Source organism: Rutidosis leptorrhynchoides, chromosome 4 (assembly GCF_046630445.1).
Source record: "Rutidosis leptorrhynchoides isolate AG116_Rl617_1_P2 chromosome 4, CSIRO_AGI_Rlap_v1, whole genome shotgun sequence".
NCBI classification, from domain to species: Eukaryota; Viridiplantae; Streptophyta; class Magnoliopsida; order Asterales; family Asteraceae; genus Rutidosis; species Rutidosis leptorrhynchoides.
In genome coordinates, this window is record NC_092336.1 from 596,439,114 (window position 1) to 596,505,000 (window position 65,887).

Below are 65,887 nucleotides of genomic sequence, written 5' to 3' on the forward strand. Positions count from 1 at the left end.
ATCCAAAATAAAGTTATATTTTATTAGATATAACTGGCTTGATAGCGCCTAGATAGTTATTATAGCAGAACCAAGCAGTAAATTGATTCTATAGATATCACCTTGTTTAGATCAATATCATGGATCGTGAACATTGCTAGTGTGGAAATCGTGTAGCACTAAGGGTATAAACAGTACTAGCTGGGGTTAATTATGTAACACTTCCATTGTAAGATCATCATTGTGTTTAATAGAAAATTCAGATAAGTAAAAAATGTCTCTATCTCGTTCATACAGTCAAACATATTCGAATGTGCTCGTACATTGCCAGCTTGACTGTGGACTTACAAACCTGATGCAGTCGACTGATCATGTATACCTCTCATATCAATGTCATTTATGTCCAAGTTGATCAGCTCATGAATAACAAGTTCCATACTGACTATTAACTACCAATATGCCATACTAACTATAGGCTGTAAGCAGTGATAATAAATCCAGTCATCACCTGTTCCATACGGACTAATAACTACTAATATGCAAGGCAATATATAGTGTTGTTTAGAGTGAACACACAAAGCGATATGAACGTATACAAATCATGTACGAGACAGCTTATGAAATTAACATTCCTCCATCACCTGAAAATAGCATTGTGAACAAGTACTCCAAGATTAACAATTGTTACTAGTTGATGTATGCTTAGTTTAAGCTTAAATGAGGGCCAAGCAAGATGTGGATATTCTGAAGTACTCTACATTAGGATGAAATCTAGAAGCTTAGGTCTAGTGAAGGACCTGACTAAACCCGAAAGCAAAAAGCACATCTTAAAACCCACAAATCATACTGAATCAATATAAGTTATACGAAAGGGCCATTGGTCTAGCTGTATCGAGGTAGCCCTTCAAACCACAAGTTTGGGGATTCAAGTCCTCGAATATGTGAGTTGCCTTTCAAAAACAAAAAATAGTAAAATTTGACGCATGAGTTATTGTACTTAATTCTGTTCCCAGATGAGCCATTAACGGATGGTTGTGTTCCATTTTTGGTCATTAGGTTACCTGATGTGACTTACACAATGCATGTGCAAATGTGGACTGCTAATATTAATAACTATTATGTCAACATTATTAGATAACATAAAAACGTGAAGCACAACACCAGATGCTGCATCAGCTACAGACTATGATTTTTACTTAGTCAACTGATACCAAACGACCTGAATATAACAGATTCATTTAGTTAACAACTCGTGAAGAAATGAAGTAAACTGTACAGTTTCTCCAATAGATATGCAAACTGAGTAAACCTATATTAGTCTTCTTTTTACTAAACCCTCACACTGATAACAATCAAAATCATAAATTCATAATCATAATCATAATCTAATAACAATTACAGTAATAGTAACTATAATTAATAATTTAATAATAATAACAACAACAACAATTAGTTTATACTACTACTAGTTAATACTTATATCAACAGTAATAGCAGCATCTAACAGTAATGATTAATGAACCTAACAATTTCAATTCCTTTAAACAGTATATATACATACAGTAATATATATCTATACATGTATATATATATATACCTCCGACGGAGAGATTAACGGCAAGAAGAAGCGGCCATAGAAACTTGAAACGGCGTGCAAAGGACTCGTTCGGTTGCGTGGCCTTCGGCTGCGCCGGAGGCAGCTTCGGTGGTATCACTGAGGTCGAAGAAGGTACCGATGATGATGATGGTGATGGTGATGGTGATGGTGACGGAGAAGAACGCAATTGCTGTAAATGTTTCTTCAATTGAGCTGTTCATCAATTAAGATGCAAAATCATCACAATCAAACAAACAGAAAGGAAAAAATAGATTATGATTCACAAACTAAAATAGAATAATACAATCACAAAAGTTTGATTTGTATGAAATACCTTTCTTAGGTTTGTGGACGTAGAGCTTAGGAGCTTCGCTACTCATTTTATTTGTTGCGATTATTCTTTCTTAGATTCGTGTGTCGTCACTGTTATTGAGTACTTTGAATGTTGCCCTTTCTTCTTCAACAATAAAAGAAAAATAAAAAGGAAAAAAGGATGGGGTGTGATACTGGACCGAATGATGAGATTTTGGGTATTTATTTTAAGTGGGGCCAGGCCTGCTATTAGTTGGGCTGGGCCTGTAATCAGATCAGAACATTTGAATTTATGGATTATGGATTTGGATGGATTATGAATTATGAATGGATGGATTATGAATTAGATGACAAGGAGACTGTTAGGTGCTCTTGCCCCCCTCAATACTCAATCAATATCGAAGTTTTAATTGTATTATTATGCTCAAATAATCGTAGGCAAATCTCAATTGTAATATTGTGTTTAAAAGAATTGTAAAAATGACACAACTTTCCAAGTCTCATATTTTGTTATGATTGTATTTAAAAATGGTTATGGTTGTTTACTTTTTACTCAAATTAATATTTTATTATGACTTGTTATTTGCTAGTATAGTTTTTTTTTTTTTAAATTATCGGATATCTGATTATTGAGTAAGTCATCTCATCTTTAAATCATGGCTTTGCCTATGACTAGATAATAGATGGTTATCACCCATAAAAAGTGGGAAGAATTTTATTAGTTTTAACTTGCTTTTTATAAAACTGGATGGTATAATTAAAGGTTTTAAATAAAGTTGGTTCAGAATGATAATAATCTGTTTGATAATCATTTTAAATAAACAATATGCATGATACAAAATTATCTTATTAATCATTGAAAAATAATATAGTTTTCAATAAGTGTTACGATATAATTTAAAAATAATATTATATAAAATTTTAGGTATTCAATGGTTAAGAGTGTATTTTATGTTGGAATGGTTCATCTTCATGACTGAATGATGAACTATTAAGCACTGTATGTCATTCAGATGTAAAAACAAACGCATTAAATGGCAAATGGTTTGACATTCAACGTTGGACTATTCAATTAAGAGGTTATTAAATGCACCTTTCGTCATTGTACATCGTTATATACGTTGATTATACTCAAAAAAGTAGTGACATTATTGTGAAAGTTTGACCAAGAAAACCATTGTCACGAAGGAGTGTAAATGAGTTGAGCTACACGTGAGCTTTTTAAGCTCAACTCGCTAATAACTCAATTTGAGACAAATTTAAACAAGCTCAAGTATGAGCATTAACACATCTTAAAGTAGTAACGAGCTCGAGCTTTTTAAATCGAGTTCAAATAAACTCGTAAACTTAAATGATCAATTATCATTTATGTATATATGTATGTTGATTATTATTTTTTATATATATTATAAATATGAAATATTACCGAGTAACTATTATATATAAAAATGAACAGAACTCAATTTGAGTTCAAACTTGTATAATGTCAAATGAGTCGAATTCAAGTTCGATATATTTAGGTCGAACTCGAGTCGAGTATATATATATATATATATATATATATATATATATATATATATATATATATATATATATATATATATATATATATATATATGTAACGACCCGTCAAAATCGCTATTGACGCAGTACGTTATTCACTGGTTTCATTGCTAGGTATTGACATCTATATGATACGTTTTGTAAACATTGCATTCTTTTGAAAAGACACACGTAAATGAATATCTAAATCCAAGGTTTTCGATATCTGATGATTTTTACATATAGACAATCACCGTAAATAATAGTTTACAATAATACATCCATTGACAATGCAGTTAAAATAAGATACATGGTGATGATTTTGTGAATGCAAAGTTTTCTCTAATAAAGCATGTATGACTCCATGCACATAGCTTGTATAACGTATAAGCAAACAGCGAAAGACTTCTAGGGAACCTGAGAATAAACATGCTAAAAGTGTCAACACAAAGGTTGGTGAGTTCATAGTTTTAATATTGCACATAATCTGTATATAAAGGTGGATCACAAGATTTCAGTTGTTTCATCCAGAAACGTTTATCAAAATATTCTACAAGATTGAGCACCCTGGTAACTAAACTTTAACGTCTATATAATAAGTACCCCTGTTTTAACATACATGCAACCAACATGTACAATACACGCAAACGAAAGTGTACTAACCTCAAATGGCATACGTCTGTTTTATAGTTCAGGCTAGGGTTTCTATACCTGGAACAGACGGGGATGTCAAGCCCTATGGATCCATATACCACTATTCGCGCCCACCGGTTCTTATAACCGGCAGCTACTAGTTACCAAAGCTAAGGGATTTTTGGTTCAAACTCAGTGTAGAATTTAGTATATACTTGTATCCATTGTGTTTAAAATAAAGTGCATGCATTCTCAGCCCAAAAATATAGATTGCAAAAGCAATTAAAAAGGGAGCAAATGAAACTCACCTGACAACTTCAGAAATAAATCACAGAGATGTGACCGAAAATCGGAATGCAAGTAACCGTAGACCTCAACCTAGAGAACATATGTTGGTCAATAAGTGTCTAATAAGCTAGGTCGGTCCATAGGGTAAGTATAGTCCTATTGCTCAAGTTCGACTCATAAATTTAGCAAAATTTAGCAAAAGTCAACAAAAGTCAACGCAAGTCAAAGTAAGTCAAATGTAAGTCAAACGCAAGTCAAACACAGTCAACATGGTTAACACAAGTCAACAATCGCATAAAATTACACAAGTTGGTCAAATAGTCAAACATAGGTCAAACTTAAGTTATTCATTTTTACTTAGAAAAATTTATATTATTTACATATATGTATTTTTTTAGTATTTTGCAGCTGATTCCGGGTCCCATCAAATTCGATATAATACCTTAGGTCGTGACCATTGGAAAGTGTGTCATCCCACATTTCTATAGACAGTTTATTTGACAAAAACGGAGTTACGGTTTTAAAGTTATGACCTCGCGAAAACAGTCTCCCGAAACATAAAATGCTGTTAATATGCTGTTAAGTGTCAAAATCAGCAACGACTCTCCATTTTGTCGCTTGTTTTAAACTTGTTTAGACTCAACAAAATCATACATATAATATATCATTTTAAAGTTTGTCGTAAATACTTTCATTACCAATTAATAGTTTTTATCCATACTTAACTGATTTCAACTTACGAGCCCGCAAAGTAGGCCCGAGAGTCATTTTGACACTTTTATTAAAATACTAAAATTTTTCCATTGACACCTCAAATTCTAAACCATAATACTTGAGCATGTAAAAATCATGTCACAAGTCCAAAATGATATTTTAGACGTGTTATATGCCTTTGTTTCTCAAAATTTCGTATATGGGTCAAAGTAAGCGCGTATGACCCAAATGGGTCATAAATACCCATTTTGACCAAAACATGAAAAAACTCATTTTTAAAACATTAAAATCTTCAAACTTACTTAAATTAATATATCGGACGTGTCCACGGTGCCCGTTACTCATTTTGACAATTTTTGGCTTAAACGGGTCAAATGTCCAAACCGGCGATTTAAATTACATGGTTTATATATATATATATATATATATATATATATATATATATATATATATATATATATATACACAAAATTACCACTTTAGAACACCCCACACTATATGAAATAGTTAATATAAGTGTATTAAGTTCATACAAAAAGTCTCAAGTCTCAAGTATTGGTCATTATTTTTATAACCCGAAACATTTGCAAAAATACAAGTTTAAAAAGGTAGTTACAGCAGCAACTTCTGTGATTTTTAGAAAAATCATCGCAAATCCAAATCAGTCACCGCCAATTGGAGATGCGGTGTTTTTAAGTGAAGAATCTACAGAAAAATTTCCATAACCTGGTTCGACCCAGATCAGACCCGGTTGCAGAAAACGTTAACAGTGGTTCGTGCAGTTTTCAGAATTCAAACAGCATTTTTATTAAAATGTACCAAACTTTGAACGAGCGTAAAAGTCTAAAGAAAATTCGAATCGACCCAATTATTGAGTCTAGTATCAGTAGTTTTTCAAGTCCAACAACCCTATGAACTCATATTAGCAGCTACAAGTCATTAACCATGTCAAAAATGTTCATAAACAACATATAAAAACATAACTTAAATCGTTCATAACTTAACTTCTATAAATCAAAAACATATGATATCTAAACGAAAAGTTAATAATTATTCAAGCTCATTTCAAATATCATCATGCCATGATCAGATTATAAACTCAACTTTTCCAGAATCTCAGTTTCAAATACGAATTTTTCAACCCGAAATTAATTAATCATAACTTTTGATCTAGAAATCGAAATCACATGATAGTTAATGAAAAGTTAATAATTTTTCAAGAGGAATACATTTATGCACATACCATAAACTGAAAATATCATGTTCATATCAGTAGCATACCATTCAAATTCGTGATCATTCATAAAACGAGTTAAAACTTCAATTAAGCATAACATGAGCATACGGTAACGAAAATTCGAAATTCCAAAGCCCAAACTTATTATTTTTTCAAGAAGATTCTGATTATCTCATAATATTATACATTTAACAAGTTCAAGTTTCTGACCTCACACAAAACAAATTCGTGATTCATCAAAAAGTCATCAATCGATCAAATTAACGAATAATATCATGCATACATACAAGGACTTGAGCACTAGACACTATATCTACCCTAGAATGTAACAAAAACATGAAAACTCAAAAATTAGAGTTTTTAAAACTTACTCTAATCAAGAAATTGTTGGTATGGATGTGTAGAGTTCTTCGAGAGGAATCCGAATATGTAAACGATTTTATGATCAAGTGATTTCTTGAAGGTGTTCTTGAGGAAAGAAGATCGATGATGATGATGAATAGTGGATGGGTGTTCTTTGAGAAAATTGTGTACGTGTGTGTGTTAGATGAAATGAATGATTGAATCAGAAATAATATAGATAAGATAGAGTCACAGTTTTAAGTTAGATAAACACGGGTATTAGTGTGTAGTCACGGGTTCAATAGTAAGAAAATATAGATATAATATATTGTCAAGGGTGATAATTAAGTTTTTATCCGTTAGTTAAATCCAATGTATCCTATCTAAATATGATTCAATAATCAGTAAATCTTATATTTATAAAAAAATACATCTATATATATATATATATTGTTCGAAACCTTTTATATTTAATTCAAATCAATTATTAAGAATATATTTAAATATCGTTTTTATATTTAAATTATATAATAAAGTAATTATAATGTTTATAAATCATGTGTTACGTAATTTATGGGAGTAGTTGGCAAGTGAGTCACGAATTTTGTATCTATTATCTAATATATAATAATAATAATAATAAACAGAATTATTAGTTTGAATTATTAGTGTATATAACAATGCACATACATGTAGAAACGTTTGTATAATATGCGTATAAATACTTGTTGAATACCAATAAAAATATAAGTATTGACATCCTACTTAATTAAAATGATTTTTAAAACTCAATTGTTATATAACATAATTATTAAAATTAATAATCATACGTTTTGTTGTCTTAAAATATATTTTTCTCGTTTTCACTAACCGTAGTGTTTTTAAAAAAACATATAACCAATATTAATAATAGTATATTAAAAAAATATTACATACAAAATTGTAAATTTTAAGTAACAGTTGTTAAGTTTTTAACGAAACGTTAACGTAAAAAGTCGGGTTATTACATTACCTACCCCTTAAAGAAAATTTCGTCCCGAAATTTTGGTTGGTGAGATTAAACAACGTTTAGGAAACAAGTGAGGATAGAAATGTTCGTCTTGATGTAGAAAGATCGAGCATCTTGTAGTTAAGTATGGAATTTGGGTAAAACGAGATCATGTTCCTTTGATGACGAATACTGTAACGACCCGTCAAAATCGCTATTGACGCGGCACGTTAATCATTGATTCCACAGTGAGGTTTTGACCTCTATATGATACGTTTTGATAAAATATTGCATTCATTAAAATAAGTGACTTTCTAAACATAGAAAGTTATAAACATGTGGGCAAGTGCTTAGGTATAAGCAAAACCCCGAAATACATAAGTCTTTAATTTACAGGTTGACATCACAGTCCAATTATTTATTACACAACGCAGTTTTATTTTGAATGCAATAAACTTTGTACAAAGCATGAGAGTCTCCATGCAGGCAACAAGCACATCACAGCGGAAGCATTCTAAGGACCTGAGAATAAAACATGCTAAAAAGTCAACACGGATGTTGGTGAGTTATAGGTTTAATTGCTCGAGTCATAAACATATATAAAGATAGACCACAAGATTTCATCAAAAGTTTATCAATAGATTCTACGTAACAGAGCACCCTGGTAACTAAACTTAACGCTATAGTGATAATTACCCCATTCGTTTTAATACACGCAAACCAACGTGTCTTAAACTCAAATAACATACGTCCGTTAAAAGGCTAGCGCTCTAGCTCGGACGGGGATGTCAAGCCCTATGGATCCATATACAATTATTCGCGCCCACCAGTCCATATCCTATGTACTGGCAGCTACTAGTTACCAAAGCTAAGGGATTTTCGGTTTAACTCAGTGTAGAATTTTGTATGTACTTGTGTCTTATTGCGTTTAAAATAAATTGCATGTATTCTCAGCCCAAAAATATTTAAAGTATTTAAAAAGGGAGACTATAAACTCACAGTTCAATATTGCGATTCAATATTGTAGGAAAATTGCGTAGACGTAATGATGGTAGACGACTGTATGGTTGGCCTTGGATTCAAGAACAATACCCCGAATAATACCCAATATTTCCTTAGCTTAAAGCGGTTTGAAACCCGAATTAAAACACCCTCGAATATACCTTATTATTATTAAACTTAAATTATAATTATAATTATAAATATAAATATTGTTTACAGTTTAAGTGAAATTTTACGTCGAACAAGCTGCGTATTTATATTACTTTTCGATTTACTGTAGCTCATGCGATCGCATGAGTTTTCAGTGTTTTTGCCATGCGATCGCATGGCCGCCTTTTCTGTTTTTGTTTGCTAGTTCGTCGACATCAAATAGTGTTTACTGTAGCAAATAGTGTTTTACTGTAGCAAATAGTGTTTACTGTAGCAAAATACGGTTTCACTGTAGCAAATAGTGTTTTACTGTAGCAAAGTCATTTTTACTGTAGCAATTAATGTTTTACTGTAGGAAAGTCGTTTTTGCTTGTACATCTTATAATATATATATATATATACATACATATATGTATATTTACATAATATTAAATCATAAAGAGAATTGGTTTAAATTAGTCGAAATTTTTCGGGTCATCACAGTACCTCCCCGTTAAAGAAAATTTCGTCCCGAAATTTTGAGTAGTACCTGTTTCATGAGCGATATCAGTGAACAAATGTGGATACTTTTGCTTCATTTGATCTTCACGTTCCCAAGTAAACTCGGGTCCTCGTCTTGCGTTCCAACGAACTCTAACTATCGGTATTTTGCTTTGTTTTAATTGTTTGACCTCACGGTCCATGATTTCAACAGGTTCTTCGATAAAATGGAGTTTATCATTGATTCGTATTTCGTCAAGAGGAATTACGACATCCTCTTCAGCTAAACATTTCTTCAAATTTGACACGTGAAATGTGTTGTGAACACTACTAAGTTCTTGCGGTAGCTTTAATCGATAAGCAACTGCTCCAATTCTTTCGGTGATTTCAAAGGGTCCTACGTACCTAGGACTTAGCTTTCCTCGTTTACCGAATCGTACAACGCCTTTCCAGGGTGACACTTTCAACATGACTTTGTCGCCCACTTGAAATTCTAGCGGTTTTCTTCTTACATCAGCATAACTCTTTTGGCGACTCATGGCCATTTTCAATCGCTGTTGTATTTGAATGATCTTTTCGGTGGTTTCGTTAATAATTTCTGGTCCAGTAAGTTGTCTTTCTCCTACTTCACTCCAACAGATAGGAGATCTGCACTTTCTACCGTAAAGTGCTTCAAATGGCGCTGCGTTGATGCTCGTATGATAACTGTTATTGTATGAAAATTCTGCCAATGGTAAGTGTCGATCCCAACTGGTTCCAAAGTCAATCACGCATGCCCGTAACATGTCTTCCAATGTTTGTATTGTTCTTTCACTTTGACCATCTGTCTGTGGGTGATAAGCGGTGCTCATATCTAATCGAGTTCCCAATGCTTTTTGTAATGATTGCCAAAAACGTGATGTGAATCGGGTGTCGCGATCAGATATGATAGAGATGGGTACACCATGCCTGGAAACTACTTCCTTCAAATATAGGCGTGCTAATTTCTCCATACTGTCTGTCTCCTTTATTGGTAGAAAGTGAGCTGATTTAGTTAGACGATCAACTATCACCCAAATAGTATCATGACTACTTGCAGTCCTTGGCAATTTCGTAATGAAATCCATGGTTATTCTTTCCCATTTCCACTGCGGAATTTCCGGTTGTTGCAGTAATCCTGACGGCTTTTGGTGCTCAGCTTTGACCTTTGCACACGTCAAACATTTGCTTACATAAGTAGCAATTTCTGTCTTCATATTAGGCCACCAATAAAACTTTTTGAGATCGTGGTACATTTTCCCGTTTCCTGGGTGAATTGAGTACCTCGTTTTGTGTGCTTCATCCAGTACTAGTTGCCTTAGATTACCATGTTTTGGTACCCATATCCTATCAGCAAAATACAGGGTTCCATCGGCTTTTACTTCAAGCTGTTTTTCTAACCCTCTGCTCATTTCGCCTTTTTCATTTTCTTCTTTTAAAGCCTCTAACTGTGCTGCTTGAATTTGCTTTGTGAGATCAGTACGAATTGTAATATTCAAAGCTCGGACCCTAAGAGGTTTTACTCTTTCTTTTCGACTTAGGGCATCAGCTACAACATTAGCCTTTCCGGGGTGGTAACGGATTTCACAATCGTAATCGTTTAACAACTCTACCCAGCGACGTTGCCTCATATTGAGTTGTTTTTGATCAAAAATATGCTGAAGACTCTTATGGTCAGTGTACACTGTACACTTGGTGCCATATAGATAGTGTCTCCATATTTTGAGTGCAAAAACTACTGCTCCAAGTTCTAAATCATGCGTCGTATAGTTCTTTTCATGAATTTTTAGTTGTCGTGAGGCATATGCGATGACTTTTGTGCGTTGCATTAATACACATCCTAAACCTTGGCGTGAAGCATCACAATAGATCACGAAATCATCATTTCCTTCCGGTAATGACAAAATGGGTGCAGACGTTAACTTCTTCTTTAATAACTGGAATGAGGATTCCTGTTCTGTGGACCAATCATACTTCTTTCCCTTTTGAGTCAATGCATTTAAGGGTTTGGCGATTCTAGAGAAATCTTGAATGAATCTTCGGTAGTAACCAGCAAGACCTAAGAATTGGCGAATTTGTGTTGGAGTCTTCGGGGTTTCCCATTTACTAATGGCTTCGATCTTGGCGGGGTCAACTTTAATTCCATGTTTACTGACAACATGGCCCAAAAATTGTACTTCTTGTAACCAGAAATCACACTTCGAAAATTTTGCGTACAATTCTTCTTTCTTGAGTATCTCCAGTACCAGTCTTAAGTGTTGCTCATGTTCTTCCTTGTTCTTCGAGTAAATCAATATGTCGTCGATAAAAACAATGACAAATTTGTCTAAATACGGTCTACAGATGCGATTCATTAGATCCATGAATACTGCTGGAGCATTAGTTAATCCAAAAGGCATGACTAGAAACTCATAGTGACCGTAACGGGTTCTGAACGCGGTTTTAGGAACATCTTCTTCCTTCACTCTCAGTTGATGATATCCGGAGCGTAGATCAATCTTAGAATAAACACTTGATCCTTGCAATTGATCAAACAAATCATCAATCCTCGGTAATGGGTACCGATTCTTGATCGTTAATTTGTTTAATTCTCGGTAATCTATGCACATTCTCATAGATCCATCCTTCTTCTTGACGAACAGAATAGGAGCACCCCAAGGTGAAAAACTAGGACGAATAAATCCACGGTCCGATAATTCTTTCAACTGGTCTTGTAATTCTTGCATTTCTGAAGGTGCAAGTCTATATGGAGATCGGGCTACAGGTGCAGCTCCTGGTATGAGATCAATCTGGAATTCTACACATCTATGTGGAGGTAGCCCCGGTAATTCTTCTGGAAATACTCCGGGATATTCTCTTACAACCGGCATGTCATTAATGCTTCTTTCTTCAGTATCGATCTTCTTTATGTGTGCCAGAATAGCATAACAACCTTTTCTTATAAGTTTCTGGGCCCTCATACAGCTGATAAAGTTCAGCTTTGAGTTGCTCTTCTCCCCATCAATCATTAATGACGTTTCATCCTTACGAGGGATGCGGATTGCTTTCTCAGCGCAAACAACTTCTGCTCTTGTTTTGGACATCCAGTCCATGCCAACGATTACGTCAAAACTTCCTAATTCTACGGGTATCAAATCGATTTTGAAGGTTTCACCAGCGAGATTCATTTCGCAACCATGGCAAATTTTATCGGCTTTTATCAGTTTACCATTAGCTAATTCAATAGTATATTTATCGTCTAGAGGTAATGATGCACATTTTAGTTTAAAACTAAAGTCTTTACACATATAACTTCTATCAGCACCCGTATCAAACATAATAGAAGCTAGTTGATTATTAACGGTAAACGTACCCGTGACAAGATTAGGATCCTCACGTGCTTTACTGGCACTAACATTAAATGCCCTCCCACGTGCGGGTTCTTTGTTCTTCTCCTTATCAGGGCATTGATTTATAAAGTGACCAGACTTCCCGCATCCATAACATTTCTTGACATCGGTCAATTTTGTCTTTACTTCAGAAACGGTGGCATAACAATCTTTCGCCACGTGTCCTTTCTTGTTGCACTTATCACAGACCACTTGGCAATAGCCTGCATGATGTGTGTAACACCTTTTGCAGAACGGATGAGGTCCCTTATAGTTAGGACTTGCAGTTGCCCCATCTTGTTTACCTTTAAAAGTTTCTTGTTTCTTCAGGTGAGTACTTTTGCCCTTATAGTCTTCCCATTTCCTCTTTCCTTCAGTTGTCTTGACTTCGGTAATTGGTGCCTTAATCGAACTCTCTGTGATCTGGTCCATGAGTTGGTGTGCCATTGTCATGGCTTCCTGCATCGTATTCGGTTTGGACGATGTAACATTTCCTTTGATATTGATCGATAAACCGTCAATATACATTTCTATCTTTCGTTTCTCGTTTGGCACCAATTCGGGACACAACAAGGCTAGTTCCATGAAACGCTTTTCATAGTTATTGAGATTCGCGCCGATAACCTTCAGATTACGTAACTCAGATTCCATTTTTCTGATCTCGTTTCGAGGACAGTACTCCTCGATTAGCATCTTTTTCAGTTCTTCCCAAGAGATATCATATGCCGTATCTATTCCTTCTGCTTTAGCATAATTGTTCCACCAAGTAAGTGCACCGTCTTGCAACGTACACGAAGCATACTTTGACTTTTCTCCGTTCGCACAATTACTGATTTTGAAAACGGACTCCATCTTTTCAAACCATCGGGTTAGACCGACTGGTCCCTCGGTTCCACTAAACGTCTGTGGTTTGCATCCTTGAAAAGTTTTGTATGAGCATCCGTTTCGTGAATTTGTGTTTACGGCTGCTGCTTTAGCTGCTGCTTCGGCTGCTGCTTTTGCTGCTTCGGTTGCAGCAATTCTTTCATTCACACGTTTCTCGACTAGTTGCTCAAACTCAGCATCCGACATTTGAGACATGTTTCTTCAATAAACACAACAGATATAATTTAATCATATAGAATATTATAGGTAAAATGAGTTGTCAATAGTTAATCGTAGCATATTAATAATATGAACCGATTATTATAAAAGCCTTTTCTTCTTATTAGCATTTTATAATTATTTCTAGGGTATTACCTACCCGTTAAGTTCATACATAATAGCTAGTACAAGGAATTAACTACTAAAATCCTAATAATATTCCACTATGAAAATTATAGCGAGTTACTACATTATTATGTAATAATAATAATAAGAAGTAGTAATAATACAAATAATCATTCCATGCATTTATTATTAATAAACCAAAATAATACAATACCATACAATACTGATATTTTACATATGCTTATTTTACATAACAAGATAGAGTATCACACATAAGCAATAAAATAGCGCATGGAAGATTTATGGTTGCGAGGTCGTTCATTCAGAACTATCAGAAACTTCTTCCCATTTGGTTCTCTCTGCCAATTGTTTGTGTGCACATGGTCCGACAGACATTCTAGCAGTGTATTTTATTTTTAGTTGGGGTTTTGAGGTACCCGTTGCCTCAGTGGGTTTAATACAATAAGGGTGGTTACGGATCGAATGGTCCTGTTCTTTTTTAATAATTAAGGACTTTTTATTATTGTGGTTGTTTTTATTATCTATAGCAAGTTGGAATTTCTCCTTAGTGATCTCTTTTATTTCATTAGCGAAATCCTCCTCCTTACTCATCTCGTCTGATGACGAACTGTCTGAGTCATGTGTAGGAGAATATGATGACGAACTGCAAGAATATGTACCGGTGGTCATGAACCGAAATCTGCCAGGCGTAATCGGCACAACCCGCCCGTCGGCGGTATATCTGGACCAATGTCCATATTTGTTTAGAAATGGACGATCCTCGTTTACTCCAGGGATCATTGGTCCATGCCAACGATACTGTGGCTCCGGAAAACTAAAGCTGAGTGGAGCTGGAACCTCCTCTGGGTTTACCGGGAGTTGAGATTCCCCGGCTAACACAATTTCTTCTTTAATAGGTATTGGAACGCCCTTTTCAGTTGTGGATAGAATAGATTCAGTGTCCGATTCCGAGTCGTACAAAATGATAGGATTAGAGGAAGTCATCTATCACATAATTGAAACAACAATTACGTTAGCATATAAATATATCACATATAATGTTTTTGACCAAATAATAAGCAAAAATCAGTAAAAACAGATATGGTCATAGTCCAGACTCACTAATGCATCCTAACAATTACCAGTTAAACACACTAATGTAATTTCTGGTTCCCTATGACCTCAAGCTCGGATACCAACTGTAACGACCCGTCAAAATCGCTATTGACGCGGCACGTTAATCATTGATTCCACAGTGAGGTTTTGACCTCTATATGATACGTTTTGATAAAATATTGCATTCATTAAAATAAGTGACTTTCTAAACATAGAAAGTTATAAACATGTGGGCAAGTGCTTAGGTATAAGCAAAACCCCGAAATACATAAGTCTTTAATTTACAGGTTGACATCACAGTCCAATTATTTATTACACAACGCAGTTTTATTTTGAATGCAATAAACTTTGTACAAAGCATGAGAGTCTCCATGCAGGCAACAAGCACATCACAGCGGAAGCATTCTAAGGACCTGAGAATAAAACATGCTAAAAAGTCAACACGGATGTTGGTGAGTTATAGGTTTAATTGCTCGAGTCATAAACATATATAAAGATAGACCACAAGATTTCATCAAAAGTTTATCAATAGATTCTACGTAACAGAGCACCCTGGTAACTAAACTTAACGCTATAGTGATAATTACCCCATTCGTTTTAATACACGCAAACCAACGTGTCTTAAACTCAAATAACATACGTCCGTTAAAAGGCTAGCGCTCTAGCTCGGACGGGGATGTCAAGCCCTATGGATCCATATACAATTATTCGCGCCCACCAGTCCATATCCTATGTACTGGCAGCTACTAGTTACCAAAGCTAAGGGATTTTCGGTTTAACTCAGTGTAGAATTTTGTATGTACTTGTGTCTTATTGCGTTTAAAATAAATTGCATGTATTCTCAGCCCAAAAATATTTAAAGTATTTAAAAAGGGAGACTATAAACTCACAGTTCAATATTGCGATTCAATATTGTAGGAAAATTGCGTAGACGTAATGATGGTAGACGACTGTATGGTTGGCCTTGGATTCAAGAACAATACCCCGAATAATACCCAATATTTCCTTAGCTTAAAGCGGTTTGAAACCCGAATTAAAACACCCTCGAATATACCTTATTATTATTAAACTTAAATTATAATTATAATTATAAATATAAATATTGTTTACAGTTTAAGTGAAATTTTACGTCGAACAAGCTGCGTATTTATATTACTTTTCGATTTACTGTAGCTCATGCGATCGCATGAGTTTTCAGTGTTTTTGCCATGCGATCGCATGGCCGCCTTTTCTGTTTTTGTTTGCTAGTTCGTCGACATCAAATAGTGTTTACTGTAGCAAATAGTGTGTTTACTGTAGCAAATAGTGTTTTACTGTAGCAAATAGTGTTTACTGTAGCAAATAGTGTTTTACTGTAGCAAATCACTGTAGCAAATAGTGTTTTCACTGTAGCACTGTAGCAAAATACGGTTTCACTGTAGCAAATAGTGTTTTACTGTAGCAAAGTCATTTTTACTGTAGCAATTAATGTTTTACTGTAGGAAAGTCGTTTTTGCTTGTACATCTTATAATATATATATATATATATACATACATATATGTATATTTACATAATATTAAATCATAAAGAGAATTGGTTTAAATTAGTCGAAATTTTTCGGGTCATCACAAATACCTTTGAATAAATTGCTCGGAGTGTAAGTATAATATGACAAGGATTGGAAGGGAATTATGTGTGACCTTAGATGATGTCACATATAGAGTCTTAGTATATTCAGATGTCAGCAGAGAAAATAAAGGAATCATGTAACATGGTACATGGTGAAGGTAAGGTTGATCAAGTTTTACCCCCATCACGTTCCGTTAGAACTTCCGCATGACTTACCATAATATAACCACGTTGATCGGGCGTCATTATATTACACTAACTCATGCTTCCGTTCCAACACTACTCCAAAATATTTATGGATATGAAACAAGTGTCGTTTTCCAGAATTAATAAATCAAAATGATTTCAAAAAGAGGTGTACTAAAAATAGTGCAGGAATATAATATTTATTATAATTAAAATATTGAAAGGGAACGTCGTAAGAATGTCTTTGAAACTACCGAGAATCTTCGTGAGCTGGAAAAGACTTCTTCCGATTCACAATTCGAGATGTCCGGAATTTCTTAATCGAAGCACATAAGCACATAATATAACACAAATGATATCTATAAAAATATATAAGTAATAACTCACGTAGGAATGTCCGGAATTTCGAAAGTCCTGAATGACGCTTCCAGGTTTTTCAATAACCGGGGCTTTGAAAATGAACTCGCTTGAGCAGGAGAAGGTTTGTAATCAAAAGGAGAAATACTTTCTCACCGATAGTAATAATAATATTATATTAATGTCAGAATACGCACATAATCACATATAAGTGTAACGACACGGTTGTAGACTAGACCACTAATGTATCCAAACAGTCTAGGTCAGACACACTAATGCACCTAATTCCCTACAACCAACGCTCTGATACCACCTGTAACGACCCGTCAAAATCGCTATTGACGCAGTACGTTATTCACTGGTTTCATTGCTAGGTATTGACATCTATATGATACGTTTTGTAAACATTGCATTCTTTTGAAAAGACACACGTAAATGAATATCAAAATCCAAGGTTTTCGATATCTGATGATTTTTACATATAGACAATCACCGTAAATAATAGTTTACAATAATACATCCATTGACAATGCAGTCAAAATAAGATACATGGTGATGATTTTGTGAATGCAAAGTTTTCTCTAATAAAGCATGTATGACTCCATGCACATAGCTTGTATAACGTATAAGCAAACAGCGAAAGACTTCTAGGGACCTGAGAATAAACATGCTAAAAGTGTCAACACAAAGGTTGGTGAGTTCATAGTTTTAATATTGCACATAATCTGTATATAAAGGTGGATCACAAGATTTCAGTTGTTTCATCCAGAAACGTTTATCAAAATATTCTACAAGATTGAGCACCCTGGTAACTAAACTTTAACGTCTATATAATAAGTACCCCTGTTTTAACATACATGCAACCAACATGTACAATACACGCAAACGAAAGTGTACTAACCTCAAATGGCATACGTCTGTTTTATAGTTCAGGCTAGGGTTTCTATACCTGGAACAGACGGGGATGTCAAGCCCTATGGATCCATATACCACTATTCGCGCCCACCGGTTCTTATAACCGGCAGCTACTAGTTACCAAAGCTAAGGGATTTTTGGTTCAAACTCAGTGTAGAATTTAGTATATACTTGTATCCATTGTGTTTAAAATAAAGTGCATGCATTCTCAGCCCAAAAATATAGATTGCAAAAGCAATTAAAAAGTGAGCAAATGAAACTCACCTGACAACTTCAGAAATAAATCACAGAGATGTGACCGAAAATCAGAATGCAAGTAACCATAGACCTCAATCTAGAGAACATATGTTGGTCAATAAGTGTCTAATAAGCTAGGTCGGTCCATAGGGTAAGTATAGTCCTATTGCTCAAGTTCGACTCATAAATTTAGCAAAATTTAGCAAAAGTCAACAAAAGTCAACGCAAGTCAAAGTAAGTCAAACGCAAGTCAAACACAGTCAACATGGTTAACACAAGTCAACAACTGCATAAAATTACACAAGTTGGTCAAATAGTCAAACATAGGTCAAACTTAAGTTATTCATTTTTACTTAGAAAAATTTATATTATTTACATATATGTATTTTTTTAGTATTTTGCAGCTGATTCCGGGTCCCATAAAATTCGATATAATACCTTAGGTCGTGACCATTGGAAAGTGTGTCATCCCACATTTCTATAGACAGTTTATTTGACAAAAACGGAGTTACGGTTTTAAAGTTATGACCTCGCGAAAACAGTCTCCCGAAACATAAAATGCTGTTAATATGCTGTTAAGTGTCAAAATCAGCAACGACTCTCCATTTTGTCGCTTGTTTTAAACTTGTTTAGACTCAACAAAATCATACATATAATATATCATTTTAAAGTTTGTCGTAAATGCTTTCATTACCAATTAATAGTTTTTATCCATACTTAACTAATTTCAACTTACGAGTCCGCAAAGTAAGCCCGAGAGTCATTTTGACACTTTTATTAAAATACTAAAATTTTTCCATTGACACCTCAAATTCTAAACCATAATACTTGAGCATGTAAAAATCATGTCACAAGTCCAAAATGATATTTTAGACGTGTTAGATGCCTTTGTTTCTCAAAATTTCGTATATGGGTCAAAGTAAGCGCGTATGACCCAAATGGGTCATAAATACCCATTTTGACCAAAACATGAAAAAACTCATTTTTAAAACATTAAAATCTTCAAACTTACTTAAATTAATATATCGGACGTGTCCACGGTGCCCGTTACTCATTTTGACAATTTTTGGCTTAAACGGGTCAAATGTCCAAACCGGCGATTTAAATTACATGGTTATATATATATATATATATATATATATATATATATATATATATATATATATATATATATATATATATATATATATATATATATATATATACACAAAATTACCACTTTAGAACACCCCACACTATATGAAATAGTTAATATAAGTGTATTAAGTTCATACAAAAAGTCTCAAGTCTCAAGTATTGGTCATTATTTTTATAACCCGAAACATTTGCAAAAATACAAGTTTAAAAAGGTAGTTACAGCAGCAACTTCTGTGATTTTTAGAAAAATCATCGCAAATCCAAATCAGTCACCGCCAATTGGAGATGCGGTGTTTTTAAGTGGAGAATATACAGAAAAATTTCCATAACCTGGTTCGACCCAGATCAGACCCGGTTGCAGAAAACGTTAACAGTGGTTCGTGCAGTTTTCAGAATTCAAACAGCATTTTTATTAAAATGTACCAAACTTTGAACGTGCGTAAAAGTCTAAAGAAAATTCGAATCGACCCAATTCTTGAGTCTAGTATCAGTAGTTTTTCAAGTCCAACAACCCTATGAACTCATATTAGCAGCTACAAGTCATTAACCATGTCAAAAACGTTCATAAACAACATATAAAAACATAACTTAAATCGTTCATAACTTAACTTCTATAAATCAAAAACATATGATATCTAAACGAAAAGTTAATAATTTTTCAAGCTCATTTCAAATATCATCATGCCATGATCAGATTATAAACTCAACTTTTCCAGAATCTCAGTTTCAAATACGAATTTTTCAACCCGAAATCAATTAATCATAACTTTTGATCTATAAATCGAAATCACATGATAGTTAATGAAAAGTTAATAATTTTTCAAGAGGAATACATTTATGCACATACCATAAACTGAAAATATCATGTTCATATCAGTAGCATACCATTCAAATTCGTGATCATTCATAAAACGAGTTAAAACTTCAATTAAGCATAACATGAGCATACGGTAACGAAAATTCGAAATTCCAAAGCCCAAACTTATTATTTTTTCAAGAAGATTCTGATTATCTCATAATATTATACATTTAACAAGTTCAAGTTTCTGACCTCACACAAAACAAATTCGTGATTCATCAAAAAGTCATCAATCGATCAAATTAACGAATAATATCATGCATACATACAAGGACTTGAGCACTAGACACTATATCTACCCTAGAATGTAACAAAAACATGAAAACTCAAAAATTAGAGTTTTTAAAACTTACTCTAATCAAGAAATTGTTGGTATGGATGTGTAGAGTTCTTCGAGAGGAATCCGAATATGTAAACGATTTTATGATCAAGTGATTTCTTGAAGGTGTTCTTGAGGAAAGAAGATCGATGATGATGATGAATAGTGGATGGGTGTTCTTTGAGAAAATTGTGTACGTGTGTGTGTTAGATGAAATGAATGATTGAATCAGAAATAATATAGATAAGATAGAGTCACGGTTTTAAGTTAGATAAACACGGGTATTAGTGTGTAGTCACGGGTTTAATAGTAAGAAAATATAGATATAATATATTGTCAAGGGTGATAATTAAGTTTTTATCCGTTAGTTAAATCCAATGTTTCCTATCTAAATATGATTCAATAATCGGTAAATTTTATATTTATAAAAAAAATACATCTATATATATATATTGTTCGAAACCTTTTATATTTAATTCAAATCAATTATTAAGAATATATTTAAATATCGTTTTTATATTTAAATTATATAATAAAGTAATTATAATGTTTATAAATCATGTGTTACGTAATTTATGGGAGTAGTTGGCAAGTGAGTCACGAATTTTGTATCTATTATCTAATATATAATAATAATAATAAACATAATTATTAGTTTGAATTATTAGTGTATATAACTATGCACATACATGTAGAAACGTTTGTATAATATGCGTATAAATACTTGTTGAATACCAATAAAAATATAAGTATTGACATCCTACTTAATTAAAATGATTTTTAAAACTCAATTGTTATATAACATAATTATTAAAATTAATAATCATACGTTTTGTTGTCTTAAAATATATTTTTCTCGTTTTCACTAACCGTAGTGTTTTAAAAAAAAATATAACCAATATTAATAATAGTATATTAAAAAAATATTACATACAAAATTGTAAATTTTAAGTAACAGTTGTTAAGTTTTTAACGAAACGTTAACGTAAAAAGTCGGGTTATTACAATATATATATATATATATATATATATATATATATATATATATATATATATATATATATATATATATATATATATATATATATATATATATATATATATAAGATTATAACAAGCAGTGTTGCAAAAGTCGGCCGAATTGGCCGACGCATCATTTTTTAGGCATGACCGATGCGTCGTTTCTAAAAAGTCGGTCAAAGGTAAAAAGTCGGTCAAAGTCATTCAAAGTCGATCAATTTTTATTATTTTTTGTAATATTGTTAATAATTATTCATTTTTATTGTAAATATAGTTTGTATTTTAAGATTCCATCTATATAATATTATATATAAATATATATTTAATAAAACTATTTTATAATGTCAACGTTAGTCAACGCCCGTTGTGAAATGTCCCGTTCTTATTGATTAAAAACGTTCCATATTAATTGATTTCGTTGCGAGGTTTTGACCTCTATATGAGACGTTTTTCAAAGACTGCATTCATTTTTAAAACAAACCATAACCTTTATTTCATAAATAAAGGTTTAAAAAGCTTTACGTAGATTATCAAATAATGATAATCTAAAATATCCTGTTTACACACGACCATTACATAATGGTTTACAATACAAATATGTTACATCGAAATCATTTTCTTGAATGCAGTTTTTACACAGTATCATACAAACATGGACTCCAAATCTTGTCCTTATTTTAGTATGCAACAGCGGAAGCTTTTAGTATTCACCTGAGAATAAACATGCTTTAAACGTCAACAAAAATGTTGGTGAGTTATAGGTTTAACCTATATATATCAAATCGTAACAATAGACCACAAGATTTCATATTTCAATACACATCCCATACATAGAGATAAAAATCATTCATATGGTGAACACCTGGTAACCGACATTAACAAGATGCATATATAAGAATATCCCCATCATTCCGGGACACCCTTCGGATATGATATAAATTTCGAAGTACTAAAGCATCCGGTACTTTGGATGGGGTTTGTTAGGCCCAATAGATCTATCTTTAGGATTCGCGTCAATTAGGGTGTCTGTTCCCTAATTCTTAGATTACCAGACTTAATAAAAAGGGGCATATTCGATTTCGATAATTCAACCATAGAATGTAGTTTCACGTACTTGTGTCTATTTTGTTAATCATTTATAAAACCTGCATGTATTCTCATCCCAAAAATATTAGATTTTAAAAGTGGGACTATAACTCACTTTCACAGATTTTTACTTCGTCGAGAAGTAAGACTTGGCCACTGGTTGATTCACGAACCTATAACAATATATACATATATGTCAAAGTATGTTCAAAATATATTTACAACACTTTTAATATATTTTGATGTTTTAAGTTTATTAAGTCAGCTGTCCTCGTTAGTAACCTACAACTAGTTGTCCACAGTTAGATGTACAGAAATAAATCGATAAATATTATCTTGAATCAATCCACGACCCAGTGTATACGTATCTCAGTATTGATCACAACTCAAACTATATATATTTTGGAATCAACCTCAACCCTGTATAGCTAACTCCAACATTCACATATAGAGTGTCTATGGTTGTTCCGAAATATATATAGATGTGTCGACATGATAGGTCGAAACATTGTATACGTGTCTATGGTATCTCAAGATTACATAATATACAATACAAGTTGATTAAGTTATGGTTGGAATAGATTTGTTACCAATTTTCACGTAGCTAAAATGAGAAAAATTATCCAATCTTGTTTTACCCATAACTTCTTCATTTTAAATCCGTTTTGAGTGAATCAATTTGCTATGGTTTCATATTGAACTTTATTTTATGAATCTAAACATAAAAAGTATAGGTTTATAGTCGGAAAAATAAGTTACAAGTCGTTTTTGTAAAGGTAGTCATTTCAGTCGAAAGAACGACGTCTAGATGACCATTTTAGAAAACATACTTCCACTTTGAGTTTAACCATAATTTTTGGATATAGTTTCATGTTCATAATAAAAATCATTTTCTCAGAATAACAACTTTTAAATCAAAGTTTATCATAGTTTTTAATTAACTAACCCAAAACAGCCCGCGGTGTTACTACGACGGCGTAAATCCGGTTTTACGGTGTTTTTCGTGTTTCCAGGTTTTAAATCATTAAGTTAGCATATCATATAGATATAGAACATGTGTTTAGTTGATTTTAAAAGTCAAGTTAGAAGGATTAACTTTTGTTTGCGAACAAGTTTAGAATTAACTAAACTATGTTCTAGTGATTAGAAGTTTAAACCTTCGAATAAGATAGCTTTATATATATGAATCGAATGATGTTATGAACATCATTACTACCTCAAGTTTAGTAGGTAAACCTACTGGAAGTGACAAGAAATGATCTAGCTTCAAAGGATCTTGGATGGCTTGAAAGTTCTTGAAGTAGGATCATGACACAAAAACAAGTTCAAGTAAGATTATCACTTGAAATAAGATTGTTATAGTTATAGAAATTGAACCAAAGTTTGAATATGATTATTACCTTATATTAGAATGATAACCTACTGTAAGAAACAAAGATTTCTTGAGGTTGGATGATCACCTTACAAGATTGGAAGTGAGCTAGCAAACTTGAAAGTATTCTTGATTTTATGTAACTAGAACTTGTAGAATATATGAAGAACACTTAGAACTTGAAGATAGAACTTGAGAGAGATCAATTAGATGAATAAAATTGAAGAATGAAAGTGTTTTTAGGTGTTTTTGGTCGTTGGTGTATGGATTAGATATAAAGGATATGTAATTTTGTTTTCATGTAAATAAGTCATGAATGATTACTCATATTTTTGTAATTTTATGAGATATTTCATGCTAGTTTCCAAATGATGGTTCCCACATGTGTTAGGTGACTCACATGGGCTGCTAAGAGCTGATCATTGGAGTGTATATACCAATAGTACATACATCTAAAAGCTGTGTATTGTACGAGTACGAATACGGGTGCATACGAGTAGAATTGTTGATGAAACTGAACGAGGATGTAATTGTAAGCATTTTTGTTAAGTAGAAGTATTTTGATAAGTGTATTGAAGTCTTTCAAAAGTGTATAAATACATATTAAAACACTACATGTATATACATTTTAACTGAGTCGTTAAGTCATCGTTAGTCGTTACATGTAAGTGTTGTTTTGAAACCTTTAGGTTAACGATCTTGTTAAATATTGTTAACCCTATGTTTATAATATCAAATGAGATTTTAAATTATTATATTATCATGATATTATCATGTATGAATATCTCTTAATATGATATATATACATTAAATGTCTTACAACGATAATCGTTACATATATGTCTCGTTTAAAAATCATTAAGTTAGTAGTCTTGTTTTTACATATGTAGTTCATTGTTAATATACTTAATGATATATTTACTTATCATAGTATCATGTTAACTATATATATATCCATATATATGTCATCATATAGTTTTTACAAGTTTTAACATTCGTGAATCACCGGTCAACTTGGGTGGTCAATTGTCTATATGAAACATATTTCAATTAATCAAGTCTTAACAAGTTTGATTGCTTAACATGTTGGAAACATTTAATCATGTAAATATCAATCTCAATTAATATATATAAACATGGAAAAGTTCGGGTCACTACAGTACCTACCCGTTAAATAAATTTCGTCCCGAAATTTTCAGCTGTTGAAGGTGTTGACGAATCTTCTGGAAATAGATGCGGGTATTTCTTCTTCATCTGATCTTCACGCTCCCAGGTGAACTCGGGTTCTCTACGAGCATTCCATTGAACCTTAACAATTGGTATCTTGTTTTGCTTAAGTCTTTTAACCTCACGATCCATTATTTCGACGGGTTCTTCGATGAATTGAAGTTTTTCGTTGATTTGGATTTCATCTAACGGAATAGTGAGATCTTCTTTAGCAAAACATTTCTTCAAATTCGAGACGTGGAAAGTGTTATGTACAGCCGCGAGTTGTTGAGGTAACTCAAGTCGGTAAACTACTGGTCCGACACGATCAATAATCTTGAATGGTCCAATATACCTTGGATTTAATTTCCCTCGTTTACCAAATCGAACAACGCCTTTCCAAGGTGCAACTTTAAGCATGATCATCTCTCCAATTTCAAATTCTATATCTTTTCTTTTAATGTCAGCGTAGCTCTTTTGTCGACTTTGGGCGGTTTTCAACCGTTGTTGAATTTGGATGATCTTCTCGGTAGTTTCTTGTATAATCTCCGGACCCGTAATCTGTCTATCCCCCACTTCACTCCAACAAATCGGAGACCTGCACTTTCTACCATAAAGTGCTTCAAACGGCGCCATCTCAATGCTTGAATGGTAGCTGTTGTTGTAGGAAAATTCTGCTAACGGTAGATGTCGATCCCAACTGTTTCCGAAATCAATAACACATGCTCGTAGCATGTCTTCAAGCGTTTGTATCGTCCTTTCGCTCTGCCCATCAGTTTGTGGATGATAGGCAGTACTCATGTCTAGACGAGTTCCTAATGCTTGCTGTAATGTCTGCCAAAATCTTGAAATAAATCTGCCATCCCTATCAGAGATAATAGAGATTGGTATTCCATGTCTGGAGATGACTTCCTTCAAATATAGTCGTGCTAACTTCTCCATCTTGTCATCTTCTCTTATTGGCAGGAAGTGTGCTGATTTGGTGAGACGATCAACTATTACCCAAATAGTATCAAAACCACTTGCAGTCCTTGGCAATTTAGTGATGAAATCCATGGTAATGTTTTCCCATTTCCATTCCAGGATTTCGGGTTGTTGAAGTAGACCTGATGGTTTCTGATGCTCAGCTTTGACCTTAGAACATGTCAAACATTCTCCTACGTATTTAGCAACATCGGCTTTCATACCCGGCCACCAAAAATGTTTCTTGAGATCCTTGTACATCTTCCCCGTTCCAGGATGTATTGAGTATCTGGTTTTATGAGCTTCTCTAAGTACCATTTCTCTCATATCTCCAAATTTTGGTACCCAAATCCTTTCAGCCCTATACCGGGTTCCGTCTTCCCGAATATTAAGATGCTTCTCCGATCCTTTGGGTATTTCATCCTTTAAATTTCTCTCTTTTAAAACTCCTTGTTGCGCCTCCTTTATTTGAGTAGTAAGGTTATTATGAATCATTATATTCATAGATTTTACTCGAATGGGTTCTCTGTCCTTCCTGCTCAAGGCATCGGCTACCACATTTGCCTTTCCCGGGTGGTAACGAATCTCAAAGTCGTAATCATTCAATAATTCAATCCACCTACGCTGCCTCATATTCAGTTGTTTCTGATTAAATATGTGTTGAAGACTTTTGTGGTCGGTATATATAATACTTTTGACCTCATATAAGTAGTGCCTCCAAGTCTTTAATGCAAAAACAACCGCGCCTAATTCCAAATCATGCGTCGTATAATTTTGTTCGTGAATCTTCAATTGTCTAGACGCATAAGCAATCACCTTCGTTCGTTGCATTAATACACAACCGAGACCTTGCTTTGATGCGTCACAATAAATCACAAAATCATCATTCCCATCAGGCAATGACAATATAGGTGCCGTAGTTAGCTTTTTCTTCAATAACTGAAACGTTTTCTCTTGTTCATCATTCCATTCAAATTTCTTCCCTTTATGCGTTAATGCAGTCAAGGGTTTTGCTATTCTGGAAAAGTCTTGGATGAATCTTCTGTAGTAACCAGCTAGTCCTAAAAACTGGCGTATGTGTTTCGGAGTTTTCGGGGTTTCCCACTTTTCAACAGTTTCTATCTTTGCCGGATCCACCTTAATACCTTCTTTGTTCACTATGTGACCGAGGAATTGAACTTCTTCCAACCAAAATGCACACTTTGAAAACTTAGCGTACAATTCTTCCTTCCTCAATACTTCTAACACCTTTCTCAAATGTTCACCGTGTTCTTGGTCATTCTTTGAGTAAATAAGTATTTCATCAATGAAAACAATGACAAACTTGTCAAGGTATGGTCCACACACTCGGTTCATAAGGTCCATGAACACAGCTGGTGCATTAGTTAAACCAAATGGCATGACCATAAACTCGTAATGACCGTAACGTGTTCTGAAAGCAGTCTTTGGAATATCATCTTCTTTCACCCGCATTTGATGATACCCGGAACGTAAGTCAATCGTTGAATAAACAGACGAGCCTTGTAGTTGATCAAATAAGTCGTCGATTCTCGGTAGTGGGTAGCGGTTCTTGATGATAAGTTTGTTCAACTCTCGGTAGTCGATACACAACCTGAATGTACCATCTTTCTTCTTGACAAACAAAACAGGAGCTCCCCACGGTGATGTGCTTGGTCGAATGAAACCACGCTCTAAAAGTTCTTGTAATTGGCTTTGCAGTTCTTTCATCTCGCTGGGTGCGAGTCTGTAAGGAGCACGAGCTATTGGTGCAGCTCCTGGTACAAGATCTATTTGAAATTCAATGGATCGATGTGGGGGTAATCCCGGTAATTCTTTCGGAAATACATCGGGAAATTCTTTTGCAATGGGAACATCATTGATGCTCTTTTCTTCAGTTTGTACTTTCTCGACGTGTGCTAGAACAGCATATCAACCTTTTCTTATTAGTTTTTGTGCCTTCAAATTAATAATAAGATGTATCTTCGTGTTGCCCTTTTCTCCGTACACCATTAAGGGTTTTCCTTTTTCTCGTATAATGCGAATTGCATTTTTGTAACAAACGATCTCCGCTTTCACTTCTTTCAACCAGTCCATACCGATTATCACATCAAAACTCCCTACCTCTACTGGTATCAAATCAATCTTAAATGTTTCACTAACCAGTTTAATTTCTCGATTCCGACATATATTATCTGCTGAAATTAATTTACCATTTGCTAATTCGAGTAAAAATTTACTATCCAAAGGCGTCAATGGACAACTTAATTTAGCACAAAAATCTCTACTCATATAGCTTCTATCCGCACCCGAATCAAATAAAACGTAAGCAGATTTATTGTCAATAAGAAACGTACCCGTAACAAGCTCCGGGTCTTCCTGTGCCTCTGCCGCATTAATATTGAAAACTCTTCCGCGGCCTTGTCCATTCGTGTTCTCCTGGTTCGGGCAATTTCTAATAATATGGCCCAGTTTTCCACATTTATAACAAACTACATTGGCATAACTTGCTCCGACACTACTTGCTCCGCCATTACTCGTTCCGACACCATTTGTTCCTTTCGTTCTATTAACCCCTGGTCCGTAGACCTCACACTTTGCCACGCTATGACCATTTCTTTTACACTTGTTGCAAAATTTGGTGCAGAACCCCGAGTGATACTTTTCACACCTTTGGCATAGCTGCTTCTGATTGTTGTTGTTGTTGCGGTTATTATTGTTGTTGGGATGATTGTTGTAGTTGCTATTGTTGTTTTTGTTGTTGTTGTTGGGCCGTTTGTTGTAGTTGCGATTGATGTTGCGATTGCTGGGATAATTGTTGCGATTATTGTTGTAATTGCTGTTGTTGTTGTATTGGTGATTCTTATCACCGTTTTCCTCCCACTTTCTTTTGACTTGCTTCACATTGGCCTCTTCAGCAGTCTGTTCTTTAATTCTTTCTTCAATCTGGTTCACTAGTTTGTGAGCCATTCTACATGCCTGTTGTATGGAGGCGGGCTCGTGTGAAATTATATCTTCTTGGATTCTTTCCGGTAATCCTTTCACAAACGCGTCGATCTTCTCTTCCTCATCTTCGAATGCTCCCGGACACAATAGGCACAATTCTGTGAATCGTCTTTCGTACGTGGTAATATCAAATCCTTGGGTTCGTAACCCTCTAAGTTCTGTCTTGAGCTTATTGACCTCGGTTCTGGGACGGTACTTCTCGTTCATCAAGTGCTTGAATGCTGACCACGGTAGTGCGTACGCATCGTCTTGTCCCACTTGCTCTAGATAGGTATTCCACCATGTTAACGCAGAACCTGTGAAGGTATGCGTAGCGTACTTCACTTTGTCCTCTTCAGTACACTTACTTATGGCAAACACCGATTCGACCTTCTCGGTCCACCGTTTCAATCCGATCGGTCCTTCGGTTCCATCAAATTCCAAAGGTTTGCAGGCAGTGAATTCTTTGTAGGTGCATCTTACACGATTTCCTGTACTGCTAGATCCAAGGTTATTGTTGGTATGTAGCGCAGCCTGTACTGCGGCTATGTTTGAAGCTAGAAAAGTACGGAATTCCTCTTCATTCATATTCACGGTGTGTCGAGTAGTCGGTGCCATTTCCTTCAAAATAGTCAAATGGAACAAGTTAATCATACAGAATATTAAGAGTAGTTAATAGTATTTCGTAGCATAATATGAACTCATTTATAAAAGCTTTTTCTTCATATTAGCGTTTTATAAGTTTAAATTCGGGTAGTACCTACCCGTTAAGTTCATACTTAGTAGCTAATATACAATTCAACTACTACAATTCTATATGAAAAACTGATTATAATAATATTTCGCGTTCAAACTTTTACACAATATTTTACAAACTTACAATACCGCTTATTTTACATATAGCATGAAATATAGCACACAATAAATTTGATACAAGATGGTTGTGAAGATAATTCTAGCTAGTACACAAGTCGTTCAGCAAAGGCAATAAAGACACGTAATTCATACGTCCATAAACAAGTCATGCATTCTGGTTTTACTAGGATTACTTCCCATCCTTGGTCTTGTGGAACATAACCGTTATGGCTGTTGATAAGACAGCGTGTTGTAACGTCGTCAAAGGGACGAGGGTTACGTAATGTCCAACAGTCCCGTAACAATCTAAAAACCTCATTTCTTACCCCAATTACCGACTCCGTCACTTGTGGGAACGTTTTGTTTAATAGTTGTAGCCCGATGTTCTTGTTCTCACTTTGGTGAGAAGCGAACATTACTAATCCGTAAGCATAACATGCTTCTTTATGTTGCATGTTAGCCGCTTTTTCTAAATCACGAAGTCCAATATTCGAATATATTGAGTCAAAATAATTTCTTAACCCATTGCGTAAAATAGCATTTGGGTTCCCCGCAATATATGCGTCAAAGTAAACACATCGTAACTTATGGATTTCCCAATGTGATATCCCCCATCTTTTGAACGAAAGCCTTTTATAAACCAAGGCATTCTTGGAACGTTCTTCGAATGTCTTACAAACTGATCTCGCCTTAAATAGTTGTGTCGAAGAATTCTGACCGACTCTAGACAAGATTTCATCAATCATGTCTCCGGGTAGGTCTCTTAAAATATTGGGTTGTCTATCCATTTTGTGTTTTTATACTGTAAAATAGACAAGAGTTAGATTCATAAAAAAAATACTTATTAATACAAGCAATTTTTACATATATCATAAAGCATAAGCACACTATATTAGATATATTACACCACACGAATAGAACTATCTTATTCCGACTCGCTTGTTTCTTCTTCTTCGGTTTTGGTTCGTTTTGCCAAGTTTCTAGGGATATATGATGTTCCCCTAATACGAGCCGTCGTTTTCCACATTGGTTTAGAAAAACCTGGTGGTTTAGAGGTTCCCGGGTCATTGTTACAACTTAAGGACTTCGGGGGTTGACGATACATATAAAGTTCATCGGGGTTGGAATTAGATTTCTCTATTTTTATGCCCTTTCCCTTATTATTTTCTTTTGCCTTTTTAAATTCAGTTGGGGTAATTTCTATAACATCATCGGAATTCTCGTCGGAATCCGATTCATCGGAGAATTGGTAATCCTCCCAATATTTTGCTTCCTTGACGGAAACACCATTGACCATAATTAACCTTGGTCGGTTGGTTGAGGATTTTCTTTTACTCAACCATTTTATTATTTCCCCCACCGGTTCTATTTCTTCATCCGGTTCCGATTCTTCTTCCGGTTCCGATTCTTCTTCTGGTTCTGACTCTTCTTCCGGTTCCTCTTCGGGAACTTGTGAATCAGTCCACGAATCATTCCAATTTACATTTGACTCTTCATTATTATTAGGTGAGTCAATGGGACTTGTTCTAGAGGTAGACATCTATCACATAATATCAAACGCGTTAAGAGATTAATATATCACATAATATTCACATGTTAAAAATATATAGTTTCCAACAAAATTTATTAAGCAATCATTTTTCAAGTAAACACGGTCGAAGTCCAGACTCACTAATGCATCCTAACAAACTCGATAAGACACACTAATGCAAAATTCTGGTTCTCTAAGACCAACGCTCGGATACCAACTGAAATGTCCCGTTCTTATTGATTAAAAATGTTCCATATTAATTGATTTCGTTGCGAGGTTTTGACCTCTATATGAGACGTTTTTCAAAGACTGTATTCATTTTTAAAACAAACCATAACCTTTATTTCATAAATAAAGGTTTAAAAAGCTTTACGTAGATTATCAAATAATGATAATCTAAAATATCCTGTTTACACACGACCATTACATAATGGTTTACAATACAAATATGTTACATCGAAATCATTTTCTTGAATGCAGTTTTTACACAGTATCATACAAACATGGACTCCAAATCTTGTCCTTATTTTAGTATGCAACAGCGGAAGCTTTTAATATTCACCTGAGAATAAACATGCTTTAAACGTCAACAAAAATGTTGGTGAGTTATAGGTTTAACCTATATATATCAAATCGTAACAATAGACCACAAGATTTCATATTTCAATACACATCCCATACATAGAGATAAAAATCATTCATATGGTGAACACCTGGTAACCGACATTAACAAGATGCATATATAAGAATATCCCCATCATTCCGGGACACCCTTCGGATATGATATAAATTTCGAAGTACTAAAGCATCCGGTACTTTGGATGGGGTTTGTTAGGCCCAATAGATCTATCTTTAGGATTCGCGTCAATTAGGGTGTCTGTTCCCTAATTCTTAGATTACCAGACTTAATAAAAAGGGGCATATTCGATTTCGATAATTCAACCATAGAATGTAGTTTCACGTACTTGTGTCTATTTTGTAAATCATTTATAAAACCTGCATGTATTCTCATCCCAAAAATATTAGATTTTAAAAGTGGGACTATAACTCACTTTCACAGATTTTTACTTCGTCGAGAAGTAAGACTTGGCCACTGGTTGATTCACGAACCTATAACAATATATACATATATATCAAAGTATGTTCAAAATATATTTACAACACTTTTAATATATTTTGATGTTTTAAGTTTATTAAGTCAGCTGTCCTCGTTAGTAACCTACAAATAGTTGTCCACAGTTAGATGTACAGAAATAAATCGATAAATATTATCTTGAATCAATCCACGACCCAGTGTATACGTATCTCAGTATTGATCACAACTCAAACTATATATATTTTGAAATCAACCTCAACCCTGTATAGCTAACTCCAACATTCACATATAGAGTGTCTATGGTTGTTCCGAAATATATATAGATGTGTCGACATGATAGGTCGAAACATTGTATACGTGTCTATGGTATCTCAAGATTACATAATATACAATACAAGTTGATTAAGTTATGGTTGGAATAGATTTGTTACCAATTTTCACGTAGCTAAAATGAGAAAAATTATCCAATCTTGTTTTACCCATAACTTCTTCATTTTAAATCCGTTTTGAGTGAATCAATTTGCTATGGTTTCATATTGAACTCTATTTTATGAATCTAAACATAAAAAGTATAGGTTTATAGTCGGAAAAATAAGTTACAAGTCGTTTTTGTAAAGGTAGTCATTTCAGTCGAAAGAACGACGTCTAGATGACCATTTTAGAAAACATACTTCCACTTTGAGTTTAACCATAATTTTTGGATATAGTTTCATGTTCATAATAAAAATCATTTTCTCAGAATAACAACTTTTAAATCAAAGTTTATCATAGTTTTTAATTAACTAACCCAAAACAGCCCGCGGTGTTACTACGACGGCGTAAATCCGGTTTTACGGTGTTTTTCGTGTTTCCAGGTTTTAAATCATTAAGTTAGCATATCATATAGATATAGAACATGTGTTTAGTTGATTTTAAAAGTCAAGTTAGAAGGATTAACTTTTGTTTGCGAACAAGTTTAGAATTAACTAAACTATGTTCTAGTGATTAGAAGTTTAAACCTTCGAATAAGATAGCTTTATATATATGAATCGAATGATGTTATGAACATCATTACTACCTCAAGTTTAGTAGGTAAACCTACTGGAAGTGACAAGAAATGATCTAGCTTCAAAGGATCTTGGATGGCTTGAAAGTTCTTGAAGTAGGATCATGACACAAAAATAAGTTCAAGTAAGATTATCACTTGAAATAAGATTGTTATAGTTATAGAAATTGAACCAAAGTTTGAATATGATTATTACCTTATATTAGAATGATAACCTACTGTAAGAAACAAAGATTTCTTGAGGTTGGATGATCACCTTACAAGATTGGAAGTGAGCTAGCAAACTTGAAAGTATTCTTGATTTTATGTAACTAGAACTTGTAGAATATATGAAGAACACTTAGAACTTGAAGATAGAACTTGAGAGAGATCAATTAGATGAATAAAATTGAAGAATGAAAGTGTTTGTAGGTGTTTTTGGTCGTTGGTGTATGGATTAGATATAAAGGATATGTAATTTTGTTTTCATGTAAATAAGTCATGAATGATTACTCATATTTTTGTAATTTTATGAGATATTTCATGCTAGTTGCCAAATGATGGTTCCCACATGTGTTAGGTGACTCACATGGGCTGCTAAGAGCTGATCATTGGAGTGTATATACCAATAGTACATACATCTAAAAGCTGTGTATTGTACGAGTACGAATACGGGTGCATACGAGTAGAATTGTTGATGAAACTGAACGAGGATGTAATTGTAAGCATTTTTGTTAAGTAGAAGTATTTTGATAAGTGTATTGAAGTCTTTCAAAAGTGTATAAATACATATTAAAACACTACATGTATATACATTTTAACTGAGTCGTTAAGTCATCGTTAGTCGTTACATGTAAGTGTTGTTTTGAAACCTTTAGGTTAACGATCTTGTTAAATATTGTTAACCCTATGTTTATAATATCAAATGAGATTTTAAATTATTATATTATCATGATATTATCATGTATGAATATCTCTTAATATGATATATATACATTAAATGTCTTACAACGATAATCGTTACATATATGTCTCGTTTAAAAATCATTAAGTTAGTAGTCTTGTTTTTACATATGTAGTTCATTGTTAATATACTTAATGATATGTTTACTTATTATAGTATCATGTTAACTATATATATATATCCATATATATGTCATCATATAGTTTTTACAAGTTTTAACGTTCGTGAATCACCGGTCAACTTGGGTGGTCAATTGTCTATATGAAACATATTTCAATTAATCAAGTCTTAACAAGTTTGATTGCTTAACATGTTGGAAACATTTAATCATGTAAATATCAATCTCAATTAATATATATAAACATGGAAAAGTTCGGGTCACTACACGTTGCATCAACGTTGCGTCCCCGTTACGTCCGACGCGTCGTTTTCTAGGCATGGCCAATGCGTCCCCGACTTGCGTCTTTTACAACCTTGATAACAAGTACATATTTATAAAAAAATTTATTTGTATCTCAAACTAAACAACCCGTTTGTACATACAATTCAACTTTTATACATATATTACAATTAAAACACCTATATCTTTCAACAACAAAATCAAATATCTTAAATAATAAAAAAGCATTTCATAAATGGTGCCATATTTCAACAAAGTTCAAACTTAAGGGAGTTGACATACAAAATAGAATAAAATTGTGAGCTTAGCCGTTAACGCCTTTAGCAAAACCACCATTCCAACTCCCAATACACGGTCGAAGCTAAATCCATGGCTTCTGCTGTCCATGCATTTTCAGTAAAGGTTAGAGCTTCATGGGACACGCAGCGTCATGAGCTCTCTTACAATCCCCACCGTACTTACCCTAAAAACCCTAACACTCTCACTCCCGCTAATTTGAACACCAAACAAACCCTAAAATCAAACTCACCAGAACGAAATTTTGTATCTTTTTCCACTCTTCTCAGCCGCAAATCTCCAACCCCAGCTCAAGGTATCTTTTATTTTTCATGCTCTTATTGCGTAATTTCGTCGAACACCTTGTGTGCACGTAATATAGTGGAGTTGTATTTCTTGATTTTACTTGTGTATTGTCGAAGATATAGTTCGATCCTCGGTTAAAAATTAGGACTTTTATGCTAAAAAGTAGGATTATCATACCATTTTGCAAAATAGTTTATCCATCGTTTATATGAGATTTTAAGGATTTAGTACCTATATTTAACTTGCTTGACGACATTAATCCTCCATAGGTTAGATGCGCATTTGGAGTCGGTTTGGGGGTTAATGAATCACTGGTATATTAGCGTTATTTACATAGCGTTTTCCGGGTTCTTTGGATGTGCAAAATTAGGTGCTAAAACATTAAACTTGATATGGTAGGGTTAAAAGATTTAAAATGTGCTAACCAAGTTATATTCTCTCTTATCCAATAACTGGTGCGCATGTTTAAGTAGAGTTTAAACTAAAGAAAAAGCTGCATTTTGAGGCTGCATAGTAGATACCATTTTTTTTTGGGGTAATATTATAACTATTCAGTTTACAACAACAACAATACCCAATCTCACATTGGCTCTATTTTGAGTCAACAGCAAGCGTCGATTTATTGCGTCTTGACTGCCGTTTAGAGCCTAAATTGAATTCCAAGTAGGTTTTAAAACCCATGAAAATTTGATTCTACCATTTTCATGGCGTCTCAATTTTATTTTAATTTTATTCTACTTTTAAACAAAAAATGTGTACTTTTTGACCGGAGGTCCACTCGGAAGCAATCTCTCTATCCGCCGAATAGAGAAAGGGATGACTTTCTCTACTTTTGAGAGTGTTGGGTGGAGAAATGACTTGTCTTTATTCTCGGATTGGGGAAGGATTGTCTACATCTCACATCCCCATACACCACTCATGTGGTATTGGGTTTTGTTGTTGTTGTTGTACAATACCCAATCTCACGATTGTGAGGTATGAGGGGGTGGGATATAGACTATCATCCCTTTAATAAAGGGGAAGTCGTTTTCTACCCACGAGTATAGAAATCGTTTCTCCACTAGCAAGTAAAAAAAGTCATCCCTCTCCCGTGGGCAATAGACTGCTTCCAGACGGATATCCGGGCAATATGAAATAAATCAGAAACAAAACGCGCATTGATATATCTGGATTTCTTCAACCAGGCTCGACAAAATAACCTGTAAATTCTAATTAGGATTTGGTTATGTTGACGTGAAGCGGCGAAACAAAGGTTACATAATTGAGGAAACGAGATTATAGTATGTCACCAAAAAAAGGTTTAAAAGACATGACATTAATGAAATGACTAGATACTTGGTGAACCAGTCAGATGTTATCCTAGTTGTAAAATTAAGATATTATTGAGTATATTGCCCAAATTGAGGAGATAGGCTTGGTATTTTATCCTAGAATGCAATTTCCCCATTATTGAATTTGAATTGGTAATGAAATGAGTATATTTATTTATCTAGTGACTTACGTAGGGAGTGTCATATGTTAGATGTTGTTCTTGTTTAGTTTGATTGATATTTTGAATTTCAGCAGTTCGTTTGGAAGAAAAGTACATGGGATTAGACACATGGATGCCTAGTGCGCCGAAAGTAGAGAAACCTCGCTCAATGTATAACGCTGCCTCGCTAGCATATATCGGAGATTGCATATACGAGGTTTGTCATGCATCATGTAAATTATAAATAATTTTGAAATATGGCCATTTACAGTTTCTGAAATTTTTTAATCTCTAATTGTTTACTATCTTATATCGGCCAACTCCATAGACCTTACTGTTATTGCCTATGTACATGTGTGCAGCTGTACGCCCGCAGGCATTTTCTGTTCCCGCCTCTGAATATTGAAGAATTTAATGATCGTGTGATGGCTGTTGTACGATGTGAAGCACAAGTATGATATTAATATGAAATTATCCTATCCTATTTTGTAGAACAATAAAAGGCTTAAAGTGGCTCACTTTGAGTTGTATTGATTATGCTCTATATAGATTGAATTCTATGTTGCACTACTACTTTCATTTAGGCCAATGAATTGATAATTACGTTTTCGTGCATATCAGGATGCAATGCTCCAGAAACTTTTGAGTGATAAAGTATTAACAGATGAAGAACGGTCAGTTTTAGTGTTTTACCATGTTTTGGTTTATTACTCACTATGCTGTTGTTAAGACTTATTCAAAATTGTATCATTTTCGTCATATATTCTAAAAATCAGAAACTATTTTTTTTTTTTTTTTTTTTTTTTTTTTGAACGGAAAATCAGAAGCTAGTTTAACTTTTGCCTTTTCGACTACTTTGGATATTCATTTAGGGAAGTATCATGTATCATTCTCAAGTTGAATAGATTCAGTTTTATGGGGTTGTATCTTACAATATGTCTTATACAGGGACGTACTTCGGTGGGGAAAGAATATATCATCTTCTAAAACACGGACCAAAAAACGTGCTGGTGTAGCTGTCTACAACAGAGCCTCATCTTTGGAAACACTGGTCAGTTCTTATATATTTATACACTTGATGCCTATGGGAACTCATTCTCTATGCCGAAACTTTGACTAGATTATCATCATTAGCTCACATTTTTGATGATGAAACTTCTACAAATTTTTTCAATATGTTTTATTGGAGTACATATTTGTGTTCTCACAATCGATGACACCCGATATCTGCATTTCGATTCTCTTAACACCGTACAACACATATTATAAATGTTGATGTTAAAAGACTAAATAAATAATACCTAACTGGACTTTGTAATAAAAGTTTAGGGTCATCATTTTCTCGTTGGTTATCTACTGTAATTGTTATTAACCTTTTACTGTAGGTTGGTTATTTGTACCTTACAAATGTGAAACGTCTAGAAGAGATCATGTCAAAACTAGGTTTCTCAACAGGTGTTTCCACACAAATGATCCTGGAAGAAACAAGCAGTAAGTTTGTTTTCCTATAATACAATGTACTCACTTTTTCATTTATGTAGGATACTTGCAGTATAATCGAAAACCATATTATCCTTCTATATGAACTTGTGGTTGATTTGGGTTATGTTTTTTCTTGAACGGGTTTAAAATTAAAATGTTACCTATAAAGGAATAGTTCAAACTGGGCAGATGTCGCTTGGGAAGTATACTTTTAACATATACAACCTCTTAGCTCAATTTTTTTTTTTCTAAACACTTCGGTCTGTAAGAATTTGGTATTTGTAAATGTTATTGGTTCATTGATTATTTACCAAATAGTGAAAAAAGTATAAACAAAAAAAGTGTTTACAGGTAACTCTTCTTACCCAGCCTTGCTAATAAACTACTTGTTTCAACATACTGAGTCCTGACCCATCCATTTTGCCACATGTTATTGTAATTATTGTTGGCCTAACTATGTTAGTATGTTGTACTGATGCAAATGTGTATTTGCATGTAGCTAGCTAAAGTAGTAGACGAGATGGGTTCCGAAAAGCCGTAATAATCTGCTGATGTGTAGACTGTTGATTGGATAAGCTTTTGGTTTTGATAGTTAAGGATCAATATAATACATTGTATACAACAGCTTTGGTAATAGAATTTGTGAAGGATTTGATATTAGCTATGAGCCTATGTAATTTATGTATACAGTTAGAAGTTTGGAGCAAGTAATCAAGTTTTGTAGTTATCTTTCAATTGATAAGATTGCAACAGTTATTTGATTCTTTGAGTTTAATGGTTGCAAGTTGCAAGATGAACATGGGAGTTTGTCGTTTTATAGGAAGAACTCATTACAGTAATGATGGTGATGGTAGAAGTGAATATGAGGATAAGATTATCAACGATATAAGATTGAAAAACAATGATGATAAAACGAATATGATAAATGCATATAAAATAAGAGACACAAAAAAAAAAAAAAAAAAAAAAAAGTAGCATCCTCTTATTTCTTTCTGCTTTCTTAGATTCTGTAAATTGGCAAAATAAAAGGGGAAGTAATAAAGATAAGGCAAGTGGTTTTTAGTAACCCCACGTTTAATTAAGGTTCTTAAATGGATGATGTACCTTATCACATCTTCACCTTCACCTTCACCTTCACCCTACACATTTTTATTCATGGATAAGCATACTATTTATTATGATATATGTACGGAATTCTTGTATAATTCCATGGTATTCGATATTTTTTTGGCCTAGTCAAATGCATTATATATTATAAAATTTAGGTCCTTAAAAAATCAGACCACGATCCGTCGATCACTTTGCTCCGGTTTTGGACCGGCCATGCCCTAAGGATAACTAAAGGTTGCTATCATGCCTAACAATAAACTACTATTGGTGATTCATTATCAACGAGGAAAACAAACCCGCATTTTGCTTCGACATAGTTTCATTCTGTTAACAGTTGGTGGTTTTGATCGGTTAGCGGTCGGTTAATTGGACAATTAAAAAAATAAAGGAATGAAAAAAGAAATAGAATAAACTTTGTAAAAAAAGGGAATTTTTTATTAAAAAAAAGGTCAAATTAAAAAATACCCCAGAAGTTATGGGTATTTATAGGGCTGCCATTATGAATAGCGGTCGATGGTTTTGAATGGTTAACAATCGATGGTTTGGGTCGGTTAACCTCGTTTCCGAATTAAAGGTCGCGGAAACTAAGAACAAAAGAGTAAATTAACAATGTAACTTCTTTAATAACGTCATAAGACCATATGCTATGCGGGTACAACAGTACACCCGTTCTATGTAGTGACCCGAACTTTTCCATGTTTATATATATTAAATGAGATTGATATTTACATGATTAAATGTTTCCAACATGATAAGCAATCAAACTTGTTAAGACTTGATTATTTGAAATGAGTTTCATATAGACAATTGACCACCCAAGTTGACTGGCGATTCACGAACGTTAAAAACTTGTAAAAACTACATGATGTTATATAAATGGATATATATATATGGTTAACATAAGATTATGATAAGTAAATATCTCCACAAATATGTTAACAATGAATTATATACAAACAAATGAGATTATTGATTTAAGAAACTCGAAAATGATATATATAACGATTATCGTTATAACAACATCTTACTAAATACATATGTATCATATTAAGATATTGTTACACTATATTTAACATGATAAAATGATAATTAAGTAAATCATTAAGTGTGTTAACAATGAACTACATATGTAAAAACAAGACTACTAACTTAAGAATTTCGAAACGAGACATATATGTAACGATTATCGTTGTAATAGTATTTTAACATATATATATATATATATATATATATATATATATATATATATATATATATATATATATATATATATATATATATATATATATATATATATATGATGTTAAGATATATTTATACACCATGTTATTATGATAACATAACAATTTAACATCTTATTTAAGTATTATAACAATGGATTAATTACATTTAACAAGATCGTTAACTTAAAGGTTTCAAAACAACACTTACATGTAACGACTAACAGTGACTTAACGACTCAGTTAAAATGTATATACATGTAGTGTTTTAATATGTATTAGTACACTTTTGAAAAACTTCAAGACACATATCAAAGTACTTCTACTTAGCAAAAATGCTCACAATTACATTATCATTCATTTTCATCAACAATTCTACTCGTATGTACCGTATTCGTACTCGTACAATACACAGCTTCTAGATGTATTTACTATTGGTATATACACCTTTAATCATTCATTCTTAGCAGCCATCTTAGAGTCAAAAACATGTGGAACCATTATTTAACAACTTGTATGACTAATGAGCTAAAAACAAACTTAAGGATCTTTTTTTTTTTCTTTATAACAACTAACAAGTAATCCCGTTTTTATAATTTCACCCCATTTTTTCATTCCATTTTCTCATACTTACACTCCAAATTCTCTCTCAAAATACTCCTAACATCATACTTGATCATCTCCAAGCATTTTCACCATCTTTTAGCTTCAATTACAAGCTTTAATCATCATAAAAACAACCATTCAAGAACACTTCAAGAAATCTTTCAAACTTGCTAGCTTACTTCCAATCTTGCAAATCCATTTCAAGTGATCATCCAATCTCAAGAAATCTTTCTTATTTACAGTAAGATATCTTTCTTATTCAAGGTAATACTCATACTAAAACTTTGATTCAATTTCTATAACTATAACAATCTTATTTCGAGTGGAAATCTTACTTGAACTTGTTTTCGTGTCATGATTCTACTTCAAGAACTTTCAAGCCATCCAAGGATCCTTTGAAGCTAGATCTATTTTTCTATTTTCCAGTAGGTTTATCCACAAAACTTGAGGTAGTAATGATGTTCATAACATCATTCGATTCATACATATAAAGCTATCTTATTCGAAGATTTAAACTTGTAATCACTAGAACATAGTTTAGTTAATTCTAAACTTGTTCGCAAACAAAGTTAATCCTTCTAACTTGACTTTTAAAATCAACTAAACACATGTTCTATATCTATATGATATGCTAACTTAATGATTTAAAACCTGGAAACACGAAGAACACCGTAAAACCGGACATACGCCGTCGTAGTGAAACCGGGGGCTGTTTTGGGTTAGAAAAATAAAAACTATCTTAATCTTTGAATTGGAAGTTTATTTTCTGGAAAAATGATATTACATATGAACATGATACTATATCCAAAAATCATGGTTAAACACAAAGTGGAAGTATGTTTTTCAAAATGGTCATCAAGATGTCGTTCTTTCGACGGAAATGACTACCTCTTTAAAAAATGACTTGTAACCTGTATTTTCTGACTATAAACTTATACTTTTTCTATTTAGTTTCATAAATTTCAGTTCATTATGAAACCATAACAACTTGAATAACTCAAAACGGATTTGAAACGAAGAAATGACGGGTAAAACAAAATTGGATAAATTTGCTAGTTTTAGCTACGAAAATTTTGTAACAAATCTAGACTAAATATATCCTAACTAATTTATATTGTATTATACATATTATGTAATCTTGAGATACCATATACACGTATGCAATATTTTGACATATCATATCGACCCATATATATATATATATATATATATATATATATATATATATATATATATATATATATATATATATATATATATATATATATATATATATATATATATATATATTTCGGAACAACCATAGACACTCTATATGCAGTAATGTTTGAGTTAGCTATACAGGATTGAGGTTGATTCCAAAATAATATATATACTTTGAGTTGTGATCTAGCCTGAGACTTGTATACACTGGGTCGTGGATTGATTCGAGATAATATATATTGATTTATTTCAGCACATCTAACTGTGGACAACTAGTTGTAGGTTACTAACGAGGACTGCTAACTTAACAAACTTAAATCATAAAAACGTAATAAAAAATGTTGTGAATATATTTAAATCATACTTTGATATATATGTACATATTTGTTATAGGTTCGTGAATCGACCAGTGGCCAAGTCTTATTTCCAACGAAGGAAAAATCTGTGAAAGTGAGTTATAGTCCCACTTTTAAAATCTATTATTTTTGGGATGAGAATACATGCAGTTTTATAAATGTTTTACAAAATAGACACAAGTGATCAAAATTACATTCTATGTTGAATTATCGAACCGAATATGCCCCTTTTTAGCTTGGTAGCCTAAGAATTGGTGTTTATTATAATTGCCATCAATTGACGCGAATCCTAAAGATAGATCTATTTGGCCCAACAAGCCTCATCCGAGTTACGGATGCTTTAGTACTTCGATTTATCATGTCCGATGAGAGTCCCGGAATGATGGGGATATTCTATATGCATCCTGTTAAGGTCGGTTACCAGGTGTTTATCATATGAATGATTTTTATGCAGATTGCATGTTGTTTATGAGAAATGGAAATATGAAATCTTGTAGTCTATTATTACGATTTGATAAATATATAGGTTAAACCTATAACTCACTGATAACGCCAAAATTATATATGTTTATTGTCGTTATTTTGATCCAAAGTTGTTCCATTTGTATGTAATTGTTGCACGTATGTATTGTAATTCATGTATATTTGTAAAAGTCCATTGTGAATGAATAAATGAAGACCAACAGCAAAAACAGAGTTAAAACGAAGATTGAACGCGCAAAACAGCCCGAAACCACTGAAACAGGTCCAAATGCGGCGCATCTCTCTTAGATGCGGCGCATCTATGCACCAAATAACTCCCGACAGTTTCAAATGCGGAGCATGCAGACTTCTGGACCAAAACAGCCCCAGATGCGGCGCATCTGAGATGGATGCGGCGCATCCAAGCCAGATGCGACGCATCTGACCCCCTGCCGATAGTCCTGAGTGCAGAATCGAGCTGGAATCTACTGAACGTAAAGAGATGCGGTGCATCCCAAAGAGATGCGGCGCATCTGGTCACTTTCTGGCCAAAATACCTAACTTTTGAGGCTATTTAATGGAGCCTTTGGTTACTTACTTCATACACCTTCACTACTACGTTCTCCCTCAGTTCTAAGACGATTTTCAAGGTTCAAAGAAGGCTGCAAGTCAATCTCCACTCTTTCAACATCAAGATTAAGCTAGGATCGTTTATCGCAATTGGTACTATTGTTCTATATCTTTTTAACATGAATTCAACTTGTATTTACTGTTTCATTAGTTCTACTATGATTATGTTAGGCTAAAAGCCTTGTGTGTTTACTTCAATGTAAGATCTTTGGCTTGGGATTGTTCTATATTTTGATGTTATGTTAGTTATACATATGTTTGATTGATTTAATTATCTAGTTCAACCGTAAGAACCATTGTTATGCTTGTTTAGATCATTATTTCAATTATATAGATTGCAAACCTATTAATGTGAGTTAACTAGGAAAACAATCTATACTTCAATACAACTAGTAATCTAGACGATTAGATACATACACTTAAGTGATTTTGTTATGTGTTTAATTCGGTAATTGAATAAGTTCCAAAGCAACATAGTTATGAAATTACCTCAAGTGTTTGTTGTAATTTAGGTTTCACGTAAGTTTAACCGGGTTGAATCTAGTTAGTTAATCAATCTAAATCACCATGTTCTTTCAAAAGATCCATAGTTGTAATCATCCTTGTATCCTAGTTCAATTATGTAAGTTATGACTTGATTTATGTGAATTTATCAAAGACCATAGCTTATACTTCAACACCTAGTGATCTAGCCACCTATATGTGAATATAGGATGTTAATTGAACGATATTTAGGATATACAATCATGTAGTTTACCTAGAGTGATCTTAGTAAACTAGGTTTTATGTGAATTCAACCATGAAAGAATCTTGTTGATTAAACATAGTTCTTAAGTTTATAGAAATTGTGAAATCGATATAAACTGTTCTATTGTAACTATCTCATAACGGTTTTAATTATAAAAGAACAATCCCTGTCATTTATCAAGCATAGAAGTAAATACCGCATTCTCATTCTTGTTAATTACTATATTTATTTACTGTTTCGTTAAACGAAAATACAACTTCAAACACAAAACCCCCCTTTTAGAATAATTAATCGTGGTAAAATCTTAAAAACAAACTTCTCCCTATGGATCGAACTGGTCAATTTACTTGCTAGTTACTGCATGATCGGGTTTTAGTTGCCTGTATTATGTGTTAATTATTAAGCATATTGTCTTCATTTTAAAGGTTACGTTTTGACACATCAACTTTTTGGCGCTGCTGCCGGGGAGCGGTTTTGTTAAAAGATTTTAATAAACTTTGAATTATTCGATCCTTTTGTAGTAATTCAATTCCTAGAAAAGTTACTTTTTATTGTAAGCTTATATTTTTGCAATTGGTTTGTTTGTAGTGTTGTGATTGCAGGATAGGTATTAATGCATGAATCTACGTTCTTCCAGCTCTAATTTAATTCCTTCATATCCTGAGCCTGAAAGAGAACTTCACGAACGCTTAAGAGCTCAAGAAGTAGAATCTCTTGCTCAGGGTTTAGAATCACTTTCATTAGATTCTAACTCTGAACCAATAGTTCAACCAATCATCGAGCCAGTCATTAAAGAAGAGGAAGTGATGACTGCTACAAATCAAACGATGGATGCTTTGATGAAGGCAACAAGGACAGGACAAGGCCACACAATTGTTCAACCTACGATGACTGATGGTTTTGAAATAAAGGGGCAATTTCTCCACATGGTGACTAATACATGCCAATTCGGTGGAGCCCCAAATGAAGACGCTAACGAGCATCTTCGTAAGTTTGTAAGCATTTGCAAGCTTTTCAAAATCAAAGATGTCTCCGATGAAGTTGCATGTCTAAAAATCTTTCCATGGTCCCTAAAGGATGATGCAAGAGATTGGCTGGACTCACTACCGGAAGGTTATATTGAAGATTGGAATGACATGATGGACAAATTTTTGTCAGAATTCTTCCCTGCTTCGAAAGCAGCAAAATTGCAAAGTGATATAAATCACTTCAAGCAAAAGTCTAACGAGACTCTTTATGAAGCTTGGACCCGATTTAATAAAATGCTTAGGGTATGTCCTCAACACGGGTTGAATACATTCCAAAAAGTCCAAATTTTCTATAAAGGAGTCAATGTGGCTACCCGGAAGGATATAGATGTTGCAGCAGGAGGATCAATCATGAAAAAAACGCCCGAAGACGCTCACACGATAATTGCCGATATAGCAGCCCATTCTCATAATTGGCATCAGGAGATGGAGTTCTCTAGATCGTCAACAGTTGCTAATGTCGAAAGCAACGATGAAATCGCTGCATTAAAAGTTCAATTGGCAAATCAAGTAAGGCAAATCGAGAAGGTAACCAAAGAAATGCACGCTATCAGGGTAGGGTGCGAGTTGTGCCAAGGTCCCCATCTCACGCGAGATTGCGACCAAACGACGATGGAAGAGCAAGCAAATTTCTTAGGTTACTTGCGAAAAGGTGAAATGAATTTTGACGACTTTTCGGCGGTTGAAGCAATGAACCGGAAATATCCTCCTATCAACAGTTATCAAATAGGGGGACCTTCAAGTTCAAACAACAATTACCACGGAGGAAATGTAGGTTACCAAAATAACCGGAATTTCCAAAATCAAAATCAAAGAAATGCACCACCGGGGTACAATCATCTAAACAATCGTAATCAACCTCCACGAAATTACCAAAATAATTTCCAACACAATCAACCACAACCACAACCACAAGCACATGTACAACCACAACCCGAGAAGAAATCCGGTTTAGAAGATCTTTTAAGAGATTTTATGGTTAAACACGAGCAAAATGCGGAACTTCAAACTCAGCAAATTCGAAATCAACAAGCTACGATTCAGAATTTAGAAAGGGATGTTGGAAGGATCTCACAGTTACTAGCCGAGAGACCACCTGGTGCTCTCCCCTCAAATACTCAAGTGAATCCTAATAACAATCAAACAAGGAATGAGCATGTAAATGCTATAACTACTAGAAGTGGTTTAACCACTAACCCGGAGACTCTTAAGTCCTCGGAAGTTCCTTTGTCTCCTTCTGTTTTGCAGGTACCTGTTGATGTAGATGAGCATGTTGAAAAAGAACAAGAGAAAGATGATCCACCGGAGGTCATATCGAAGAAAAGTGAAGAACCACCAGTGAAGGTGTATAAGGCACCTATTCCATACCCAAAAGCATTGAAGAAAGACAGACTCGCGAGCCAATATCAGAAATTTGCGGATATGATCAAGCAAATCAGCATTAACATACCACTCGCGGAGGTTCTTAAGGGTATGCCCCATTACGGCAAGTTTTTGAAAGATCTCATATCCTCGAAGGGTAAATACCACGATGTTTCTGCCACATTCCTCCATGAGGAGTGTTCGGCAATCTTGAAAAAGCAAAATGTACCTCCAAAATTGGGAGATCTGGGTAGTTTTATCATACCATGTATGATGGGTGATTCGGTAGTGTACGATGCACTAGCCGACCTAGGTGCAAGTGTTAACCTAATGCCTTACTCGTTATATTTGAAACTTGACTTAGGAGATTTGAAACCAACCCGGATGGGTATTAGATTAGCAAATCAATCATTTGTTACTCCCATAGGTATAGCCGAGGATATTCTTGTAAAAGTTGGCTCACTTATCTTTCTCGTCGACTTTGTTATTCTAGAAATGCAAGAGGACACAAAAGTTCCTATCATTTTAGGACGTCCTTTCCTTAACACCGCAGATGCTATCATTAATGTCCAAAAAGAACAATTAAGTCTAGGTGTGGGAAACGAGAGAATAATTTATCATATTGACAAAGCCATGAAAAGACCTACTTCCACCGATGACTCTTGTTTTCAAATTGATGTCATAAATCTTTGTGTTGAGGATGAATTGCAGGAGCTACTTGAAATCGATACCTCGGGGTTTGCCCTGGTAAGTGAAAGTGAATATTTCAATATCGATGAGGCTTTTGATGAGTTGATGAAAGTGGTCACGGATGATGAGACCATGGAAGAAGAAATTCCCAAGGAAGAGGAATCATTTGAAGATATCGAAAATAAAGATAGATTCCGAATAAAGAATTCCTTGGAAGAACCACCCGTACTAGAGCTTAAGGAGCTACCCAAACACTTGGAGTATGCTTACCTCGAAGGTACATCTCAATTACCGATAATTATTGCTTCACATCTTTCCGGTAATGAGAAGGAAAGGTTAATCTCTGTTTTGAAAACCCATAAAAAGGCTATAGCCTGGAAAAGAACCGACATTCCAGGGATAAACCCGTCTTATTGTACACATAAAATTCTCCTTGAGAATGACTTCAAACCAGTAGTACAAAGACAATGCAGGCTAAATCCCAACATGAAAGAGGTTGTTAAAAAGGAGGTAGTCAAGCTTCTTGATGCCGGGTTAATCTACCCCATCTCCGATAGTCCTTGGGTTAGTCCAGTACAAGTAGTACCCAAAAAGGGGGTACAAAAGGACGAACTCGTTCTAACTAGAACGGTTACCGGCTGGAGAGTCTGTATTGATTACAGGCGTCTCAATAATGCCACTAGAAAGGATCATTTCCCGTTGCCTTTTATTGATCAAATGATTGAACGATTAGCGGGGAAAGAATACTATTACTTTCTAGATGGTTTCTCCGGTTACTTCCAAATTCCAATTGATCCTAATGACCAAGAAAAGACCACATTCACTTATCCTTTTGGGACCTTTGCCTATCGCCGCATGCCATTTGATTTGTGCAATGCACCCGGAACCTTTCAAAGGTGCATGATGGCAATTTTTGATGATATGGTAGATGATTGTATGGAAGTCTTCATGGATGACTTTTCCGTGTTTGGAGACTCCTTTGAATCGTGTCTTTTAAACCTTGAACGTATGCTTATCCGATGTGAGAAAGCAAATTTGGTCCTAAATTGGGAAAAATGCCACTTCATGGTGAAGGAGGGCATTGTACTTGGTCACAAGATATCTCGTGCGGGAATAGATGTAGATAAAGCTAAAATTGAAGTTATCTCTAAGCTACCTATACCGACGAATGTCAAGGCAATTAGAAGCTTTCTTGGTCACGTGGGATTTTATAGGCGATTTATCAAGGATTTCTCTAAAATCGCCCGCCCAATGACCAAACTTCTTGAAAAGGACGCTCCATTTGACTTCAATTCCAATTGCAAGAATGCATTCTCCATTCTAAAGTCAAAACTCACACAAGATCCCATTATCGTATCTCCGGATTGGAGTATGCCTTTTGAGTTAATGTGTGACGCGAGCGACTATGCCTTAGGTGCTGTCTTAGGACAACGACCCGATAATCATTTTCGTCCAATTTATTATGCGAGCAAAATGCTAACGGGAGCTCAAATTAACTACACCACCACGAAAAAGGAGCTCCTAGCGGTTGTTTATGCGTTTGATAAATTTCGGTCATATTTGGTGTTGTCTAAGACCATTGTTTACACGAACCATTCAGCCCTTAGGTACTTATTCTCGAAACTAGATGCAAAGCATCGTCTCATACGTTGGGTTCTTCTACTTCAAGAGTTTGACATTGAGATACGTGATAAGAAAGGAGCCGAGAATCTAGCCGCCGACCATTTATCCCGACTTGAAAACCCCGAATTAGAAAAACTTGATGATACAATCATCAAGGACACATTTCCTGATGAATCTCTAATGAGGGTTGACAAGGAATCTGAAATCCCATGGTTTGCCCATTTTGAAAACTATCTTGCTTCAGGCATTCTTCAAAAAGGACTTTCTTATCAACAAAAGAAGAAATTCTTTGCGGATTTGAAATCCTATTTCTGGGAACACCCTGACCTATTTCGTGTTTGTGCGGATCAAATGATTCACCGTTGTGTGTACGGAAAAGAGGCTCAACAAATTCTTGAGCATTGCCATCAATGGCCCACCGGCGGTCATTTCGGACCAAACCACACCGCAAGAAAAATCCTTGACTCGGGCTTTTATTGGCCCACGATCTTTAAAGATGCCCATAATTTCGTTAGGACTTGTAATGCATGCCAAAAAACGGGTAACATTACGAAAAAGGATGAGATGCCTCAAACCGGCATCCAAGTTTGTGAAATCTTTGATATTTGGGAAATCGATTTCATGAGACCATTTCCAAGTTCCCATAAGTGTAAATACATCCTAGTAGCCGTTGACTATGTATCCAAGTGGGCTGAAGCGAAAGCTTTACCTACGAATGATGCTAGGGTGGTGGTGAACTTTTTGAAAAATCTCTTCTCGCGCTTTGGAATCCCAAAGGCGCTCATATCCGATCGAGGAACTCATTTTGCCAACAACCTTCTTGAAAAGGTGTTGAAGAAGTATGGCGTAACTCATCGTTTCTCTACTCCATACCACCCGCAAACGAGTGGTCAAGTAGAGAACACAAATCGTGCCTTGAAACGCATACTTGAGAAGACAGTTGATAACAACCCTAAGATTTGGCAACACAAGTTAGATGATGCGTTGTGGGCCTTTAGGACTGCTTTTAAAACACCAATCGGTACCACACCATTTAGACTTGTATATGGTAAAGCGTGCCATCTTCCGGTTGAAGTGGAACATAGAGCATATTGGGCATTAAAGCTTTGTAATTTAGACATGGAAAAGGCTGGTGAAAACCGATTCATGCAAATGCATGAATTGGAGGAGTTAAGGTTAGAAGCATACGAGAATTCGAGCTCGTATAAGGAGAAAATGAAAAGGTGGCATGATGCCCGATTTAAAGAAGTGAAAGAGTTTAAAACCGGTGATAAGGTTTTGGTTTTTAACTCGCGGTTTAAATTTTCTCCCGGAAAGTTGAAGTCCCGATGGACGGGACCTTATTTGGTAAAACAAGCATTCCCATCGGGATATGTTGAGTTATTTGGAAACAGAAATACCTTTAAGGTGAATGGTCATCGCTTGAAACTCTATTTCGATGGAGTTGACACCACGGTTCGAGATGACATCACCCTATTCCCCAAGGCTAATTAGTTTGAGACGGAGTCATGTGAACGACTCGTTAAACTTCACAACATGTATATAGTCCCACTCGTGTACATATTTTAATAAATTTGAGTGTTTTTGAGTGATTTCTAAGTTATTATATGAACCAAGTTGTTTAGGGACCTTCTGAAATGTTTAAAACGCGAAAAAACGTCAAAAGCTGGTGCAACAGGGCCAGATGCGCCGCATCCAGGATGGATGCGCCGCATCTATGGACAAGAAAAAAACCGAGAGTTTTGAATGCGCCGAGAATGGCTCATGCGCCGCATTTGGACCACCTGATGCGCTGCATCTTCTTCAGATGCGCCGCATCTGTGTCTGTATGTTGGAGTCTGCCCAATTTTGTTGCACAAATACGGGAGTTTACCCTTTTTTCTCATTTTTTCACCAACTACTCCGAATCCCATCTCATTCTCTCTCAAATTTCAATCTCTAATCACTAATTGAACCGATTAATCCCATCTTTGAGCATCAAATCCGAATAACAACATGAGAAAGGTAAGATTAATCCTAAACACTTCATGATTCTTGTGTTCTTCAATCTAAAAATCGGATTTAGCTTGTTCTTAGTGTGAGGATGTTTGAATGTTCATGTTTTGGTCATTATATGCTTAAATTGTTGCTACCAATCCTTATTCATGCTCTAAATTCATGATTATTTGCTTCAATCTTTACTTTGGAAATTAGGGTTCTTCATGAATTTAGGGGTTTCGAAATTTTGGCCATTAATTGATTAAATTGAGATATTTTGAAGTTTGATTACTAGTATACATTAACAAAATCGCATGAACCTTTGTTGAATTACACGATTACACAAATTATTGAATTTTAGGGTTCTTGAATTAGGGATTTTGACTTTTGTTGACTAGTAAGTGTTCTAAGTTGAAGTTATGCAATTCATTACTTATGCTAAACACATGTGAACCTTAACTTGGTGTTATTTCGATTTGAAAGTAATTATTATATAAGTTAAGGATTATATGCTTAAGCATTTTGATGAAGTTGTTGACTTTAGATGAATTTAATGTTCTAAATGTATGAAAACCATTGATTGCATATTGTTTAACATGCTTTTTGATGAATGCTTATGGTTCCATATGTTATGACATTGCAAGTGTTTGGTGAAACTGAAACATGCTATGTATGATTATACTTGTAAAGTGATTTGAATCAATTGGCATACTAGTACATGTTTGTTAAGAGTGAAACTAGTTCATACCATGATAAGATATTGGTTAACATAAACATTGAGATTTACTTTGAACTTAACATATCTACATGGTTTTCGCTAAGTGCAATATGAAAGATGTTTTGAATTTCTTTAATGCTAATCAACTTGGTTTGTTATTTTGTTTGTTTGGTTTTGTTGTGTTTTTGTAGACTAGAGCATCATCATCAAACCCAAAATCAAAGAAGCAAAAAAGCCCCGGCAATTGTAGATGAGGAAACAAGTGAGGAAGAACATGCTGTTGAAGAGGAAGAAATGGATATTGACAACCGGCAGTTAAATGTCCGTGGATTAACCACTTCGGATCCATGGATCAATGCAGTTTTGAGGCATCCGGAATATCATGAACGGATGAAGGCACTTCTACACAAAGACGTATATCCGGGGAAATATATCGATTGGACACAATTAGAAGAAGCCGGCGAATATCAAAATTTTCGCAACCTTTTCCGAGTAACGTAACAAGGCCATCGAATATATGCATGGGAAAACCTGTTCAGAATGCAAGAAAGAGTATACCCACTTTTAGTCAAAGAATTCGTTGGTTCACTTAGGGTTGATTACACGTCACCAACATCTGGTACCTTTATGAGATTTCGTCTTGGAGGACAAGACCGAACATTAACACTGCTACAATTTGTGAAGGCGTTGGATATCTATGAAGGGTTGCCACATCAACTGATGCAAAATTACTTTAATCAATGTATATACTATGTTTCTTCTTTTAATCATTCAGCAGCATGGGTGGACATGAGCAATAGCGCATATAGTGCAAGCAAGCAGACTTGTAGCAAGCTACGTTCCTACGAGCATCTATGCATCCAAAGATTCATTTCAAGTACCATAAACTGTCGAAAAGATAGTAGCGAAAAAGTTACCAACTTGGATATCTGGTATATTCACGCGATAATGGATCACTCCCATGTTCATATTCCGCGAATGATTCTCACTTTCCTTCTCGAAGAAAGGAAAAAGATTACACCAATCATGGGCGGCCATTTTGTAACCAGGATTGCCCAACATTTTCGTATCAATACAAGCGGGTTAGAGGAGAAACATATGATTGCCTTTGATAGAGTAAGCTATACAAGGGCAAACATTTTGACTAGGGGGCCGAACGGCTTTCTAACTAGGTATGAGGATCCCGTGAACAGGTAACCAGAACAACCCCAACAGCAACCAGATCTACAACCGAATGTTGGAAGTAGTTCGGGTCCGGGAAATGATTGGAAGGCTTACATGGCGCGCCAGTTTTCAGATATGCGACTCCATAGTGATCGAAACACCCAAAAGGTAATTGATCACTACGATGCAGGTAACAGGGAGATGCAACATTACATTGATGTAAGGAATGATCGAACATGGTACACTCAAGCGGGGCAGCAAAATCAGCTTAATTGAATACATGAACAGACAGTGTCATACGCTGCAGATCCCACTAACTATACCCCCTCTCCTTGGCCTGCATGTAGTGACCCGAACTTTTCCATGTTTATATATATTAATTGAGATTGATATTTACATGATTAAATGTTTCCAACATGTTAAGCAATCAAACTTGTTAAGACTTGATTAATTGAAATATGTTTCATATAGACAATTGACCACCCAAGTTGACCGGTGATTCACGAACGCTAAAACTTGTAAAAACTATATGATGACATATATATGGATATATATATATAGTTAATATGATACTATTATAAGTAAACATATCATTAAGTATATTAACAATGAACTACATATGTAAAAACAAGACTACTAACTTAATGATTTTTAAACGAGACATATATGTAACGATTATCGTTGTAAAGACATTTAATGTATATATATCATATTAAGAGATATTCATACATGATAATATCATGATAATATAATAATTTAAAATCTCATTTGATATTATAAACATTGGGTTAACAACATTTAACAAGATCGTTAACCTAAAGGTTTCAAAACAACACTTACATGTAACGACTAACGATGACTTAACGACTCAGTTAAAATGTATATACATGTAGTGTTTTAATATGTATTTATACACTTTTGAAAGACTTCAATACACTTATCAAAATACTTCTACTTAACAAAAATGCTTACAATTACATCCTCGTTCAGTTTCATCAACAATTCTACTCGTATGCACCCGTATTCGTACTCGTACAATACACAGTTTTTAGATGTATGTACTATTGGTATATACACTCCAATGATCAGCTCCTAGCAGCCCATGTGAGTCACCTAACACATGTGGGAACCATCATTTGGCAACTAGCATGAAATATCTCATAAAATTACAAAAATATGAGTAATCATTCATGACTTATTTACATGAAAACAAAATTACATATCCTTTATATCTAATCCATACACCAACGACCAAAAACACCTACAAACACTTTCATTCTTCAATTTTCTTCATCTAATTGATCTCTCTCAAGTTCTATCTTCAAGTTCTAAGTGTTCTTCATATATTCTACAAGTTCTAGTTACATAAAATCAAGAATACTTTCAAGTTTGCTAGCACACTTCCAATCTTGTAAGGTGATCATCCAACCTCAAGAAATCTTTATTTATTACAGTAGGTTATCATTATAATACAAGGTAATAATCATATTCAAACTTTGGTTCAATTTCTATAACTATAACAATCTTATTTCAAGTGATGATCTTACTTGAACTTGTTTTCGTGTCATGATTCTGCTTCAAGAACTTCGAGCCATCCAAGGATCCGTTGAAGCTAGATCTATTTTTCACTTTTCCAGTAGGTTTATCCAAGGAACTTAAGGTAGTAATGATGTTCATAACATCATTCAATTCATACATATAAAGCTATCTTATTCGAAGGTTTAAACTTGTAATCACTAGAACATAGTTTAGTTAATTCTAAACTTGTTCGCAAACAAAAGTTAATCCTTATAAATTGACTTTTAAAATCAACTAAACAAATGTTCTATATCTATATGATATGCTAACTTAATGATTTAAAACCTGGAGACACGAAAAACACCGTAAAACCGGATTTACGCCGTCGTAGTAACACCGCGGGCTGTTTTGGGTTAGTTAATTAAAAACTATGATAAACTTTGATTTAAAAGTTGTTATTCTGAGAAAATGATTTTTATTATGAACATGAAACTATATCCAAAAATTATGGTTAAACTCAAAGTGGAAGTATGTTTTCTAAAATGGTCATCTAGACGTCGTTCTTTCGACTGAAATGACTACCTTTACAAAAATGACTTGTAACTTATTTTTCCGACTATAAACCTATACTTTTTCTGTTTAGATTCATAAAATAGAGTTCAATATGAAACCATAGCAATTTGATTCACTCAAAACGGATTTAAAATGAAGAAGTTATGGGTAAAACAAGATTGGATAATTTTTCTCATTTTAGCTACGTGAAAATTTGTAACAAATCTATTCCAACCATAACTTAATCAACTTGTATTGTATATTATGTAATCTTGAGATACCATAGACACGTATACAATGTTTCGACCTATCATGTCGACACATCTATATATATTTCGGAACAACCATAGACACTCTATATGTGAATGTTGGAGTTAGCTATACAGGGTTGAGGTTGATTCCAAAATATATATAGTTTGAGTTGTGATCAATACTGAGATACGTATACACTGAGTCGTGGATTGATTCAAGATAATATTTATCGATTTATTTCTGTACATCTAACTGTGGACAACTAGTTGTAGGTTACTAACGAGGACAGCTGACTTAATAAACTTAAAACATCAAAATATATTAAAAGTGTTGTAAATATATTTTGAACATACTTTGATATATATGTATATATTGTTATAGGTTCGTGAATCAACCAGTGGCCAAGTCTTACTTCCCGACGAAGTAAAAATCTGTGAAAGTGAGTTATAGTCCCACTTTTAAAATCTAATATTTTTGGGATGAGAATACATGCAGGTTTTATAAATGATTTACAAAATAGACACAAGTACGTGAAACTACATTCTATGGTTGAATTATTGAAATCGAATATGCCCCTTTTTATTAAGTCTGGTAATCTAAGAATTAGGGAACAGACACCCTAATTGACGCGAATCCTAAAGATAGATCTATTGGGCCTAACAAACCCCATCCAAAGTACCGGATGCTTTAGTACTTCGAAATTTATATCATATCCGAAGGGTGTCCCGGAATGATGGGGATATTCTTATATATGCATCTTGTTAATGTCGGTTACCAGGTGTTCACCATATGAATGATTTTTATCTCTATGTATGGGGTGTGTATTGAAATATGAAATCTTGTGGTCTATTATTATGATTTGATATATATAGGTTAAACCTATAACTCACCAACATTTTTATTGACGTTTTAAGCATGTTTATTCTCAGGTGATTATTAAGAGCTTCCGCTGTCGCATACTTAAATAAGGACGAGATTTGGAGTCCATGCTTGTATGATATTGTGTAAAAATTGCATTCAAGAAACTTATTTTGTTGTAACATATTTGTATTGCAAACCATTATGTAATGGTCGTGTGTAAACAGGATATTTTAGATTATCATTATTTGATAATCTACGTAAAGCTTTTTAAACCTTTATTGATGAAATAAAGGTTATGGTTTGTTTTAAAATGAATGCAGTCTTTGAAAAACGTCTCATATAGAGGTCAAAACCTCGCAACGAAATCAATTAATATGGAACGTTTTTAATCAATAAGAACGGGACATTTCAGTTGGCATCCGAGCGTTGGTCTTAGAGAACCAGAATTTTGTATTAGTGTGTCTTATCAAGTTTGTTAGGATGCATTAGTGAGTCTGGACTTCGACCGTGTTTACTTGAAAAATGATTGCTTAACAAATTTTGTTGGAAACTATATATTTTTAACATGTGAATATTATGTGATATATTAATCTCTTAACGCGTTTGATATTATGTGATAGATGTCTACCTCTAGAACAAGTCCCATTGACTCACCTAATAATAATGAAGAGTCAAATGTAAATTGGAATGATTCGTGGACTGATTCACAAGTTCCCGAAGAGGAACCGGAAGAAGAGTCGGAACCAGAAGAAGAATCGGAACCGGAAGAAGAATCGGAACCGGATGAAGAAATAGAACCGGTGGGGGAAATAATAAAACGGTTAAGTAAAAGAAAATCCTCAACCAACCGACCAAGGTTAATTATGGTCAATGGTGTTTCCGCCAAGGAAGCAAAATATTGGGAGGATTACCAATTCTCCGATGAATCGGATTCTGACGAGAATTCCGATGATGTTATAGAAATTACCCCAACTGAATTTAAAAAGGCAAAAGAAAATAATAAGGGAAAGGGCATAAAAATAGAGAAATCTAATTCCAACCCCGATGAACTTTATATGTATCGTCAACCCCCGAAGTCCTTAAGTTGTAACAATGACCCGGGAACCTCTAAACCACCAGGTTTTTCTAAACCAATGTGGATAACGACGGCTCGTATTAGGGGAACATCATATATCCCTAGAAACTTGGCAAAACGAACCAAAACCGAAGAAGAAGAAACAAGCGAGTCGGAATAAGATAGCTGTATTCGTGTGGTGTAATATATGTAATATAGTGTGCTTATGCTTTATGATATATGTAAAAATTGCTTGTATTAATAAGTATTTTTTTTATGAATCTAACTCTTGTCTATTTTACAGTATAAAAACACAAAATGGATAGACAACCTAATATTTTAAGAGACCTACCCGGAGACATGATTGATGAAATCTTGTCTAGAGTCGGTCAGAATTCTTCGGCACAACTATTTAAGGCGAGATCAGTTTGTAAGACATTCGAAGAACGTTCCAAGAATGCCTTGGTTTATAAAAGGCTTTCGTTCGAAAGATGGGGGATATCACATTGGGAAATCCATAAGTTACGATGTGTTTACTTTGACGCATATATTGCGGGGAACCCAAATGCTATTTTACGCAATGGGTTAAGAAATTATTTTGACTCAATATATCCGAATATTGGACTTCGTGATTTAGAAAAAGCGGCTAACATGAAACATAAAGAAGCATTTTATGCTTACGGATTAGTAATGTTCGCTTCTCACCAAAGTGAGAACAAGAACACCGGCCTACAACTATTAAACAAAACGTTCTCACAAGTGACGGAGTCGGTAATTGGGGTAAGAAATGAGGTTTTTAGATTGTTACGGGACTGTTGGACATTACGTAACCCTCGTCCCTTTGACGACGTTACAACATGCTGTCTTATCAACGGCCATAACGGTTATGTTCCACAAGACCAAGGATGGGAAGTAGTCCTAGTAAAACCAGAATGCATGACTTGTTTCTGGACGTACGAATTACGTGTCTTTATTGCCTTTGCTGAACGACTTGTGTACTAGCTAGAATTATCTTCACAACTATCTTGTATCAAAGTTATTGTGTGCTATATTTCATGCTTTATGTAAAATAAGCGGTATTGTAAGTTTGTAAAATATTGTAAAAAAGTTTGAACGCGAAATATTATTATAATCAGTTTTTCATATAGAATTGTAGTAGTTGAATTGTATATTAGCTACTAAGTATGAACTTAACGGGTAGGTACTACCCGAATTTAAACTTATAAAACGCTAATATGAAGAAAAAGCTTTTATAAATGAGTTCATATTATGCTACGAAATACTATTAACTACTCTTAATATTCTGTATGATTAACTTGTTCCATTTGACTATTTTGAAGGAAATGGCACCGACTACTCGACACACCGTGAATATGAATGAAGAGGAATTCCGTACTTTTCTAGCTTCAAACATAGCCACAGTACAGGCTGCGCTACATACCAACAATAACCTTGGATCTAGCAGTACAGGAAATCATGTAGGATGCACCTACAAAGAATTCACTGCCTGCAAACCTTTGGAATTTGATGGAACCGAAGGACCGATCGGATTGAAACGGTGGACCGAGAAGGTCGAATCGGTGTTTGCCATAAGTAAGTGTACTGAAGAGGACAAAGTGAAGTACGCTACGCATACCTTCACAGGTTCTGCGTTAACATGGTGGAATACCTATCTAGAGCAAGTGGGACAAGACGATGCGTACGCACTACCGTGGTCAGCATTCAAGCACTTGATGAACGAGAAGTACCGTCCCAGAACCGAGGTCAATAAGCTCAAGACAGAACTTAGAGGGTTACGAACCCAAGGATTTGATATTACCACATATGAAAGACGATTCACAGAATTGTGCCTATTGTGTCCGTGAGCGTTCGAAGATGAGGAAGAGAAGATCGACGCGTTTGTGAAAGGATTACCGGAAAGAATCCAAGAAGATATAAGTTCACACGAGCCCGCCTCCATACAACAGGCATGTAGAATGGCTCACAAACTAGTGAACCAGATTGAAGAAAGAATTAAAGAACAGACTGCTGAAGAGGCCAATGTGAAGCAAGTCAAAAGAAAGTGGGAGGAAAACGGTGATAAGAATCACCAATATAACAACAACAGCAATTACAACAATAATCGCAACAATTATCCCAACAATCGCAACATCAATCGCAACTACAACAAACGGCCCAACAACAACAACAACAACAACAACAACAACAACAACAACAACAACAACAACAACAACAACAACAACAACAACAACAACAACAACTACAACAATCATCCCAACAACAATAATAACCGCAACAACAACAACAATCAGAAGCAGCTATGCCAAAGGTGTGAAAAGTATCACTCGGGGTTCTGCACCAAATTTTGCAATAAGTGTAAAAGAAATGGTCATAGCGCGGCGAAGTGTGAGGTCTATGGACCAGGGGTTAATAGAACGAAAGGAACAAATGGTGTCGGAACGAGTAATGGTGGAGCAAGTAGTGTCGGAGCAAGTTATGCCAATGTAATTTGTTATAAATGTGGAAAACTGGGCCACATTATTAGAAATTGCCCGAACCAGGAGAACACGAATGGACAAGGCCGCGGAAGAGTTTTCAATATTAATGCGGCAGAGGCACAGGAAGACCTGGAGCTTGTTACGGGTACGTTTCTTATTGACAATAAATCTGCTTACGTTTTATTTGATTCGGGTGCGGATAGAAGCTATATGAGTAGAGATTTTTGTGCTAAATTAAGTTGTCCATTGACGCCTTTGGATAGTAAATTTTTACTCGAATTAGCAAATGGTAAATTAATTTCAGCAGATAATATATGTCGGAATCGAGAAATTAAACTGGTTAGCGAAACATTTAAGATTGACTTGATACCAGTAGAGTTAGGGAGTTTTAATGTGATAATCGGTATGGACTGGTTGAAAGAAGTGAAAGCAGAGATCGTTTGTTACAAAAATGCAATTCGCATTATACGAGAAAAAGGAAAACCCTTAATGGTGTACGGAGAAAAGGGCAACACGAAGCTACATCTTATTAGTAATTTGAAGGCACAAAAACTAATAAGAAAAGGTTGCTATGCTGTTCTAGCACACGTCAAGAAAGTACAAACTGAAGAAAAGAGCATCAATGATGTTCCCGTCGCAAAAGAATTTCCCGATGTATTTCCGAAAGAATTACCGGGATTACCCCCACATCGATCCGTTGAATTTCAAATAGATCTTGTACCAGGAGCTGCACCAATAGCTCGTGCTCCTTACAGACTCGCACCCAGCGAGATGAAAGAACTGCAAAGCCAATTACAAGAACTTTTAGAGCGTGGTTTAATTCGACCAAGCACATCACCGTGGGGAGCTCCTGTTTTGTTTGTCAAGAAGAAAGATGGTACATTCAGGTTGTGTATCGACTACCGAGAGTTGAACAAACTTACCATCAAGAACCGCTACCCACTACCGAGAATCGATGACTTATTTGATCAACTACAAGGCTCGTCTGTTTATTCAAAGATTGACTTACGTTCCGGGTATCATCAAATGCAGGTGAAAGAAGATGATATTCCAAAGACTGCTTTCAGAACACGTTACGGTCATTACGAGTTTATGGTCATGCCGTTTGGTTTAACTAATGCACCAGCTGTGTTCATGGACCTTATGAACCGAGTGTGTGGACCATACCTTGACAAGTTTGTCATTGTTTTCATTGATGACATACTTATTTACTCAAAGAATGACCAAGAACACGGTGAACATTTGAGAAAGGTGTTAGAAGTATTGAGGAAGGAAGAATTGTACGCTAAGTTTTCAAAGTGTGCATTTTGGTTGAAAGAAGTTCAATTCCTCGGTCACATAGTGAACAAAGAAGGTATTAAGGTGGATCCGGCAAAGATAGAAACTGTTGAAAAGTGGGAAACCCCGAAAACTCCGAAACACATACGCCAGTTTTTAGGACTAGCTGGTTACTACAGAAGGTTCATCCAAGACTTTTCCAGAATAGCAAAACCCTTGACTGCATTAACGCATAAAGGGAAGAAATTTGAATGGAATGATGAACAAGAGAAAGCGTTTCAGTTATTGAAGAAAAAGCTAACTACGGCACCTATATTGTCATTGCCTGAAGGGAATGATGATTTTGTGATTTATTGTGACGCATCAAAGCAAGGTCTCGGTTGTGTATTAATGCAACGAACGAAGGTGATTGCTTATGCGTCTAGACAATTGAAAATTCACGAACAAAATTATACGACGCATGATTTGGAATTAGGCGCGGTTGTTTTTGCATTAAAGACTTGGAGGCACTACTTATATGGGGTCAAAAGTATTATATATACCGACCACAAAAGTCTTCAACACATATTTAATCAAAAACAACTGAATATGAGGCAGCGTAGGTGGATTGAATTATTGAATGATTACGACTTTGAGATTCGTTACCACCCGGGGAAGGCAAATGTGGTAGCCGATGCCTTGAGCAGGAAGGACAGAGAACCCATTCGAGTAAAATCTATGAATATAATGATTCATAATAACCTTACTACTCAAATAAAGGAGGCGCAACAAGGAGTTTTAAAAGAGGGAAATTTAAAGGATGAAATACCCAAGGGATCGGAGAAGCATCTTAATATTCGGGAAGACGGAACCTGGTATAGGGCTGAAAGGATTTGGGTACCAAAATTTTGAGATATGAGAGAAGTGGTACTTAGAGAAGCTCATAAAACCAGATACTCAATACATCCTGGAACGGGGAAGATGTACAAGGATCTCAAGAAACATTTTTGGTGGCCGGGTATGAAAGCCGATGTTGCTAAATATGTAGGAGAATGTTTGACGTGTTCTAAGGTCAAAGCTGAGCATCAGAAACCATCAGGTCTACTTCAACAACCCGAAATCCCAGAATGGAAATGGGAAAACATTACCATGGATTTCATCACTAAATTGCCAAGGACTGCAAGTGGTTTTGATACTATTTGGGTAATAGTTGATCGTCTCACCAAATCAGCACACTTCCTGCCAATAAGAGAAGATGACAAGATGGAGAAGTTAGCACGACTGTATTTGAAGGAAGTCGTCTCCAGACATGGAATACCAATCTCTATTATCTCTGATAGGGATGGTAGATTTATTTCAAGATTCTGGCAGACATTACAGCAAGCATTAGGAACTCGTCTAGACATGAGTACTGTCTATCATCCACAAACTAATGGGCAGAGCGAAAGGACGATACAAACGCTTGAAGACATGCTACGAGCATGTGTTATTGATTTCGGAAACAGTTGGGATCGACATCTACCGTTAGCAGAATTTTCCTACAACAACAGCTACCATTCAAGCATTGAGATGGCGCCGTTTGAAGCACTTTATGGTAGAAAGTGCAGGTCTCTGATTTGTTGGAGTGAAGTGGGGGATAGACAGATTACGGGTCCGGAGATTATACAAGAAACTACCGAGAAGATCATCCAAATTCAACAACGGTTGAAAACCGCCCAAAGTCGACAAAAGAGCTACGCTGACATTAAAAGAAAAGATATAGAATTTGAAATTGGAGAGATGGTCATGCTTAAAGTTGCACCTTGGAAAGGCGTTGTTCGATTTGGTAAACGAGGGAAATTAAATCCAAGGTATATTGGACCATTCAAGATTATTGATCGTGTCGGACCAGTAGCTTACCGACTTGAGTTACCTCAACAACTCGCGGCTGTACATAACACTTTCCACGTCTCGAATTTGAAGAAATGTTTTGCTAAAGAAGATCTCACTATTCCGTTAGATGAAATCCAAATCAACGAAAAACTTCAATTCATCGAAGAACCCGTCGAAATAATGGATCGTGAGGTTAAAAGACTTAAGCAAAACAAGATACCAATTGTTAAGGTTCGATGGAATGCTCGTAGAGGACCCGAGTTCACCTGGGAGCATGAAGATCAGATGAAGAAGAAATACCCGCATCTATTTCTAGAAGATTCGTCAACACCTTCAACTGTTTAAAATTTCGGGACGAAATTTATTTAACGGGTAGGTACTGTAGTGACCCGAACTTTTCCATGTTTATATATATTAATTGAGATTGATATTTACATGATTAAATGTTTCCAATATGTTAAGCAATCAAACTTGTTAAGACTTGATTAATTGAAATATGTTTCATATAGACAATTGACCACCCAAGTTGACCGGTGATTCACGAACGTTAAAACTTGTAAAAGCTATATGATGACATATATATGGATATATATATAGTTAATATGATACTATGATAAGTAAACATATCATTAAGTATATTAACAATGAACTACATATGTAAAAACAAGACTACTAACTTAATGATTTTTAAACGAGACATATATGTAACGATTATCGTTGTAAAGACATTTAATGTATATATATCATATTAAGAGATATTCATACATGATAATATAATGATAATATAATAATTTAAAATCTCATTTGATATTATAAACATTGGGTTAACAACATTTAACAAGATCGTTAACCTAAAGGTTTCAAAACAACACTTACATGTAACGACTAACGATGACTTAACGACTCAGTTAAAATGTATATACATGTAGTGTTTTAATATGTATTTATACACTTTTGAAAGACTTCAATACACTTATCAAAATACTTCTACTTAACAAAAATGCTTACAATTACATCCTCGTTCAGTTTCATCAACAATTCTACTCGTATGCACCCGTATTCGTACTCGTACAATACACAGCTTTTAGATGTATGTACTATTGGTATATACACTCCAATGATTAGCTCCTAGCAGCCCATGTGAGTCACCTAACACATGTGGGAACCATCATTTGGCAACTAGCATGAAATATCTCATAAAATTACAAAAATATGAGTAATCATTCATGACTTATTTACATGAAAACAAAATTACATATCCTTTATATCTAATCCATACACCAACGACCAAAAACACCTACAAACACTTTCATTCTTCAATTTTCTTCATCTAATTGATCTCTCTCAAGTTCTATCTTCAAGTTCTAAGTGTTCTTCATATATTCTACAAGTTCTAGTTACATAAAATCAAGAATACTTTCAAGTTTGCTAGCTCACTTCCAATCTTGTAAGGTGATCATCCAACCTCAAGAAATCTTTGTTTATTACAGTAGGTTATCATTCTAATACAAGGTAATAATCATATTCAAACTTTGGTTCAATTTCTATAACTATAACAATCTTATTTCAAGTGATGATCTTACTTGAACTTGTTTTCGTGTCATGATTCTGCTTCAAGAACTTCGAGCCATCCAAGGATCCGTTGAAGCTAGATCCATTTTTCACTTTTCCAGTAGGTTTATCCAAGGAACTTAAGGTAGTAATGATGTTCATAACATCATTCAATTCATACATATAAAGCTATCTTGTTCGAAGGTTTAAACTTGTAATCACTAGAACATAGTTTAGTTAATTCTAAACTTGTTCGCAAACAAAAGTTAATCCTTCTAACTTGACTTTTAAAACCAACTAAACACATGTTCTATATCTATATGATATGCTAACTTAATGATTTAAAACCTGGAGACACGAAAAACACCGTAAAACCGGATTTACGCCGTCGTAGTAACACAGCGGGCTGTTTTGGGTTAGTTAATTAAAAACTATGATAAACTTTGATTTAAAAGTTGTTATTCTGAGAAAATGATTTTTATTATGAACATGAAACTATATCCAAAAATTATGGTTAAACTCAAAGTGGAAGTATGTTTTCTAAAATGGTCATCTAGACGTCGTTCTTTCGACTGAAATGACTACCTTTACAAAAATGACTTGTAACTTATTTTTCCGACTATAAACCTATACTTTTTCTGTTTAGATTCATAAAATAGAGTTCAATATGAAACCATAGCAATTTGATTCACTCAAAACGGATTTAAAATGAAGAAGTTATGGGTAAAACAAGATTGGATAATTTTTCTCATTTTAGCTACGTGAAAATTTGTAACAAATCTATTCCAACCATAACTTAATCAACTTGTATTGTATATTATGTAATCTTGAGATACCATAGACACGTATACAATGTTTCGACCTATCATGTCGACACATCTATATATATTTCGGAACAACCATAGACACTCTATATGTGAATGTTGGAGTTAGCTATACAGGGTTGA

General features: G+C 34.5%; 2 protein-coding genes across 6 annotated transcripts in view; one reads left to right on the top strand and one right to left on the bottom strand.

Annotated features, from left to right (window-relative positions):
- LOC139845647 (uncharacterized) overlaps nt 1-2,031 on the bottom strand; it is a 3,021-nt gene extending 990 nt beyond the window's left edge. The window contains exons 1-2 of the mRNA XM_071835914.1: nt 1,911-2,031; nt 1,577-1,789 (exon numbers count right to left, since the gene is read on the bottom strand). Of these exons, the coding sequence (XP_071692015.1) occupies nt 1,577-1,789; nt 1,911-1,956 (259 nt within the window). The 5' untranslated portion in view covers nt 1,957-2,031. The remainder of the gene's footprint in view (nt 1-1,576; nt 1,790-1,910) is intronic.
- A 33,353-nt stretch (nt 2,032-35,384) lies between these two features.
- LOC139845648 (uncharacterized) lies at nt 35,385-39,296 on the top strand. Of its 5 annotated transcripts, none has more exons than XM_071835915.1 (7): nt 35,385-35,685; nt 37,239-37,363; nt 37,509-37,598; nt 37,768-37,820; nt 38,095-38,197; nt 38,532-38,637; nt 39,132-39,296. In XM_071835915.1, exons 1-7 carry the CDS (start codon nt 35,463-35,465, stop codon nt 39,167-39,169), a joined length of 738 nt encoding a protein of 245 aa, XP_071692016.1. In that variant the 5' UTR covers nt 35,385-35,462; the 3' UTR covers nt 39,170-39,296. The 5 variants fall into 5 exon arrangements, with proteins under 5 accessions (XP_071692016.1, XP_071692019.1, XP_071692017.1 ...); XM_071835918.1 differs by having other exon boundaries at nt 35,386-35,685; nt 38,532-38,663; nt 39,132-39,291; XM_071835916.1 differs by having other exon boundaries at nt 35,387-35,685; nt 37,242-37,363.
- The last annotated feature ends 26,591 nt before the right edge of the window (nt 39,297-65,887 follow it).

What these genes read in the sequence shown, in the direction of transcription:
- LOC139845648 (XM_071835915.1), top strand. Translation starts at nt 35,463, where the DNA reads ATGGCTTCTGCTGTCCATGCATTTTCAGTAAAGGTTAGAGCTTCATGG. An exon ending in TCGGAGATTGCATATACGAG is followed by an intron (nt 37,364 to 37,508) that starts GTTTGTCATGCA and finishes ACATGTGTGCAG; the next exon opens with CTGTACGCCCGCAGGCATTT. An exon ending in TTGTACGATGTGAAGCACAA is followed by an intron (nt 37,599 to 37,767) that starts GTATGATATTAA and finishes CGTGCATATCAG; the next exon opens with GATGCAATGCTCCAGAAACT.